This window comes from Hesperophylax consimilis, chromosome 15 (assembly GCF_061612785.1).
Source record: "Hesperophylax consimilis isolate HC1 chromosome 15, BYU_Hcon_1.0, whole genome shotgun sequence".
Lineage (NCBI taxonomy): Eukaryota > Metazoa > Arthropoda > Insecta > Trichoptera > Limnephilidae > Hesperophylax > Hesperophylax consimilis.
In genome coordinates this window covers 6,921,652-6,993,740 of record NC_142850.1, presented here as the reverse complement: position 1 = coordinate 6,993,740, position 72,089 = coordinate 6,921,652, and the positions used below count along the sequence as shown (strand labels likewise).

The 72,089-nt window shown below is 34.7% G+C and overlaps 2 protein-coding genes across 2 annotated transcripts; both read right to left on the bottom strand.

Moving 5' to 3' along the window:
• Positions 1-18,712: 18,712 nt before the first annotated feature.
• On the bottom strand, positions 18,713-19,800 carry LOC149417245 (uncharacterized). Its single transcript, XM_089640565.1, has 2 exons — positions 19,747-19,800; positions 18,713-19,054 (listed from the first exon to the last, which is right to left on the bottom strand). The coding sequence occupies exons 1-2, from the start codon at positions 19,798-19,800 to the stop codon at positions 18,713-18,715; spliced, it is 396 nt and encodes a 131-aa protein (XP_089496691.1).
• A 24,054-nt stretch (positions 19,801-43,854) lies between these two features.
• Positions 43,855-61,821, bottom strand: LOC149417244 (B2 protein-like). The gene is made up of 2 exons (XM_089640177.1): positions 61,767-61,821; positions 43,855-44,455 (listed from the first exon to the last, which is right to left on the bottom strand). The coding sequence occupies exons 1-2, from the start codon at positions 61,815-61,817 to the stop codon at positions 44,099-44,101; spliced, it is 408 nt and encodes a 135-aa protein (XP_089496303.1). The 5' UTR covers positions 61,818-61,821; the 3' UTR covers positions 43,855-44,098.
• Positions 61,822-72,089: the final 10,268 nt, after the last annotated feature.

Below are 72,089 nucleotides of genomic sequence, written 5' to 3'. Positions count from 1 at the left end.
GTCGAAATCGCAAAAAAAATATTTCTTAAACTAACATTATCCCTTTTAAAAGCAAGTCTCCGAAATATTTGGTATTGTTTTTCATCGACTAGAAGTCTGTTCACCGATAAGAAATGATTTAAAAAACAAAGTAACGAATTTGACCTCAACAATTTGTTCACCTTTGGTCGCTTCCATCCTGAAAAAAGATTTATTTATTTTATGTATAAACTGCAAGCATATTGGCGATACATTTAATGACACTAAGTACTTAGTAGACGTAATATCAATAATGTATTCAAATCAGGTGTGTTCTATTAACTCTTCTGGTTTTAAAATATTTTTACCACCCCCAATGTATAGTTTATTTATTTTAGAAGTTATGATATTTTAGAAAAAAAAAATCTTTGAATTGTTCGTACCTGAAATAAACGTTTATATTTCTAAAAATGATTTTTTTAATATCAATGAAGATGTTTATACAAAAACTTACCGCGATACTTTGACTCGAAACGTCCATAATTTCGAAAAAATTCCTTTTGTGTAGGCAATTAGTAAAAACACTGTCACCTCAATTTTAATGCCTTTTATAAAAAAATAATAAAATATACGTAATCATAACCTTTGACAGTTTTTATTTTTATTTTATCCTTGTAATTGATGTATAAATATTTGAGATAAACTGAGAAGAAAAATTATTTATCTTTCCAGTGGCGAACTTATAACATTCCTACGCATTATAGAAAAAAATATTTAAAAAACTACTTTTATAATGTATGGACGCCCCGGTCATATCTGTCCTTCAGAGGCTCTAATGGAATATCAAGTTTGTGGCTAGTAATGAATGAATGCCCCGGTCAGATCTGTCCTTCAGAGCCTCTAATGGAATATGATGTTTGTGGCTAGTAATGTATGGACGCCCCGTTCAGATCTGTCCTTCAGAGTCTCTAATAGAATATGATGTTTGTGGCTAGTAATGTATGGACGACCCGGTCAGATCTGTCCTTTAGAGTCTCTAATGGAATATGATGTTTGTGGCTAATAATGTATGGATGCCCCGGTCAGATCTGTCCTTCAGAGCCTCTAATGGAATATGATGTTTGTGGCTAATAATGTATGGATGCCCCGGTCAGATCTGTCCTTCAGAGCCTCTAATGGAATATGATGTTTGTGGCTAATAATGTATGGATGCCCCGGTCAGATCTGTCCTTCAGAGCCCCTAATGGAATATGATGTTTGTGGCTAGTAATGTACGGACGCCCCGGCCAGATCTGTCCTTCAGAGGCTCTAATGGAATATGATGTTTGTGGCTAATAATGTATGGATGCCCCGGTCAGATCTGTCCTTCAGAGCCCCTAATGGAATATGATGTTTGTGGCTAGTAATGTACGGACGCCCCGGCCAGATCTGTCCTTCAGAGGCTCTAATGGAATATGATGTTTGTGGCTAATAATGTATGGATGCCCCGGTCAGATCTGTCCTTCAGAGCCTCTAATGGAATATGATGTTTGTGGCTAATAATGTATGGATGCCCCGGTCTGATCTGTCCTTCAGAGCCCCTAATGGAATATGATGTTTGTGGCTAGTAATGTACGGACGCCCCGGCCAGATCTTTCCTTCAGAGGCTCTAATGGAATATGATGTTTGTGGCTAATAATGTATGGATGCCCCGGTCAGATCTGTCTTTCAGAGCCTCTAATGGAATATGATGTTTGTAGCTAATAATGTATGGATGCCCCGGTCAGATCTGTCCTTCAGAGGCTCTAATGGAATATGATGTTTGTGGCTAGTAATGTATGGATGCCCCGGTCAGATCTGTCCTTCAGAGCCCCTAATGGAATATGATGTTTGTGGCTAGTAATGTATGGACGCCACGGCCAGATCTTTCCTTCAGAGGCTCTAATGGAATATGATGTTTATGGCTCATAATGTATGGATGCCCCGGTCAGATCTGTCCTTCAGAGTCTCTAATGGAATATGATATTTGTGGCTAGTAATGTATGGACGCCCGGTCAGATCTGTCCTTCAGAGTCTCTAATGGAATATGATGTTTGTGGCTAGTAATGTATGGACACTCCGGTCAGATAAGTCCATCAGAGTATCTAATGGAATATGATGTTTGTGGCTAGTAATGTATGGACGCCCCGGTCAGATCTGTCCTTCAGAGTCTCTAATGGAATATGATGTTTGTGTCTAATAATGTATGGACGCCCCGGTCAGATCTGTCATTCAGAGCGTCTAATGGAATATGATGTTTGTGGCTAATAATGTATGGATGCCCCGTTCAGATCTGTCCTTCAGAGCCTCTAATGGAATATGATGTTAATGGCTAATAATGTATGGATGCCCCGGTCAGATCTGTCCTTCAGAGTCTCTAATGGAATATGATATTTGTGGCTAGTAATGTATGGACGCCCGATCAGATCTGTCCTTCAGAGTCTCTAATGGAATATGATGTTTGTGGCTAGTAATGTATGGACACCCCGGTCAGATAAGTCCATCAGAGTATCTAATGGAATATGATGTTTGTGGCTAGTAATGTATGGACGCCCCGGCCAGATCTGTCCTTCAGAGCCTCTAATGGAATATGATGTTTGTGGCTAGTAATGTATGGACGCCCCGGCCAGATCTGTCCTTCAGAGCCTCTAATGGAATATGATGTTTGTGGCTAGTAATGTATGGACGCCCGGTCAGATCTATCCTTCAGAGCCTCTAATGGAATATGATGTTTGTGGCTAGTAATGTATGGACGCCCCGGCCAGATCTGTCCTTCAGAGCCTCTAATGGAATATGATGGTTGTGGCTAGTAATGTATGGACGCCCCGGCCAGATCTGTCCTTCAGAGCCTCTAATGGAATATGATGTTTGTGGCTAGTAATGTATGGACGCCCCGGCCAGATCTGTCCTTCAGAGCCTCTAATGGAATATGATGTTTGTGGCTAGTAATGTATGGACGCCCCGGCCAGATCTGTCCTTCAGAGCCTCTAATGGAATATGATGTTTGTGGCTAGTAATGTATGGACGCCCCGGCCAGATCTGTCCTTCAGAGCCTCTAATGGAATATGATGTTTGTGGCTAGTAATGTATGGACGCCCCGGCCAGATCTGTCCTTCAGAGCCTCTAATGGAATATGATGTTTGTGGCTAGTAATGTATGGACGCCCCGGCCAGATCTGTCCTTCAGAGCCTCTAATGGAATATGATGTTTGTGGCTAGTAATGTATGGACGCCCCGGCCAGATCTGTCCTTCAGAGCCTCTAATGGAATATGATGTTTGTGGCTAGTAATGTATGGACGCTCCGGCCAGATCTGTCCTTCAGAGCCTCTAATGGAATATGATGTTTGTGGCTAGTAATGTATGGACGCCCCGGCCAGATCTGTCCTTCAGAGCCTCTAATGGAATATGATGTTTGTGGCTAGTAATGTATGGACGCCCCGGCCAGATCTGTCCTTCACAGCCTCTAATGGAATATGATGTTTGTGGCTAGTAATGTATGGACGCCCCGGCCAGATCTGTCCTTCAGAGCCTCTAATGGAATATGATGTTTGTGGCTAGTAATGCCTTCCGAGGCCTGAAGGGTTAAAGTTCTTTCTTTGTTTAAAATAAATTCTTCTTCAAAAAAAATACCATTTAATAGTAAATAATTTTAAAGAGAACCTTGCTTATTTTCATTTCCAAACTAGCTAACAAACCGAAAACTTCTTCGAAACTCTCGACACTATCCCTTTGCACAAATCCTTTCAAAAGTGTCCTCTTTAAAATGAATTGCTTGTATGCAGTGTAGACACATATACAATATATAGCCAGTCAGAAGAATACTATTAACTACATATAGTCATTCAGAAGGATCAATATTAACTATATGTAACCACTCAGAAGGATCAATATTAACTTGAGAAAATAGTTCATTCGCTCTATAAGATTTATTTAGCTGATCAGATAAGATTCTCGTTCATTAGAGTTCATTACAAATGGCTACTTAATCTGTAAGGTGATGGGCGTAAACTTGTAAGATTATGATGCTATAAATGAGAACGACATAACAATATTATTAATTTCTTAAAGCAGTTGGGTGGACAGCAACAGTTGTTACATAACATGGTATATACGGTGTCAGGAAACAAGTTATACAAACGTAAAATCGAGGGATTTTTTCTCGATTCCCGTCTGTTTTCACTATCATTTAGAGAATTTCTTCTGAACGGTTTACATATATAATACTCGCATATTATATTTGTAAAAAGTAGAGATGTTTTGTAACCAAGTCGGTAAAAACATATTTTAGGGCGCTTACATTGCTAACGCTGGCTAAACCTTGTGAGATACATAAAAATAACTTACTACGGAATTGTATATCTTAAAAAGGCCTACAGAAAAGACCATAAAGGTATAAGTCTATCTTCTAAGGATAACCCCCAGCAACGCCAGCTACACCTAAGCTAGTAATAATAATTGTAAAATTTGGGTATTTTATATAGCGCCGATTTCGTGAAAATCACCTCAAAAATCATGAACAGTCAAAAAACATAATTTATTTTTTTTAGTGTTTCAAATACTTTTTGAAAGATTTGCCTTTTTAGGAAAACTTTAACTTTCACTTTAAACTTGTTACAACATTATTGAAGCCGAGCCCACGATTCTATGCATTTTAAAAGACAGTAAACGACATATTTTCAAATTCGAAAAAAAACTTCAGACTCAATTTACTGGAAAACAAAAGCTTAAATAAATTAAAGATACACGACAAAATCGACTCCAAATGTGAATTAGATTTCCCGTTTGTTCCGCTAGTTTCCATACACCCTGTGTATTCGGTTAATACAGAATATAGTAGCGAAGATAAACAATACAAAATAATAAACACGTAGTAATATAATATTGCAAAAACAAAACTGATCATTCTCAATGTCGGCTGATCCATCTTCAAAACCTTTTAAATGGTCACCAAATACCTAGTCAAATATGTTTGAATACTTTTTCGCATGGATACAGATACATCGATATGGATGTAAAAAAAATGATGACATGATGATTTCAGATGTCCAAAAAAATCTTAAGCATAGAATGGTTCCTTCTTTGTCTTCAGACGTCAAGCTGTTTCTCCCAGCTGAGTAGCCAAACAAAAAATATGTCAGTCTGGTGTCTGAGTGATTTATTATAAAATTCAATCGACTGTTTTGTTTAGTACAACGATTTTTATATTTATGTATGTTTCTAAATGGACATCTCTATTTTCGACATATTATATTATTTTTTTTTCCTATATATTACACACTTTACAAATATAAGGCAAAAAAGTCCCGATAAACTGCTTTTTAGCAATTTGTCTAACGGGTTCTTTACATTATAAATCTTATTATAGTGAGTTTTTCAGTTACATTTTTACAATTATATGTATAAAACAAAAAATTAAAAAAATACATCAATATAGCAAAAGAAAATTATGAAAAACATAAATAACAATTTTAAAAGTCTTTGTTATTTGTATTAGCTTACAAAGAATAATATATCATTGTGAGCTAATACAGATTAATTCTTTCAGTAAGCCAAATCTTCAGTAAGTTCACCAATTGTTTTTTTTGGGCACAGTTTTTTTAATTTCAGCAGGTAACATATTAAAACAACTGGAAATCATATAGTTTAACGTTCTTTGTCCATATTTATTTGTATGCTTAGGTACAATAAGTCCTTCATTAAAGTTAAAACGAGTATTATGATTATGTTCTAGCCTGTTTATTATAAGGGGTTATTTATGTGCTGAAATGTAATTTTGTACCACAGAATTGCTCTCACTGAAAGAATTTCGAGACTGATAGAAGTATGAATTATTATGGCTTTCTTTGTATATTTTTTTTCAGCTAATAATTTAACCAATTAATTATTTTCATTACCTGAGAGTAAGATAAGGGTGTATATGTATTCATAAAATTCATACACACACCTTCAATAATACTGAATTCGTAGATAACGTACACAATAACCTACTAAATCCGCTCCATTTTTGAGGTGAGAATTTATCCAAATTTTTGAGTTTATGAAAATATTATAAAAATTAACAGTACAGAGATTTTATTAAAAAGTTATTATAAATAAATAATAATAAATTATTTCTTCCTTATAGAGTAGTGGAAGCATGAAACAAACTTAGACAACATGTCATCGATACAAGTGTAAATCAATTTTAAGCTTGATTGGATTCTTATTTGGATTAACTTATTTTCAAATTTAAAACAATTCAGCTACTGTTAAACTTTTCGTGATATCTGAAATGAGCGAATCAGCAAAATACTACCTGCTCATTAAATAATAATAATAAACATTAATAGTGCTTTCCTGTTTATGCTATCCTTCTTACTAAAACATGAAGGAGTGTTTTCCGTTTCATGATTTCACAGAAAACATCAATTTCTCTGATGTGCCAATCGTGTCTTTTAAATCTCGCCAAAATCGTTTATCTCCCAATAATCGGCGAGTCTTTAGTTTCACAGGTAATAATAGCATGGCTTGTTTAAACTTATTAGCATGACAACGTCACCAATTTATGGAATTGTTTACTTCTTCATCTGTCAGTATGTTTCCCAGTATATATACATTAGAAATAAAATGAATCTATTGAAAGTACAATAGCTTAATGTTTTGAAAAGTTAGGTGAAAGTTATCTTCGTATAGCTTCTGAGGACCGATATCGGTGCACCTCATCGATATACTTGGTCCATGGTGGACTCAAAACGGTGCAAAATCCTCATAGCGCCAATGCATCATAACAATATAATATGAAAGACAATGAGAGCAACATTTTGAAGCCATGACAATCTTAAAAGGTAACCTTTTGTCATCCAAGTAGGTACATAAATCATTTCAATTTGTTCACTTCTGTTAAAGCACGCAAGCATTTTTTTCTGAAAAATAGTAGATCAAGTAATTCTTAGTTTACTAGTAAGGACCTATAATCATATTATAAGATTTAGTCAATTAGGGGGCTGCCGTGGAATATCATTTCTTTGCGTGGGAGCTGTCACTTTGACAGAAAACAGCCGCGTAATTAAGGCGCCCTATAAATTGTTCTGACCCCTTCTCTTGCCGTAGGTAGGAGATGAGGTCGCATAATTATCAAATATAGCCTGGCTAGCAGATCACAGCGCATATCGTCGCCACGCCCACAATTATAACACATCATATTTCTACTTGGGACAGGTCTGAATGGGATTGTATGGCGAGCAATATGGAGTTATTTAATTCCCTTTGAACTTATATCGTAATCTGTCACCCGCTTTAGTATGTCACTGTGCATATTGTGAGGTTCGGTCTTGTTTTTATTCATAATAAATAAACACAAATATTATTTACTTTATGGCTTGCCGTAATTACAATATAAACACCTAATAATGTGGTTTACAATTAAAGTGATTCAAAACAAAATGTCTTTTTATCTATCTATATAAATAAAATTTAAGCGTTCGTTCGTTCAAAAACTTAAAGTTCTTCACCTATTGCTTTGATATTTTGATACAACGTTGCATTCGAATACGCGTGTGTTTTTATTTGCTAATTGAAATTGCTTTTGAAAAACGGCGTAATCGGTTGGACAAACATGCTTTTTTGAAAAACCTGCGCCATCTGTTGGACGTAGGGAATACAATCCCGCAAGAAAATGTCAATCCAGGTATTTGCGGGACTAAACAATCTTAGTCCCGCTGGATCCAGGTATTTGCGGGATCCAGCAGAGTGGACTTAGATATCTAATCAATCGTATAATAAAGACCTAATACCTCGATCTACCAACCTTGTTTTAGAGTTTTAAATTTATACCTATAGTAAAATAAGTTATTTGGGACATTTTAAATGATTTATTAATAGGTATACCTTTAGTTAGACATAGGTAAAGTTTAAGTCATAAATTGGAAAAGAATAAGATAAGACATAAATTTACATAACATACCCGCCTCGGAACAGACTTTGTCTAGTGAGGTGGGTAAAAGAAATCTATGTACACAAATGAAAATAAAATAAACGCCCGGATTGCCGGCACTGAAACTGAAACTGAACTGAAACTTAAATTTAAATAATAACGTTCACACGATAAACAATATTCTTGCACAATGAGCATCATAAGTTTAATTTAACATTATTTTGGAAATAGCTTCGTAAAAAAGTTAAAGTATTAATTGTGTCATCTGATAAAAGGCTTTTGATATTGGACACAAGGTAGCCAGCGGCTGAAAAAGCTCGTTCAGCTTCCACGCTGGTTGGCACAAGAGTCATTAGCGCATTGTAAGTGAATTGAAGGTATGTGCCTTTTAATCCACCGGACTCGAAGTAATTCAGAGTAAGTGAGGGTAAATCTGTAGTTGCTCTCTTTCAGCTTTAAAAGATCTTGAATAACCATCATTTTTAGTGTCTTGCCGTAATTCATAACCATTAATTTGATTGAATTAGACGATGTTGGTAAGTTAAAACCCCCGGCTTTAAAAAGATCTCGCAACTCCGACGAGGTACAGAAACTCGGAATGGTAAACCATCTTAAGACACCATTCGTGATACCCTCTTTTCGACGGTATTGATTTCGCTTGAAAAATGGTCAGTGATTTTATGCTTCTTTGCCAAAGTTGATGGTTGAGGTTCACAATGAGCCGATGTGGAAGAACTGGACGTCGATGCAGTTGTAGAAGCTTCTCTGTAATCCCACCAGTCCAGCGGGATCCCGCAAAATTTTCGACCGAGATTAGTCCCGCAAAATGTCTGCGGGATCTCGGTATTTCGGGATCCCGGTATACCGGGATTGCATTCCCTAGTTGGACGTAATCCAGGCTTAGTCCTAGTTAGGTTGATTTTTATGTGAAAAAAGGTGTTTTATGCATAGTGAGATGCAATAAATAAATAAATGGTTATTCTATCTGCTCAGATAGGGTAAGCAACAAAAACGCGTGGCGGGGTACAACTAGTTATAAATAAATATAAAAATTTTAACAAATAATAAAATACGTATTATGTAAGTTGGTGGGTGAATTGATTACGTGAGGTTATGTAGTTTTATTATCTGTAATGATATTATTTTTAGTAAGACGGACCATTTTTTATCACCAGACGATGATTCCAGGAACTCGTTAGTTGCCCAAATAACCACCATCAGTGTTTTGTTTTTATCTTCCTTTTACCCGTCATTCAAACAATGATAGGACCGGATTTACAAATAAATAACACACCTTAATATTATATTGGTGTTAGTAAATTTGTCTAACCCAGTTTTTTTAAATGTGAATACCGCACAAGAGTCCCAACTGCTACCAACTATCTGGAACCAGTGATACTATTGCATCCCCAATTGGGGTATGTTGTGAGGCTGAAGGTAGTGGGGAGGGGAAGGAGATGGAAAAGAGGAAGTTGGGAGAGTACCTGGCTATTCAGATCTGGTCACCAAACACGGCTAAAGCTATTTCAAGCAATGTTTCAATTCTGAATAGTGGTCTTACACCAGGGCGATACTGAGAGTATGTTATAATCTGTATGTGATGATTCATTCCCAAGAATGTACGTGAACGGAGAAAAATTATCCTTTTGAAAAAGTGACAGCATGTTAAGTTCCTGATAAAATATTAGTCATTCAGAATATATCGAGAACACGTGTTCTTTTCTTAATAGAAATCATGACGGCGTGCTACAATATAAGTATGTCAATATCAATACCAGTGTTTATTTGAACACGTGTTCGGCCGTCTGCATGAAAAATTTGCAAATGAACGTTGAATTTTGATGAATTGTTCAAATTCTACGAAACAACCCGTCCTAACAGTTTGTACCATAATTGAATGAACGTAGCGAAGTCCAGTTTTAATATGACCGTTTGGCATTTCACCTGTCTGTAAATTTGTTTGTACGTTCCGTTCCCGTCTCAAAAATTCGCTGCATCCATTTTATTGGTCAAGCAAGCTTTACTTTGACTAGATGGCTGGCTAATTTTGACCATAAATAAACCACTGACATTTTGACCAAGCTTTTCAATATTATGGTACTTACCTGCCTGAAGAAAGTTCTTTGGACAAATTGAATAATTCCTTATTTGAAATGTTAAATAAAATTATCACATGATTTATAATTAAGTAGGTAGGTATTATTTAAGTACCTACTCACAAACCTTAAGATTTCAAAGGAAATTTTGGTTTTGATTTATTAAATAAGAAAAAAATTGGAGCATAGTTTTTTGGACGCAAAGTACTTCTCACAGAACTACTAGATATATAATATGACATTGCTAATGCCCATAAATATATTATAACATATTGTAAAAGTGCAAATAGGGCAAATATGCAATTATAATTTTAATATCGGGCGATATTATGCTCCGTGTATCTTGTTAGATGATTAAAACCTGTTCTGAGGTGGCAATGAAATCTAGTTCCAGTATTTATATACTAGGGAACCCTGCGTTTATTACATAATTATAATATTATTATTATTATTGATTGCAAATAAATAATGCTCAGTCATGTCGAAACATTACCATGCAACTTGACCGTAAACATTGATGTATTATATTTAGATGAGATATGTAGCGATAAAACAGGTTTCAGATTTTTACCTCCAACTGACCTCCAACGGTCCCTACGCTCTAAGTAAATATACCGAATCTGGTCTACAGATTTCTGATAAACTAATGTTTATAAGACAAGGTTTTATGCATTTATCCTTTATGCGGTGACCGGATAAATCATCACAATGATAATTCATCACATCTTTAAAAAGTTATATAAAGTCATGGAAAGTGATGAAACAAAAACTTTATTAACTCGGTTAAGTAGGTTAGGTTAATTTTTTTTGTTCATCGTTTCTAATGACTTTATATCACTTTTTAAAAGTGTGTTGAATTGTCACTGTGCTGAGTTATCATGGAACCCCGTGATGCTATGGATAAAACCTTGTCTTATAAACAATAGTTTATAATTAAAAAATAATAATATTTGACAAGTCAAAAATATTTCACCAATAAATGAAGATATAATATGTCTCGACGCCATCTAGTGAGAAATTTAGCACTAACAAAGCCTTTCATATCAAAATAAAATTGGTTGTTTACAGGTGGAAAAAATATAATAAGCAGTAATTGTTGATTGGGGTACTAGTACATATTGAATCATTTGGCGGGTTGGAAATAAGCCGACATAGCTCAGTGGTTACAGAGCACCTGACCGGACATTAGAAGGCACGGGTTCAATTCCCGTTGGCGGCATTTATTTTTACTCGGGAGATATTTTCAATTTGTATTAATATTTCGGGCGACTAATAACTGCTTATAATTATTTGTTACGTTTCTTTTAATTCACTTACTTTTAATTATTATTGTTATACGATTACAGGGCTTTTACATTTTTTATAGAAGAGTTATAAACAATGGTTACAAAACATTTGTTTTCTATTACAATTGGTTAAAGAAATAGTAATTATGAACTGAAATTATCAGAATTGATATTTTGACCAAAAATTGTTGAGGTAAGTTTTAAACATTAAAAATATCGATATCATTGGTATATTCATTTGCTGTACTAAATGGGCTAGGAATTTGTACATTCATTATTTGTTTAAGAATAGTGACATTAGAATAGGTCATTATGCCTAGTGTGTCATGTAGGTACTCTTAAATTTACCAGACTCGCAAGTACGCAATGGTCGAGCTCTTGATGATGACGCCAACGGAACTTGAACCCGTGTCCTTTCGATTTCCGGTCGACAGCTCTGACCACTGAGCTATGGCGGCTTATCTCTTATCCGCGAAATAATTCAATATACACTAGTGTTTCATTCAACAATTACTGCTTGTTACATTTTTTCACCTGAAGAAAACCAACTTTAATTTTTATTATTTTATTTTTTATTTTATTTATTTTTTATTTTTTTTATTTTTTTTTTTTTAAATATAATAATTATTGCTTGTAAAATAATTGTTAACCTTTGTGCTATGCATAAAAAAATCTTGTCTTAAACATTAGTTTACCAAAAAAATAATAAGCTTCGTTTCTTCTCACATTAATCCCCTTGGTACAAAACTCCAACAAAAATCAGATCAGCGGTTCCTAAAAGGTGTTCCGCGGAACCCTAGGGTTCCTTTGAACTATCACATGGTGGTCGTCTTTACCGGCGCTTATCAAGTAATTGTCACAAGCACGCAACACGCAATATCCAATTCAACTGTCGGACATCAAACCTATTTTTTAGAGTTTTATCTATATTTGTAAATACAAATGAATGTCCCCTGTAGAAAATACTGGACCGTTTCACTGAAAATTTCAAAGTTTAATAGTGAAGTTTGAATGATAGATGAAGTCCCACGAAAGACTTTACGCATTATCTCTGCAATGCAATGAGATACGGAGTAGAATAAAAGTCAACACAATGTAGTGATATTCAGTAGTGTATTGTGGACGTTGGGGACGCCCGAGGAAGACGTGGGTTTTTTATGAACACGTATTCCAACATCGTGAAAATACATTCGCATTTTACTAAAAATTTATTAGGAAACGTACCAATTTACACGTTACGGGCCTGCAATCCTGTTTTTAACCAAAATACGAATAATATTAAGAAATTCTGTATAAATTAGCTATACTCATTTTTGTCCGTGTATTGATCAGGTGTATCGATTGATAATAATACATTGGGATTTAAGGTAAGTATTCGAATATTAATTTATCAGCTGTTTTCATAATCTCACATTGCGATCACCATTTACACTTTCAGAATAAAGTTGAATGTCATAGGTTCGGCCCTGTGCAAACACCATCAAACAAACAATGGGGTTGGAAGAATTTGGGGATGGGCATTTAGTTTTACCAAAAAGATAAGTATGGGGTTTTAAGTTTCAAACCCTTATCAGGTCTTATCTAAATATACCCTTTTAACATAGACCAACAACACAACGAAAAATAATCTTTTGTTTATCCCTAAAAAAAGACGAACATGTGAAGTTAAACCGGGTTGATTCAATTGGCTTTACATGTATTAAGTAAACAGGTTTGAATGCCCGCGCAAGTTCTCTCGACCTATCCTATCTCCTTCACCACAATCAACAATTACAGTTGACCGAATAACTAATCAAAATGACAATTCAACACACCTTTAAAAAAAATTGAAATAAATTCATGAAAATTGAAAAGAGAAAAAACTAGGTTAAATAGGTTAGGTTTATAGGTAAGTTTTTTCATCGCTTTTTAAATATGTGTCGAATTCTCATTGTGTTGTTATCATGGATCCACAATTGTACGTGCCCTGATAATGGACACTGTAACGCTGTCCGAAACGTTGGTCAAAGAAGGAGGCAGCGCAGGACGACATATTACCCCGAAAATAAATCACGATAGTAATTAGTGTACTTTTTTTTTCATTTTTCCTGGTCATTATTTCTGGTGTTAAGGATTTCACATGCTTGATGAAACGCCTCCTGCTTCCTGCGCCCTTGAGGCCATTTTCTCACGAAAACGGCTCAATGGAAATGATCCGAACATTATTATTATTTATTATTGGAATAAGTAAGTAGTTATTAAATTTATCATCTAGGTTTATAAAATTTTGTTAATTTTTAGCTAGATCAATTGATGAAATTTTACATCTTATAAGCCCTAATGACGTCACTCCCCAACTCAAACACGAGAAATAATTTCTCAATTGAGTTGGGCAGTTTCGTTAAGAAAATATCATGTTTTCGCAATCAACCTCGAAATATGTAAATTATTGTAATATATTAGCAATTTTTAAACGAAAATTTCTAATAGAAAAATCAGAATAGTTACGGTTGTGTCTAGGACATGAACCCAGGTCTCTATTTTCTTCGACTTCGAATAAGAACTACCAACATTATCTTAATTTTCTCACCGCATATTAATGTTGGTTGAGTATATATATATTAGTATTTTATGAGTGATGGCAAGATTCATCTCGAAGTAAGTGCAATCTAGATAATGTCATAGATAAACATATCCTATTTTTATTTAAATGTGCGACGTCTATTAACTTTTCTGCAAGTCTAGTATGAACATTTATTTTTGAAATAACTTATATTGTAAAATTTAATTATTGAAGACAAGAATTTATTTTAAACAAAAAATTACAACTGGTCGATCTAACCGTATATTTCTTTGATTTTTAAATTATTGTTATTAATAATATAACCTCCAACCTATTCTAATTGTCTTCTTCTTCTTTGCTACATCCCAAGATACTATCTTTACGCTTCCTCAAAAGTTTTCCACTTGTTCTGATCTATTTCTGGTCCAGCTTCCATGCTCTTCCATAATGCTTCGATCCTATCTTCCAAGCATTCAGTCCATCTCTTCCTTGGCTACTCTGAGTTGCTTCCAGCTTGATTTGTCAAGATTTTTTTACTTCCTGTCAACTACCTTCCATTGATGGTAACAGGTAACATTTCACAGTCAAAGTAAATTGAAAACAATATAAACAAACTCCGCAGACTTGTTTGTAAACAAACTTTACATTCCACTTATTATCAATTCAAAATATTGCACTTTCAAAGTCAGACATGTCAAATCATATCGGATTTGACCTAAGACACAAAAAACTGAATAGTAATGGAACAATTTCTCAGTGAGTGGAAAAATATCTACTTGATTTTTAATGTAATTTAAAATATTTTCCTATTTAGTACCTATCCATATAAATTATCATGGCTTAACATCTAGTACGTTTACTTAATAAGGTAACGTCATCATTTGATATTCATAATAATAATATTCACTACTCACATAATATCGCCACTATAGAGGTAAAACTCATTAACCTTGCGAATGACAGTTGTAAAATGCCAATCAGTCGCCTTGCGCCGGCTGACATTATTTTCTTAGTAACTTAATTGTTTTTTATATGTTTTTGTAAATTGAACCAACTTACCAGATAATTTGTTTATATATATAATATATTAATAAATATGTTAATATATACATCCCTAGTAGTTTTCCCAGAATAGATACTTACATTCAGAGGAAAAAAATTCTATATATTTATAAAAAATGTTATATAACAAAGATATACAAAAAAATATTTAGTTACATTTTTTTAGATTAGCTCTACACAGGAGACCTTGAGGATAAAAAAATTCTCTCAGAACCTATGTCATCTTTGGGGATGCTGTGTGGAGGGTCATTTTAGGAAAGAAAGGATGAGAAGTTCTGGGAAGGAAAAAGGTACGAAGTTTGGGTAGGAGTCAGGAGTCTGTGAACAAGACGATGTTACGAGAAAGTCCTGTTGGGGAGGTCAAAAGGTCTATCTCAACCAGTCTCTCTCAATCCGGTGGACAGACGCATCCACCGCCAAGACCTGGATGAACCTCAACCCATGAACCCGGGCATCCCTGCTATGTCACCAAACGTAGCCAACAGCTTGTGGTAACCATATGAAATAGGTGTTGGTTATCCAGTAAATGGTTCCCGGTTGGCGATACCCATACCCGCCTCTTAAATATTCCAGCTTAATAAGCGTTCTTCTAACTAAACTAACTAACCATCACGCCGTTTCCCCGCAGGGGTAGGCAGAGAGGACGGACCGCCAAACAACTCGGTCTTGGCACACACTTCTTGCCTCATTCACATTCATACATCGTCTTCTATTATTCTGACTCTTGACATGGCCCGACTCGAGTATCTGATTCACTTGATCGTGTCATGTCTTCCTCGGGCGTCCCCGACTTCTGCTACCATTCACATTTGCATCATATATCCTCCTTACACTCCTATCTTCGCTCATTCGCTCTACATGCCCAAACCATCTAAGCGTCCCTCTCTTAATCTTACTCATTACGCTTACATCAGCCTTGCACTCTTTGCGGATCTCCACATTCCTCACACGATCAAACATGGTTTTACCACACATACGCCTCAGGGATCTCATTTCAACAGCATTTAATCTACTTTCATCCTTTCTTTGCCAGTTCCATGCCTCACTTCCATACATCAAGGTAGGTACCAGCACTCCGTTGTGGACTGCTAACTTCGCTTCTTTGGACATTTTTTTGTTAGCGCCAACGGCGTTCAGTCCCCCATTAACGGAATTACCTGCATTTACCCTTCTTTTAATATCTCTGTCGGCCTTCCCATCTCTCGTAAACATACTTCCTAAATACACAAACTCATCCACCTGCTCCAAGTATTCCTCATTCACAGCTATATTGCACACTGTTTTCGTACTCTCTCTTTCAAACACCATTACTTTAGACTTACTTACATTCATCATTAACTCATTCTTCATGCATACTTCGTTCATCCTAGACACGAGAGACTGTAGATCATCTACAGGGTGTATCGGCACGTACCCGACAAACTTTAACCAGCTATTCCTTAGCATATTTGGAGTAAAAAATCTTATGTGCACTTTGCTGTCCGGTAACGTCTTTTTTTAATAAAAAAATTACTATTCATATTTTCACCACATGTCACCACTGTTTTATCCTTTTTCAATGTTTGAAAACCCATCTGGCCATATTTTATTCGAATTCCGTTGAATAATGCACGTGTATACCTATATTGGCGCACTTTCACAATCACAACGAAATGGCACGGCACCTTTTCGACATACTTGCTTATAACAGCTGTTGAACCCGAAAAGCAATGCCAATGACAGTGATGTAGTGTGGAAATTTTTATTTTTTTTGTTTTTAATTGAAAAAAAATGCTACCGGACAGCAAAGTGCACATAACATTTTTTACTCCAAATGTGCTAAGGAATAGCTGGTTAAAGTCTGTCGGGTTAGTGCCGATACACCCTGTATACTATTAGCAATCAGCACCGCATCATGAGCATCACAATAAAATAAGTCATTACGAGGCTTTCCTGTAAATAAGTACAGTACCAAGACTTTTAAATTATGACATTTGAAATGGAATTTAGCAACGCGCTTTTACAGATAAAATAAACATGTCTGCAAGTGACGAAACGAAACGCTAGAATGATATAAAGATATTTATAAGATACGCTAGGAGCATTTTGGTTCAAAATCCATAAAATCGTGGCAAGTGTAGAGAGCTACTAGCAAATAGAACTTTTTTGAAAAAAAAAACGATTTTTTTACATTTACTACATCAGTGAAATGAGATCTAGCCATGAAAACATTAAAAATAAGTAAAATATAAAATAATTAACTAACAATAGTTTTTTAATGATTTTATTGCACTGCTTTATGCTTTTCGATTGCATTTATAGATAAAAGGACTATTGTGTGTTATTATTTTATTATTTCATCCGTGGGTAATTTAAAAAAAACATTATGTAGGTAGTAGGTAGATAGATATCTACTCATATGATTAATTAACCCGTTTTGTTAAGATGGTATCTATGATAAATATAGTTTTCAAAGCTGAACAAATGTACTTAACACGATGTAATGAAAGTAATTTTTAATAAAAAATATTTTTTTGAGCTTCCTACATTTGCGGTCCAGTGAAATTACGAGTACCTTGAGGTGCACTGCACTGTGCAGTGTATAGAGCTAGGTTTCAGAAGTTTTTAACGCATTTAATTATTATCCAAGAAAAGACCAGAGTGAAAAAGCTAATTTGCTTAGTAAAAAAGGTAAGTGTTTCTATTTTTTTCATTTCTGATTTTCAATATTAAATTGGGTTTTGCGATATTTTGTTTAAAATAGCAAAACTCAAAATAAAACTTTAGATTTTTCTTTTTTTGCCAATTTTTAAGATTCCTAATCATTTCTTCAAGGTGAAAAATGTTGGAAAAGTGACAACATGCGAACTTCCTGATAAAATATTAGTCTTTCAGAATATATCGAAAATATAATATGTACTTTTCCTAATATCATGACGGAATGCTGCAATATAATTATGACAGTATCAATATCAGTATTTATATGCACACGTGTTCCACCGTCCTCGCAGAATATTTGCTTTTGACTGATACTTTGTTAGGAAAGCTTTCAACTCTATCGTTATAGGCCTGCAGTTCCATTTTTAACAGGAAAACGAATGATTTGACCAGATTTTTAATAAATTAACAGTATTTCATATCAGTAAGTTTTCTCTTAAAAATTAGTACAACCCCTTTGATATCAAATTTCGATGGTAAAAAAATAATAATAAGTGAAATGCCTAAGTATAAACAAGAGACATTCATGGCTCGGAATATTGGTTTACACCCCGTCTAAATGAAGAAAATAATATCGGCTCAAAAATGCAACAAATCGTACCTTTATAAATATGTATGCATCCTGATGCCAATAGAATTTCATGTCTTTGGGTTATTATGGTACACTAAGGGAATATTATGTATCATATTGATTGATTTTCGGAGTGCGCAATAAGCCATGCTGGCTTCTTACACGTCTTCTTACACATCTTCTTGAGCCGACGTTTGGGACATCCTTGCGGCGTCCATCATCGGAGAAGATGTGATCGAATATTCATTTGCCCTGATGATGAGAAAAAATAGAGGCCTAACTTGTGCTGCTAAGGAGGTTAAACAAACAGTTTCCTCACACAGTTGTTGGGGATGTGGTAGGACCCCTCCAATGCCCTGATGATGAGCATCGCAAGGCTGTCTGAAACATTGACAAGCTCATTATCTCAAATACCAACCATGTATTCCTTTTAGCAATGAGAAATTTCAAATTATGTGTGTTTCATTTATTTTTAATGACTGTTAACATTAAGATTATGTCAGTATTGAAAAGTTTTCTGACCATTAGAATTTTGATAGTAAAGACGTTGCGAAATTATATTTAAAATAGTCAGGGTTCGATGATGAGGTGTTCGGGTATATCGGGCATATAGCACTTGGCAAAATCCCAGGAGGTGTCCAGGGCAACCTCTCCGACCTGCTCCTCGCATTTGCGCAAGGTGTCCGAGACCTTATCTGTGTTCCTGGTTGTGATCAGCTCTTTTCTAAACTTGCCGTTACTATCAAATAAAGTCCTTTTCATCAAACACCTGAAGTAGTCTTTCACAGCCACATCTTCTGAAGACCAGTCTCCCATTTCTAACTTCTTCAATTCGTCGTCGGCAACCTTGCTCTCAGTTCTGCATTCTTTTGATATTTTCTTAAAGGCCTCTTTTGTTGCTTCGAGCACATCCTGTGAAAGTCAAAACAGATGGGCTTACAATTTATTTATTCCTTTACTGAATTTTGAGCTTACGTTGAAGTGAATGTGAAACATTCTAAGACTTTTAAAAAATTCTCTAGTAAGATTTGGCAGAAAAACTTAAAAGAAGAAAACTTTCTTGCAAACACCATCAACGTGGTATTTTGAACTTGATAAAGAATAAATTATTACGTATTGTAAAAATAAAATTAGACTTACCAACCAGCTATACAACCATATTACGTTAAAATAAACTATCAACTTTGTTTTGGTAAAAACGATTCAGCCACAAAATGAAAACTTTACGGGAGACGATATAAACGAGTATTTGCGGATTCTTAAAACTATGTAAATAAAAATCTTGAATTTCATACAGTGGTTATTTGTTTTTCAAAATGTTCATGTAAAATATTGCAATTGTATTCATAATTTTAAGAAAAGTGAGGGTTTTATCGAAACACCATAAAGAAATTGCACATGTATGGGTAGTTTTTATAATAAAAATGCCAAAATGATTTACCAAATTGTACTTTAAAGTCTATTCTTTATGAAAACTAGATGAAAAGTTGCATTTCCCAAAAATGTAGCTTGAAGTGTTTTACCAATTTACAGTCGATATCTAAATCGAAAACTCTTGTTGAATAGAACTAGATTGTCGACACAATTAAATTGTAATTTCGTACCTTAGCTGCCGCGATGGCAGCCACTAAGAAGAATAAAAATATATAATACTTCATGTCATAAAAGTGACTTCGAGAATCAAGATACTGTAAAACAAAATTAATAAACTGACATGACGTTGAACACGGCTGGCTTTTTATAATAAACGTTATAAGGAATTGTTGTTAAATCGCTTATCAGTTTTATAACAAATAATATATGCATTCAAGTTTTTAGTTAAGCAGAGATGAAAATAATTGGCACATGTAAAATTATGATTATACAATGAACTTACATCGAGATCAAGAAATTAGTGGCAGTTTTTTACAGTAGACCCCCCGCAAAATTACAGTACATACACTTTTTTTTATTTAAGGACACATATATTTTGAAAGTGGTCGTGGTGTTTGCAGGTGGTGTTTGTTACAATATATATATATATATATATATATATATATATATATATATATATATATATATATATATATATATATATATATATATATATATATATCCCGCTACATTTGTTGCGTCCGACCCCTAAAAACTCCATAGCATTGCAGCGTCCACCGACTTACAGCGTCCGATATACGGACGCTACAATGTTTTGACCTCAAAATTGGCCAGAACGATGCTTACCCCATGTAGAATCGTATGGCAAAAAATTTTGTGGAAGCAAAAAATGTCTCAGAATGTCTAGAAACGAATATTGAACGTTTGACATTTTGCCGACAGGTTCGCTACACGATGTATATATCGAGCAGTGTATGTTTTTATTCATTTCTACGATCTTGCCGCGTCCACGAAGTAATATAATTTTCGATAAATAACGACGATCATGCTGCGTCTACGCATTACATCGTTAGTATTGCGTCCTCAAGACCGATTACGAGTAGATATTATTTTATATACATAACGACGGTCGTGCTGCGTCCACGCATTACGTCGATAGTACTGCGTCCCCGTAGCCGCTCATGAGAATATACTATTTTTAACTCATAATGACAATCATGATGCTTCCATGCATCACGTCGATAGTATTGCGTCCCAGTGAACGATCACGAGTAGATATTATTTTGAATATACAACGACGGTCATGCTGCATCCACGCATTACTTTGATAGTATTGCGTCCCCCTAGCCGATCACGTTGAAATATTATTATGAATACACAACGACGGTCTTGCTGCGTCTACGCATTACGTCGATAGTACTGCGTCCTCGTGGCCATTCGGAGTACATTGTTAAATATTATTTGAGCGTTTGGTTGAGTAAATCATCAGATTTGGCAACATTTGGTTAATTTACAACGATGCCGCTTGATACTCAGAACTAAGAATCGTCTTGCGTGGTTTTTAATGCATAACGACGATTTTGCTGCGTCCACGCATTACTTCGATAGTACTGCGTCCCCATGGCCATTCACGAGTACATTTTTATAAATTATTTGAGCATTTGGTTGAGTAAATCATCAGATTTGGCAACGTTGGGTTAATTTACAACGATGCCGCTTGACACTAAGAACTAAGAAGCATCCTGCGTAGTTTTTAATGCATAACGACGATCGTGATGCGTTTACGCATTACGTTGGTAGTATTGCGTCCGTTGTTGTTTTTTTTTAAAGAAAAGCGTTTTTTTGGGAGCGAAACCCGGTCGGCACAAAGTATAAAAAATAAAAGTGGTGTTTACAAAGTTATTGTTTTATTTTAAATTAAATATTGTTGTCAATTAAACAAACAATTTATAAGTTCCCGAATATTATACACTGTGATTTTATTCAAAGCCCAATCATGGGAAAACGTCTTCAAACACACGGAAACAGGGATGACTGAAGTAAATAGATGGCTAATAAATAATCTACTGACACTAAATATTTCTTAAACTAAATACTTAACTTTCAGTAAAACATTAGCTGGTCAGCCAGATAGTCGCCCACAACTTCATCTTCACCCCTGCACAGTTACCTCATTAACTAACTCACGCTGTGTTTGTGACAAAATTGATTATGCGCAAAATATTAAATATCTCGGTTTAACTGTTGACAATAACTTAAAATGGGATCTCCAAATCAACCTAATTACAAAAAAAATACGGAAACCCTCTTACATCTTCAAAACAATTCGAAACATTATGTCACTACCTCAGCTAAAAAATATATATTTTGCACTCTGTCAAAGTATTCTTATGTATGGTATTTCAGTATGGGGAGCAGCAGCAGAGACTCATCTCAAATCACTTAAAATTAATCATAAAACAATAATCAGAATTATGTTTAGAAAGCCTTATCTACATCCGACAGAACAGCTAATGATCAACAATAACCTATTAGACATAAATAAACTATTCATAAAGAAGATCATCTACAAAAACTGCATAAAAATATCACCACACTTCATAACTCACTCGCAAAACACAAGAGCAAACACACACAATCATCTACAAGTACCATATTATATCAAATCGAATTTTGCAAAAAAACATGAATCTTACTTGGCACCACATATATTCAATAAGTTTGTAGCCCAAACAAAGACCTACGTCGCATCTAATAATTTGAATTGGGTATTCAAAAGATTTTTAAACTGGTTGAATGTCAAAGAAAGAAGAGAGATAAGTAATATTCTTAATATCTTAAATTATATATTTTCTTTTTTGTACTCTGTTTTTAAATTCTGATTTTCCTCTTATTTTATTATTATTATTTTTACTATAATATATATATTTCTTTTTTTTTTCTCTTTACCACTTATTTGTTTTTATGTAATTAGATATTGTTAGTTACCAGGCTCAGAACAGACTTTGTCTAGTGAGGAGGGTAAGGAGAAAAATCATGTATGTACATAACTAATAATAAATAAACGCCCGGGTTGCCGGCACTGAAATTGAATTGAATTGAAATTGATTATCTGAATATAAAATAAATCTTATAGAATAAAATAAAAACCTCAAGATATGAATTGAAATCTAGCAAGAATATCGTAACACAAATTGTGAGGATTATTATTAATATATTTATAGAATTATAACTATATATTTTATCACACCTTTATAAATGCAATGAAAACTTTAACTTAAATGAAATCAACAAAAAATCAAAATATAGAAGAATACGTATGTGAAACATACAGCGAATGCAATAAAATCTAGAACAATATAATAAATCTACTAACAATCTTGCACTTAAACATAAGGAGTATAATTTGAAACATGGACGAACTTCTAGTATACCTATGTATTTAACATTATGTCCACAACCAGATTTTTTAATACTATCCGAGGCACACTCGCATGCAATACATAAAAATATACCAAGTATTACAAACTACAAACAATATTTCACAAATTATCACAAAAATAAAAGTAGTGGAATTGTAGTATATGCTAAAGAAAAATTTACTGATATCAATGTTAACGAAACACCAATATGTAACGCAAACTGTTTGTCAATTAATGAATCTAAATAATTAGCCAATTAATATAATCGCATGTATCGAATACATAGCTCTATTATACCCTTATAGTCCAGTAGGTACCCAAGCGATTCCTTCAGAAACTTGATCAGGGTGCTTAGGCTGTGAACATCTTGGAATAATTATCGATAATAACATCAAATGGAAAAGTCAAATAAACTCCACAGTAGACAGAATGAGAAAACTTATCTTTATGTTTTTTAGACTTAGAAATACTGTATCATTAAAAATACTTAAAGGTATTTATTTTGCACTTGCACATTCTACACTACTACAATATGAAATCGTGGTTTGCGGGGGGGGGGGGGGTGCGTATAAATCATACCTACGTCCACTTGTGACAATTCAAAATATATTAATAAAAATCATATTTAAAAAAGCCATATAACTATCGAACAATAAATGTTTTCCAAGGTTTCCCGGTTCCCCTTCTTACAAAAATTTATGACAAAAATACTCGTACATTAAGAACTTCAATTACATAAAGATTTATTTGATAAAAATAATATTCCATAATTAATTTTAAGCTAAATAATTATTTATATTGGAGGACTAACCGTACCACTAGTTCGAACTACAACAGCAAAACATCATTATTTATTTAACGGTATAAAATTATTCAATAAATTACTCCTGGATATATCTGAGGAAAATTATGACAGTTACAAAAAAAAACAATTTAAAATTCTCTAATACCACCTAATAAATTTTCTTATTGTTTTAAATTATTTATTTTATTTCAGGGAAATCAACAGTTTACAATGTGGTTCATTTATACACGTGTAATTTACCTAACTGAGAAACCAATTGCAGATTTCCGCAATATTCTATTCTATTATGTATGTAAAAATTTAAAAACTATACTTACAAGAACTAAAAAATATTAAATTTATCGAAGAAAGCAAACACTTAGTGGCTTGACATAAAACAAAATGAAACAAACACTTTGTTTTAAACCACTTTATTTTTATTTATATTTCGTCGACCGGTTTGGATTGAACCCAAATATTGTATAAAATAAATATAAAGTGGTTTAAAACATAGTATTGTTTCATTTTGTAAAAAATATAACGTTATTCAAGAGGGAGATTATTATAACATGAGATTATTTTAACTGGAGATTATTATAACAGGAGATTATTAAAACAGAAGATTATTATAACGTAATACTACATAATATATGTCATTACATAATATAATAACATTTTATGCAGTTTGGTACACGTTTAATACATTTTTAATATAGTTTTTATATTTATTTTGGTTACATTGAAGATAGAATCAGAGAGAATGTTATTATACATATGTTGAACATATTCTTCTAAGACAAGCATTTTTATTTTACTAGATTACATGAGCGTGTGTGCCGTGTAGGTACTTTCAAATCAATTCTGCTTAATAAACTCCACATATTATGTTTCTGCTTATCATTCCTTGGTATTATTTATAACTTACCTGTTTTTATTACTTTAATTGTATTTTCTTGTAAGGCTATTAATAGTTTTTGTAATAATATTTGCAATATAAATATGTAAAAATATATTGTTGTCCTCTCCTGAGCACAAGCATCTTACTTATCAGAAAATTGATTTAAATATTATTTAATATTATATTGTAAATATTGTAACACTAAAGATGTTAAGAAATAAAAATAAAAAAAATATTTTTATTTTGAACTTAATGGTATTAATAAGTTTAACTCATTAATTAAAATATTGCAATTTGAGGTTGAACTAATTAAGTTAAATATAAAAACAGATATTATTATATTGAATACGTAACGACAGAAGTTCTGCGTCGATGGTATTGTATCCTCGTGACCAATCACGAGTAGATATTATTTTGTATACATAACGACGGCCGTGCTGCGTCCACGCATTTCGTCGATAGTATTGCGTCCCCATGGCCGTTGGCGAAATTGTACATTTTTATGTATTGTTTGAGTCCTTGGTGAAGCAAAACGCCAGATTTAGCAACATTCAGTTCATTTACAACGTTGCCACTTAGCACTCAGAACTAAAAAGCGCCTTGCGCGGGTGGACATTTTTGTAAGATGGTTTACAGTGGACGGTAAATTGATATCCCGACCTAAAAATGTCCGACCGCCCTCTGCAATGGAGCGAACTGGCGCGTTATGAAATGATACATTTTTACTAAGGATATCGTTGTAAAAAAAATTGTCGCACGCCTGCGCCCAGTAGGTACGTTTGTATACAAGGTGCAACAAGATATCATTCAAACTTCTCACTATCAATAGACAGTTTGTTGTCAGGTCTGGTGTGTTTCTGGATGTCAAAAAAATAAAACATAAATATATATACATATATTTTTTATATACCGCACAAGAGTCTCAACCGCTCCCGTCTGGAACAGCGAGACTGTGGCATCCCCAATCTGAGTACTAGGGTGAAGGTATTGGGGAGGGGAAGAAGATGAGGAAGAGAAATGTAGAAAAGTACCTGGCTATTTATATCTGGTCACCAAACACGGCAAAAGCTTGGAAATAACGTTTCCATTCGGAATGGTGGTCACACACCAGGGCGATACTGAGAGTATATTTCACTCTGTAACGTGCTGCAAACACACTTTATATTATGTTCAATGTATTAATTGTGAAATAACACAAACAAATAAAAATTTATTTGCGCACGCCGGGTTTGACCGTCAGATTACGGGCTTCGGATTGCGAGTCGAGAGTCTTATCTCTCAATCACAGATGCTGTAATTAATTAATTAATTCACTATGAACGTGAAAACATCACTAGAAAAGTAAGAAATATTTTGTGTTGTTTTTTATTTATTTGTTAATTTATTTATTACACCTAATAGACGTTTACATTCTAGTTTAATAGTTGAGTATCGCAGTTATTATAAATTCTTCAAAATTAAAACAATAGAGAAAACAAAATAGAATGAAAAAAAATAAAATTTTACAACAAAAGCGTATAATAAAATAAGATACATTGGTAAAAATGATAAGAAGTCTCACATAAGTAGATATTCAAAATAAAGAAAAGATTGCAAAAATTATAGATGTCTATTTGTCTCGATATATAAAAGAATTAAAATAAACAATATTTATATTGATTATTTTTAAGGTGAAATATATCTCCCATATCAGAATAAGTCATGTAATCCTAAGGGGTTTAATAATATAAGGGGCATAACAACGGCCTAAATTTACCTTTTGAAACTCTCAAAACAAATCCAAGAGTCTTAAGGGCCTTATATACGGAAGACGTAAAAATTAAATCGACCTTCAAAACGCCATGTAACAAACAAATAATATACACTCGGACGCAAGAATATATTATTCAGTATGGACGTGAAACCTTTATTAGAATAGTCAGCAATATACGGCAGACGTAACAATTAAATTAGAGTGAACGGACGTGAAACCTATATTAAAAGGAACCTTCAATATACAAAAAATATACACCAGGACGTGAGTATGTACGTGACGCTAGAAATGTATGAAAGTGTAATAAACATCAAAACCTGCATTATTATGAATATTAAAAAAATATGATATTAGCGATTATCGTGAGTAAAACATAGTGCAATATTCACAAAAACAATCTAAAAAAAAGAACTAGAAGGGCTGGACGCCCAAAGACGGATTTACGCACGGACGCAATAAATGTTGTGGGACCTATATATATATATATATATATATATATATATATATATATTTACACTAAATAACAAATATAAATTACATCAAAAAACGAAAGCAGTATGAAACAATTTCTCCTCGTTATTGCCGGAACTAAAAGGAAACAAAAAATATAAATAAATTTAGGTGTACATTTTAAAAATAATAATGAAATAGCTAGGGCAGCTTAACTCACTATCAAGGGCTGTCCCATCATGAATATGCGGTATAATTAGCCTTAAATCGAACTCTCAACCCCTAAAACCAGTTCGCCGAGAGGTTTTATGAAGAAATCTGAATTGAAGATGAGGGGAGAAACTCCTGTTCCTATCTTATTTTTTAAATTCTACATCACGATGTTTTAAAAATATTTTTATTTATTTTATTATAATTATGTTAATTTGAATGCACTGTTTCAAGTGAAACTATGTAAAAACCCGACGGGCGTAAATGAATAAATATAATCTATGAATTCTAATGTAGGTATTTATAAATAATATCAACATAAAAATCTTTTTCTAATAACCATTTTTTCTAGTTCAGTGTTGCAGGTTTATTCGTTTTTTTATCCATAAACGAAAATAATGAGATATCTAGGGCAGTTTAACTCACTATCACAGGGCTGTCCCATCATGAATATGCGTTATAATTATCCTGGTAGCGAACAAATCAAACGCTTACCCCCTAAAACAAGTTCTTAGGTCTTTCGTCCTTCTTTAGAGAAGGAAATGTAATTTAATTTAACATGTAATTGTTGGGTTATGTAATTTAATTTGTATTTGTTGGGTTAGCTGGAAGAAATATGATGTAACCTATAAGCTATACCCTTTGTACTGTGTATTTTTGTGCAATAAATATTTTTTTGAATTTTGAAAATATTGTATTACTTGGTTTATTAAAAGGGGGCATCAAACTAGTGCTAACATTCCTCATGCATGCCAAAAAGTTGCGGGAGGAGCTAAATGGGTTATGAGGTGATAGCTCCAGATTTTCAAAGCCTGACTGATTGCAGGGTCAGGGTCTATCCATTCCCTTGAAAGGGAGAATTATAAACAAATAAAACATAATGTGTACAGTTCAGAACAGCTACCAAGCATACTAAAGATGTTCTAGACCTAGAGGTATAGAATGAACGCCTTAAGTTTGATGACATTGTTACGATAATGGTATTTATCAATATTAATTGTGATTATTGACACTCGCTACCTCGCCAATTACACATTTTTGACAGTTGACATTGACTAAAGTATTGTTAACTTACCAAAACCTTTCGCTCCCTAGTTATAGTTGTACCGCACAAGATTTCCAACTGCTTCTAACCGTCTGGAACCAGTGAAACTACGGCATCCCCAAATGTACCCCATTGTTTCATAAGTACTATTTTGTGAAGCTGAAGGTAGTGGGGAGGAGAAGGAGATGGGGAATATGAAAATTGGAAGTAACTTTCTATTTGGATCTGGTCACCAAACACGGCAAAAGCTATTTCGAGCATCGTTTCTATTCCGAATGGAGGTCTTCTACCAGCGCGATACTAAGAGTATCTTTCACTATCAATATTTCACACTAAATATGTCTACTATTATTATATTGTTTTCTGGTGACAAACTGCTTTGGCAGTTTAGCGGGTATAAACAATAAAAAAAAAAATTAAATTACAAAAAAAAAAAAAAATTAATTATGTATCACAAATGAATTCAACCAAAACTACTTTTCGCATGCCTAGTTTTGAACCCGCGACATCCGGATTGCTAGTCGAGAGCTTTACACTTCGACCACGGAGGTAATTTAGATCCTCTCACATAGCTCTAAACCTTTTTAAAATTGAATCATCAGGCCTCAGCCATATTCGCTTTGCGATAAAATCTAAATAATTGGAATATTTCTGAACATATTAAAAAACTAAAAATGTTTTAGAAATTTAAAATTTACATTTTATTATAAAAAAAAATATATATATATATTTTTTCAAATATTTAAATTTAAATGCACAAAACAAAAAAAAATAGGCTCACTTTACGTTTTTTATAACTCTAATTATTGATAGCGAAAAATACATAAAAACATACTTATATTATTAGACATAGGTATATTGGTCATCTCACTTCTTTGTCGTTTCATATAAAAATTATTAATATAAAAATCACTAAATCTTATAATTTACAAATCGCTTAATTTCTAGATTTGAATATGGAGCGTGGAGTTTTCTATTTCTAACAACGTTTGGATCATATTTCTCTCCACAACTTTAAGGAAGACAGCGATTTCTGCGAGATCATGAGTTGTTCCCAAAAACGATCAGATTAGCCTGAAGGGTTGATCATTCCTTACCATGTCAATATTACCGTTATAGATGTAACACAGTCAACATTATCAAGGCACACAACACAATTAAACACACTCATTGACAGGGCCGGTCCTAAGCCAAACGGGCGGCGCCTGGCCCGAGCGCCGACTTGGCGCCTTGGCAATTCGGCGCCCGGAACTGTCTGCTCCATATTTTTTTTTTTTTTTTTTATTATTTAACATTATAAATGATAACAATATGCAGACTTATAAATAATTTGTTCATTATTATTCTATTTCTCCATAAGTTGAGCTCCAGGAGCTCGTGTTTATGGGAGGAGTCTTTACATTTAGTTCTAATGATTTTTTAAACAATAATCAAAAACTTTTGAAATATAATATTAACATAGGTACACAAATTAGAAAATTGTTTTTTTAAAGATAATTAAAATAATTCATCTTTTTACAGATTAAGTAAGCGTGAGGAAATTAAGGGTACAATATATCAAGAAAAATTTAGAAAAGTAGTTTTTTTTAAAGACAATCAAATTAATATATATTTTTTACAGATTGAGTAAGTGTAAGAAAATTAGGGGTACAATATATCATTATCCAATTTTAGGGACTTAATTAACTTTTTGAATTGTTCATAATTCACAGTTTCGGTTACACTAATTTTATTTTTGGACAATAATATATTGTACCATCTCACACCTAAATACGAATAGTGGTGCTGAGCCGTGGTCGTTCTAAGCATAGGAATGGCTATTAAGCCATTTGTTTTGAATCTATTGCTTATGCTATCTGAGGGGTGAATTTTATAAATAAAATATTCTTTATAAATTTGATATAAGGCGATTCTCTTATACAATTCTGTTATAGATGGTACATTAAATTCCTGAAATATCTCTAAAGTAGGGGAGTCATATGGTTTTCTAAGGATGATTTTTATAATTATTCTTTGAATTGTAATTATGGGCTGTAAAGAAGCCTTAAAAGCCCCTCCCCACCCAATAATCCCGTACTGCAATAAGGACTGAATTAATGCATAATAGACAAATTTGATAGTTTTCTTGTTTAAAATATTTCGTATATTATAGAAAATATAGATAAGTTTTCTTATTCTTTCAACAGTGAGATTAATATGGTCTTTCCATTTAACATTTTTATCTATTAAGATACCAAGATATTTTATATTGGATTTATGATTTAGTTTCGCGCAGTCCGTATTACATGTACCGTCATTTACACAGTTTTTAGAATGAATTGTTATGTTAATTAGGTTATTTGGCACATCTTCTTGTAGAGTGAAAGGAATACAATATGTTTTTTCTGTGTTAAGTGATAATAAATTGCCATCGAACCAATTTTTTATAACCTTCATATCCTGATTCGCTGCATTGGTAATTTCGTTCCATGTCTTTTTTTCGATAATTATTGCAGTGTCGTCAGCAAAGGATATAAGTTTACCATTAAGTGATAATTTAAACATATGGTTAACGTAAATTATAAATAAAATTGGTCCAATAACAGTCCCTTGGGGAATTCCAAATTCTAAAGTTTCATCTATGCTAAGTGAGTTATTAAGTTTTACTTTTTGGTTTCTTTGAGTTAGATAGCTTTGCAGCCAATACCTTACCTTACCAATAATACCGATATCATTTAATTTATTAATTAGTTTTGTATGGGAGATACTATCAAAAGCCTTACGTAAATCAATGAAAATGCCAAGGCATTTATTTTTTTTATCTAATGCACGGTATATAGTTGAAGTTAGTTCTGCAATGGCATCATGAGTGCCTAGTTTCTCTCTAAATCCAAATTGGCTAGGACTAATTATTTTATTATTTTCAATATAGTATAAAAGTTGCTTTTTTACGATCTTTTCGAAAATTTTTGCAATGTTTGAGACAACAGATATGGGTCTATAGTTTGATATTTCTTCAGGGCTGCCAGATTTAAAAACGGGTGTTACAATAGATTTTTTATAAACGGAGGGGAATATTCCACTATTTAAACTAATATTTATAATGTGTGTAATTGGAATTAATAATTCATTATAATTTTTCAACATTTCTACTGTGACTCCATCAAACCCTGGTGCAGATGCACCTTTTAATTCACTTATAATATTTTTTATGTCATCTGTTGTTACCGGTTTGAAAACTGACAGATTATTTTGTTTGTGACAGTCCTTTTCGAAATTATCTATTTTATAATTTTCATCAATCCGTGTAGCTAAATTTTGTCCGACGTTAGCGAAATATTTATTGAAGGCATTAGCACATTTTGTCGGTTCCATTAGGGCATTAATAGAATTTTGTCCGATATTAATTTTTTTAATTTGAGTTTTTTTGTTTTTTCTACTATTTATTTCATTTATTGTTTTCCATATATGTTTTACATTTTGTTTAGCCACATCAATTTCATTTTTGTAAAAGTTTTCTTTAGTTGTTTTTAGTAAACAGGTTAATTTGTTCCTAAATTTTTTATAATCTGTGTATATTTTTTTATCTAAGGGAAATTTCTTTGTCAAGCGATATAACTCTTCTTTTTTTCTAATAGACACGATTAAGCCATGTGAAATCCATGGTTTTATTTTTTTGAATTTTGATTTAATTTTTATGGTTTTAATATCTGTTGATGCTGTAATATAATTGCATAGTATATTATCAAAAATATTTGCGCATGTTTCAGCACATGTTGATTCTAATACGGAACGCCATGTTTCTGTTTTTATTTTTAGGCTTAATTTATGATGGTTTAGTGAATTTTTTGTAAAAGTATTGCATTTTGAATCAATATAATTATTAATATTAAGTTTTTGTATATAGATGCAAGTGTGATGATCAGTAATATTATTTTTTAATATTATCGTGTGTAATTTGTCGGTATCTTTAGTGTTACTCCATATGTGGTCGATACAAGATGGACGTTGACCCGTAATTTCTCTAGTATATTTATTTATACACAATATGAAATTCATTTCCGTCATATAATTGATAAATTCAGTTTTTATTCTGTTACTATTTTCGTTTGAAACATCTATGTTGAAATCGCCGATTATTGTTATGTTCTGTTTATTTTTTTTTGATAAGATAATGCTTCTCAATTCATCCATAAATGTGTACTCGTTTGATCCGTGTGTTCGGTAAATTGCAATAATATTAAAACACATTTTATTTACATTTAGATTAATATCTAAGCAATTAACTCGCTGCATAGGTACTTCTTCCACTGCGATGTTTGAATAGCAAGATTTAACAAATACAACAATACCACTATTTCTATTAATAGCACAAGATGTTGCGAAGTAGGTATATTCTGGTATGCAAAATTTATTGTATACGTTGGTGAATGCTTCCGTTAAAACTATAACGTCCGGTTTATGATTTAGTAAATTAATTGAGAGTAAAAATTCATTGAAATTTTGTTTCATTGATCTGATATTTAAATGGAGTACAGAGAATGAATTTGTTATTTTATCCACGATTTTATTACAATCTTTTAAAGTATGACAAATATATTCTGAAATATTAAGCGTTTTATCTAATTCCTCAGTGAAGAAATTATTCATTTTAAAAGAAATAAGGAAATAATATTGTTATAACTAATTGTCAAAAATGAATTTGATTTTGATGACAAACTATAAATTAGCAGCATATGTTCACGGATAATATCAAGGTTGACTTGAAATAGTTTTGGTGACAATATTGAACAACTTAGCATTATATTACTAGTGATGATATTATGAAGATGATACATACTATGTAGTATATTAATTTTGTTTTGTATAAATAATATTTTACAAACATTAACACTTTGAGAGTAGGCTAATATTTTAATGTTGTGTTTTTGTCTTAAAATTTTACAGAAATAGTTAATTAAATATTTTTTGGATATTACTGATAAATCGTTATCTCTTCGATGGTAGATTAATAACATTAAAATGTTTCTCAATTGTTCGAAAGTTTTAATATTAATAGCTAAATTGTGCGAAAAGTCAGAAAAGTGTGAAAAGTCAGAAAAAAAGCGTATTTGAAACAAAAATATAAAATTTGGTATTGAGTTTTTAATCTTGTTAAGAATTTTAAAGTTAGTTATTAAGAATGTTAAAGTAGGTACATACCTATTCATAATTTATACGCCCTTGGGCAATAGTCATCATTTTTTTTAAATACATACAATTTTTGCTATTTGCTTTATGATTTGTATCGTTTGTTGACTTGAAAGTGTTGTTTTGGAAATCACAATTTTTGCATTTCTCTTCTTTGTTTTTATTGGGACAGTCTTTCCAAGGATGGTCCATGGCGCAGTGCAGGCACGAAGCATTCTTGTCCTTATTAAAGCAGTTGACAGCTGAATGTCCAAATCTCAGGCAATGGAAGCATTGCATTATTGGATTAGCATCCTCCACCCGCACTCTGTGGTATCCAATATTAATTTTCTCTTTAGATATGAGATATTTCCTAAGTTTTCCACTTGTTTCGACTATATAGTTTGTAAGATTGTTTTGTCCTTTTGGTTTAAGCATTTTTACTAATTTTACTGAGTTTTTCGGATTTTCATCCATGATGATTTTAATTCCATCATTTTGGGTTATTAATGATTCTATTATTTCTTCTTCTGATAGGTCGATAGGTAGGTTTCTGATGAATAGTTTAGGATTTTTTTTTTCTAATTCTTTCGCGATCATAGTATTTTTGAAGACTATATTTATTTCTTCTGTTAGTTTTTTTGCGTGATCCTTTTTGGGGCAAGAGATGATTAGTTTCTTATTTGATGCTTTTTGTACTCCATTTACTGCAATCCCCAAATGCGATGTTTTAATTTTTTTAACTATCATGTCTCGAATATCATCAGATGTTGTATTAGTATTTTCACTTGCAATTATTAATGAGTATTTGGCCTCTGGTATAGGTATTGAGAGGGTTGACTTGTTGTACGTAGTATTAGTTGATTCCTTTTTTTCCTTTAAATAATTTTCAATTTTTTCTGAATGTTTTTCTTCATTTAATATAAGTTTATTTTGTAGCTCAATTATTTTTTCTTGTAGTTGAAGTTTTTCCTTGCACCATATTTCCTCTAGCTGGTGTATATCTTGTTCTATGTTACTCCTTTGTTTTGCCTCTTTGACAGATGAGCATTTTCCTATTTCAATTTTAATTGAGTCAATTAATGATTGGACACTTCGGTCCATAATGAGTTATTTTTTTTGCGGGCTGTCTGGTGACTAAACGCAGCCAGCCTGCTTTATTTTTGCAACAACAATATGTTAAACTGGGTATCACTGTGGTTTGTGGTTACTGAGTTTATCGAAATTTCTGTCCGTGCGAGCTGCACGGCAGCAGAAACTAGACTGTGTGTATGCCGGGGTAAGGCCGGCCCTGCTCATTGGCATATTTATACAATTATATGCATACATTCAATGGATACTAATGTATTTTTAAATAATCTACTATATATTATTAAAAAAATCCCGTGTTTCCCTACCCCAATAATTTTAATCACAACCCGCCACTGCCACCCACCGGTGGTAATGGTGCTAGATAGCTCATGGTGTCACATCGAAAGTAAGAGAGTTTGGGGGGATGAGTGAAAGTAGATGACGAAAATATGCTTTGTTTTGGGAAGGCCACGAACGCTTCAAATTATTTCAGAATGGGCCCAAAGACTGCGTGAGTGAATCTGTAAGATTCCAGAAAGTTCATGAAGGTTTATCTTCGCCGCTACATACTAGAGGCAAGACTATGCTACTTTGTGTTTGTTGAAACATAAGACAGGATACAGGTTAGAAAGTCTCCCGATTTCTAAAAGCCTAAACATTACACGAAAGTTACACAAATACTTATCAAGAAAAAGGTTGATTACCACAATGGAAGTATCCAATTATTCCCATACTCATAAATCCATAATATTATTAGTCTAAAAGGCCAATTTCAATAAATATTTCAATATTTCGAAAAATTAAACAAGCCATATTTCTCTCGTGTATAGTATTAACTGAACCTTTTCAAAGCAATGAGTAACAAAAAATATTAAGTATAATAACAGTATTTATCACTGACTAAAAATCAGAATAAGAACAAATGTATATGAATTATTTACAGATTATCTTAGATATATAATGTACAAAAATAATTAATACTTTTAGCAAAACAAAAGATATTAATGCAGGAGTTCCACAAGGGTCTGTACTAAGCCCAACGTTGTACATAATTTAGTGTCAATTTCATTAAAAACTTTTCTCATTTATAAAAAATATTATACTTACTGACACGGCATTGGTTATATCGCATAAAGACTTAAAAATTGAGATTGAACACATGCAAGCTAACTTGTAATTGTTCAAATGAGGCATGACTTTTAATAATCTATAAAAAAACATTAACAAAGTAATTTAAAGGGTAATAACCTAATTCAGTCAAGATCGCCTAGTAATAATTCTAAATTTATCTTCATGTGCATTTCATCTCCTTATTTTAATTCCATCCTTTACAATATTAGACTCGTTGGTAGAAAAAATCATACTACCTGCGCTCGAGTAAATTCTGTTCAAATTGTTCAAACCAAAATCCAACTCCTTTTACTAGTTTCTCGCTAAAACGCAATAATAGAATATTATTTATATGCATATTTACTGTAACAAATTGATATCATTTTACACACACCGCTGCCATGAAGGCTGCCACGCAGCATGATCAAGTAGGTTCACATTGTAGTAGAGGGATGCCTTCAATAATGAAACTGAATACAATCGTCTTGAAAACATTTCCTTTTAAATTATAGTCATAGAATGCCAGGTTATGCATGTTGTTGCTAGTGAAAACACCCTTTTTATGTACTTCTTCCGGGTGGGTAGGCTTACAAAATTTTTGTAAGGGTCCTAAAGTGAAAATGCGTAAAATTTGTACTATCCATCAATACATGTTATCAATGCAATGTATTGAGAATATATAATAGATAAAATCCGAAAAAAAATCGGTCTAGCCCGAAACTAAAGATATACAATTTTTCCAGAACTCAACAACCAAACACCAAACAATCAATACATAATATTCCAGCGCCCTTGAGGTGATTTCTCACGAAAACGGCGCTATATAAATTAGCCAAATATTATTATTATTATATCTATGGGAGGGTTTCATGTTTCTTGGGAGTGAACGGGCTCGATAAACAATAGTTTATGTTGAACTAGCTGTACCCAGCGTTTCTAGTAGTTATCCACAGGAGATAGACAATATAGACATATACCATGGCAGACTTTTCTGTATACCTTTTTGAGTTATACAATTTCGTGTTGATTTATTTTAATGTATCTCTTAAGGTTTAGCCAGCGCCCAAAAACGTATATTTTACGCCTTTACTGCTTTTTGTAAACATAATGCTCTCGTATTATATGTATAAACCTTCCAAAAGAAATTCTCTAAATTGTAGTGAAAACCCTATCAAAAACTTTTGCATAGTTTAGAAGAATAAACGCACAAACATACAGATGCGATTAGCGATTTTGTCAAAAATATGTAATTGGTTTGGTAGCCAGTGTCGACTTATCAACATTAAAATTTAAAAAAAAAAACACTATCGTGTCAATGTAGAAATTTTTTAGGTATTCGTGCTAGACCAAGCGTCCGCCTGCAAATATGATCACAAATTAAAGAGTAAGTACCTACTGATCATTTTCTGTGGGGTCCGCTGCAGGTAACTGCTGTTCCTTTATTTATTTTGATGAAAGTTAAAGGTTAATGTTCACATTCATAATCTGAACTCTGCAGGTCTGTAAATGACCCCGTTAACGCAAGTAATGTCATAATTAAATCTATTAAAAAATATGCAGAATATTTATTTTTGAGAAATCGACAGTTTAAATTTTATCAGTTTGTACATGTTTATTCATTTATTTATTCATTCATTTATTCATTTTTGGGAAAATCAACAGTTTACATTTTTACAGATTGTACATAAGTAAAATAGCCAAAATAAAACCAATTACGGATTTCCTCCTTGTGATTTTACGTAAGACAGCATTAGAAGAAATAATTAAATTTATGAGAAATGTGAAGTTATAATTATATAAAATAAAAGAATTGTATAAAATAATAGAACAAAATAATACAACAAAAATAAAAATAAAGGGGAAAAAAAAACTAAAATTTATATAAAATAAAAGATTATCGATACATTGGCAACCATAAGAATACAAACAATACTGTGCATATAAATCATATCATAACCATAACCATTTTGATTGAGGTTATGATAATCTCTATCTCGTCTGTAAATATGGTACCGTGGATCGAAAAGTTCCTCATTAAAGATTGAATTGTTAAGCCATGTTTCACTGAGACATATAATGTCATAGTTGTTTAATAATACATTTTGAAGAAAAATATGTGTCTTGGTTCTGAGACCTCTTAAGTTTTGATAGTATAATTCTAAAGATTCCATTGTATTAAGTATATAGTGCAGTTAATATAAAGTTGCTGGAAAGTTAGTTGATGGAAATATTGTATGTTTTTAGTTTTTCTAGATCATTATAATTATTTATGCAATGGTGATTTGTGTTTTCATTAAGTCTTACGTAAATTTTACAATTTTTGATCCAACAGAATTTGAATTTATTAATTTTGGTAAACTCTCTGACCTTTTTGTAGAGTACTTTGTTTTTATGAGTTAAATGTTCATTTATATAGATCCGTTGTTTTCCATTAAAGTTAATATCCTCTGCTGTTAGGCCCCTTCTTGTCCGGATTGCTGCTATGATTTCATCTTTCTGTTTCCTGCCCTTTAGTTTTACTATAATATTCCGCGGTCTTCCTTCAATCTTCTCCTTGGGGGTGACTCGGGTGGGGTATTCAATGTCGTCGCTTACTATATTTAATTCTGAATAGATCCTTTTGATAATCTCCGTCAGGTTCTCTTGTTTTTTTTCTGGTATCCCAATGATCTCTATGTTATTAATGCGTGCGTGTTGTTCGTTAGCATCCAATTGTTTTTGTAATTCTTTAAATTCACTTTGTATTACGGCGTTTTGTTCCAGAGTTTTTCATGGTTGTTGTTTTTTTTTGGATCAATTTTTTTTTCTAGAGTTAATTTTTTATTTTTTAATTCCTCGATTTCTTCTTTATACTCGTTTCTGATGATTTCCAGAAATTGTACCTTAAATTCTTCAAACTTTTTGTCAAGAAGTTGGAGGAGTTGGGTGTCCGTAGTATTTAGTGTTTTTGCAGTTGCTCGTGTAGTCATTTTGGCACGAAATATTAATTAGTATAACTTCACTTCACTATTAAAGCTATTAAAATATAGATATTTAGATTTTAGCTAGAATTTTTTATTTTATTTTGAGATATTTCAAGAGTGAAATAAAAACACGACAGCTGTCATTGAATGTTATTGTTGTATATGTGTAGTATAGCCAAAATAAAACCAACTGTGGATTTTCTCTTTGTGAATGTACCTTTAATAACACAATACAATAAAAATTTTAAATTATTTTCAAGTTTTACTGTGGCGCTGATAATTCATAACACAGGGGTTCCCAACCCCGTGCCCGATTCGTATGTGCCCGCCACTATTCGACAGTGAAATAATATTTTCATAAATATGTATTTAAAAATGTTAATTATTTTTATTTATTTGTTAGAGTTTTAATTTTTTTTAGTGCCTAGGTTTACTGAATACGTTCGTATGTTTGCGATATTGTATGTATGAATGGTTTCTTTGCTGACAGTACTTGTCGCAACCTGTTTAGCGACGAGCCAAACTGCACTCTTCACGCTAGCCTGGAATGGAGAGTTGTATTTGCACATCACTCCTTGTACACGCAGAAAACCCGAAGTGAACGAACGAACTGAGCCGATGAACGCCGAAGGCGCCAAAACACATGGCACATGACTCTGCCAGCTCTGTCTGTCAGTGAAAGCAATAAGCATGGCCCCGATAGCCAAACTGACAGGTAGTCATGTACGAGCACGTGACCGTCCCGATCGGTTCGGCGATCATCGGCTCACTTCGGGGTTTCGGCGTGTACAAGGAGTGATGTGCAAATAGCATTCCCCACCTGGAAACGCGTTGTTGTCATTTTGATTGCGATTGCTGCCCCAAGTTTGTCGATTAAAATTAGGTGGTGCCCGCCACCCTACCGATATTTTAGAATGTGCTCTAGAGCAGTGTTCCGCAAACTTTTTATGTTCACGGTACACCTAACTAATCAAGAAATTTTAACGGTACACCAAAGAAAAAAAACAAGGTAAATTTTGGATAGGATTGGCTAGGCTTATTACGAATAACGGCGAACTTTGAGGTTAAACTACGAAAGCTGCATGTCATCATAATTTAAAAAAACATCCCAGGTTTTGAATGGTTTGTTTGGCAAAGCAGGGTTTGTCTAGCCGGGTTTGTGTAATTATGATTGATATTTATCACATAACAGTATCAGAATGACGGCGAACTGTCACCGAATCGGTTCGAGAAGTGAATTTTAATTTTACGCAATTGATAATTGAAAATGCATCTTTTTCCGCCGCCACCAAGCCAAAAAGTTTCCTTTTATAGTAATTACGGCATATCTAAAGTTCTTTTCTAAAAATTATTCGTAATAAGCGGGGCCACTCCGAACCAAAATTTACCAAAAACAATATTTTATTAATATTTATTATTAAAATCAATATAACATGAAAAGATGTTTAATGCGAAATGTGAGCCTGTTTAACTGAACACAGACGATCAAAATTTGGAACAATCGTTGATAACGCTGCTCGCATCTCTTCGTCGATCGTCCTCAGTAGTTCTCTTTTTTTTGACTTTATCGTTGTGAGAGTTGAAAACCCCAATTTGCATAAATAGGTCGTGGCAAATGGTAATAGAATTGCAATAGCTCGCTTTGACAGCAGTGGATACTCATTTTTTACGTGGAATCAAAAATGTGCTAACTCTGTTTCAGAAAATTTTAATTTTAGTGTCCGATCAGTTTTAAGCTTCATGAATTCTTCCTGCTCGTTTATTGGTAAATGTCCAAGGGAAATGCTTTCCGAAAATGGATTTCTTACCCAGTCCATAGGTTGCAGGTCACACTTAGGAAAATATGAGTTCATTTTTTCTGCTAACAGCTCCAAGTGTTTCACTATCAAAGCCTGCACTTTTTTTTCTGAATCGGCAGCCATGACGTTTGGAAACATTTCGTTACTACCATTGGTAGCGTGGCTGATCCATAGCACCAACTTAGCGCGAAAGCTTTCAATCTTGTCCGAAGACGTTAAAATGTTACAATTTCTTCCTTGCATTTTTTTGTTCAGCTCATTTAATTGAGTGAATATGTCCGCCAGATATGCAAATTTTGCTACCCATTCTTCTTTTTTAAATAGAGAAGCAAAGTCTGAACCCTGGGTTTCTAGAAATGTCTGGGTCTCATTTTTCAGCTCGTAAATCCGAGAAAGCACTTTTCCGCGAGAAAGCCATCGTACTTCTGTATGAAACAGAAGTGACTGATGATCTGCTCCCATTTCCTGACACAATGCATTAAACAGACGAGAGTTCAGCGGTCGCGACTTGATGTAATTGACAGTTTTGACGACTTCTTGTAAGACAGACAACAATTCATCAGGCAGAGACTTCGTCATCAGTGCCTCTCTGTGTAAAAAGCAATGTAAATTTTTAATATTATGATTTTTTTCATAAGCCCTGGTTATAAATCCCCTAATTTTTCCTGTCATAGCTACTGCTCCGTCTGTGCAAATGCTAAAGCAGTTGCGCCATTCCAAATTATGTTCACTGAAGTACTGGTTTGTTACTCTGAATATTTCTTCTCTTGTGGTATAACCAGGTAGTGGCAGACAAAATAAAAACTCCTCTTTTATTTCATATCGATCCGTGTACCTAACATTTGTGATGAGATGCGCGTGACCACTGATATCAGTAGACTCGTCGACTTGTAGCGCGAAAACTCCACTTAGCCTTAATTTTTCAATTAACGTTGATTGAATGTCGGTGGATATTTCATTAATGCGACGTGAGATCGTATCTGCTGACGCAGGTATTTTTTCGATTTCCTTGGCGGCTTCTTGGCTAATCATAATTTTGACAATTTCTTTGCAGACAGGTAAAATTAAAGTTTCAGCGAGAGAATGAGGTTTCTTCGATTTAACCAGCATATTAGCGATCACGTAGCTTGCTTTTTGCGCTTTGCTTGATGTATTGAAAGACGAACTCATGAGAGTTACCTGTTTCTTAGACTGGTCTTTCATACGTTGAAAGAAGGTTTTATCTTTGTGAGCCACCGATGGGTGTTAAGTTGTTTTTTTTTTTTTTTTTTTATTTATTAAATTAAAAGAAATTTACATTTCACTTTCTTAACTTAAATATATAACATTAAATAAATAGTATTCTAATATTGTTCTAATAACTTAAGATTAAATTTTTTTTTTTTAAATACATTTATACTCTCTGTTTTAAGTTTATCTGGAAGGAGATTGTATATTTGTACACCCTCGTGGCCAATGCCTCTTTTGCCACTTTCAGTCCTTACAGCATGTGTGCACAATTTGTTATGTTGCCTAGTATAATGTTCGTGTACTTGTGACGTTTGTTTAAATGTTGTGTTTGTGTGTATAAGTCCATTTTGGATTTTGTAGATTAGGAGGCATATGTTGTATTCGTACAATTTTCTTATTTTCAAAAGTTTCATTTCCTGATACAGTTTTTTTGTGGGAGTGTCCGGGTTATAATTGAAGAGTTTTTTAATAACTTTGTTAAATGTCGTGAAAGTTTACTGGGCACCATCGAATTATTAGCCAAAGTTTCTCCACAAACAAGACATTTTGGGCTTGGGCACGATTTGTCACCGCAATAAATACAGCCATAAAGCACATAGCTCTCATCGTATTTCCAATCGAAAAGCTTAGGTTTTTTCTTTGTTGACTCTGCTTCTTCTTGGGAATCATTAGTTTCACTTGACAAACTTGCGGTACGTTTAACGAATTTATCCATTATATACACGTAATATGGGATATTTTTTTGCAATTAAAAAAGTCAATTAAGTTCGCGACGACACAACCGAACACTAGCATTAACGAATGACTACTACACAAGCGGGCGCAACGTCGCCGTCGTAATTCGTAATGTTATGTTGTCACGCGCATGCACCCCGATAGCTCGTGCGCAATCACGTGATAATGTAGCAATAGCACCCCACTTATGTAGTGTAGCACACGTGATAATGTAGCGTAGCGGTGTAGCACACGGCCACTTCGCAGCGATCGAGTCCCATCCACGCCACCTCCGGCCGCCGCGCCGCACAGAAAAGTAAAAACCGATTTACAGAGCACTTTGTGAGAAGTGACGCGGGACTCGCGGCACACTTACAAATGGCCACGGTACACCAGTGTGCCGCGGAGCACACTTTGCGGAACACTGCTCTAGAGTACAAAAAGGTTGGGAACCCCTGGCCTAACACATTTTCCTTGCGATTATTTTTCATAAAAACGGCGCTACAGTAAAAAACAATCCATCAAAATGATGTTACTGATTACAGTGATAACCTACCTAGGCGTCAACTGGTGCTGACGAGGAGCGCCAAAATTTTGAATTGCAGTGAGGCATCTGGCAGAGGAAGGATGAATGTAGTTAGACCAAATGTATTCGTTAATATAAAAATTAATTAAATATACCTTCATTATCGTAGTTTTTCCTAATTGTTTTCGAGAATAATAAAAACAAATGAAAATACCCTACTTTCTGCGTTGGGAATTCGATCTTCTTTTTTCAATTTGAATACCGCACAAGAGTCTCAACTGCTCCCAACCGTCCGGAGTCAGCGAGACTGCGGCATCCAAAATTCTGTATGTTGCGAGGCTAGAGGTAGTGAAGAGGGGAAGGAGATGGGGAAGAGGAAGGTGGGGGTGTTTTTGGCTATAAGATCTTGTCTCCAAATACGGCTAAAGCCATTTAAAGCAACGTTTCTGCAATGTGGTCTTACACTAAGGCGATACTGAGAGTACTCTGGAACGTGCCACGAGTATACTACATCCTATTTTTTTTGGTTAATAAACTGCTTAAGACTGAGCGGATTGTCGCCAAGATCCTTTGATTTGTGCACGAAAACCGACATTAATCGGGTTGACCGGCCAACGTTGGCGACCAACGCATGCAACGGCCAAGTCGCCCTCTATACGTTGGGCGAACGTGGACTAGCCGCGTAAGATCTTTGAAAAATGTTTAAAAAACGAATCACTAATTTTCTGTAATTAGCTAACCAATGAGTTTAGAAATAAACTAAATGCTGATGATGCTTTGTTTAATTTAACCAAGAGTAGTTATGTATTTTAACCTAGATGTAAATATCGAAACTCTTAACAATTTTTCCCTATACCAAATTCCAGTATAAAATATTTTTTTCAACAATCCTTTATTTCAAGAAACTTGTTTGTTGGCAATATTTTCAATGGCATCTTTTAACATTATTTAGATTAGAATCGGTAGGTAAGTTAATAGGTATTACAATAAACATATTAATCACGCAATAAAACGATTTGTTTTTAAAAACATAAATAAGAATTTATTTTTGCAATAAGAAATAACAATTGAAAATCATGTGTCAAAGGCTAGGAAACGGAAGATATAGTAAAACAAAGATATTCGTAAGTAGGTAGGTACCAAGAAGAAGACGATACAAAGCTTTATAACAAGTCCAGTTGTATTTCGAGAAACCTTGAATTAAAGCAGTGACCTGAAGTCTCTCGACCAACTATAAGATTGGTATTTTTGTCGTGGTACCCACTTACGAAGCATACTTTGTGCTTAGGTCAAGTTAGGTGCTGCTGAGTTATTAGTTCAGTAGTGAAGATTAGATTTTATCCTAGAAGCAGTAGCAGATCATGAACACCTTTGGCTAAAGCTGTTTCGTGAGAAGTTTTGACGGTTTAGCTAAGGTTCTTTTCAAAGCATGTTTGGCGGGGTGAAAAAGTTGATTTGTTTACATAACGGCATGGTCGGGGTTCTTCTCATGGTAGCACTTGACCATCAGCCATGCAGACTCATATGGAGTGGCTCCCTGCTCGTCCTTGCAGGCATCGATGGCCTTCTCCACCTTTTCCCTGTCAGCGTCCTCGGGCAGCTTGGACATGGCCACGTCCTTATTGAAGTGTCCGTCCTCTGTGATGAGGTCACTCTTCCGCATCATGCAGAACACGTAGTGCTGTAGGGGCTCGTCTTCTACGGAGAAGTCTCCCTCGCGCGACTTCTTTACCAGCGCCTCGTCCACGCCCGTTTCTGACACGCACTCGCCGTGATTCTTTTTCAGGATCTCCTTCTGCTCATCGGTCAAAGCAACCTGGAATATAGGACAAGTTGTTAACATATTCGTTGGATATTTTGGGTAGTTTGAGACAATGGCAGGTAAAGCCCGAAACAGATGTCGCTCGTGTGGTCGGCTAAGGGATATGATACGAGTAGTTATGTGATACAGTTCATGAGAAATTGTTTTAAGGAAAAAAATACTTTTTTATATTATTATTTAATGTAGAGATAAGTGAGTACAGTGGTGTTATATAAATTACATATGAGTACAAAATATATTTATTATCGCAATCTCACCAAATAAGAAACTGGTATATGCTTGGTGAGCGAGTTAGACTAATTATAAGGAAAATAGAATAATATTATGCAATAGGTATATATACTCGTAATAGGAACAACAATTGATGTGTAGGTGTACATATATAGGATTCTGTTACATGCTAAATACTGAGCAATTAGGAGAGTAATTAGAAACATCTAAATGAAGGAGAGATGAATATAGACTGATAATAAGTATAAAGAAAGGGAAAAATAGACAATTATTTAGTTAATTATTCCTGACAAGTATAACTTCAGTTTTAGTTCCAGTTGTTTGATATCTTTTAATTTATTTATTTCAATCGGTGTCAAGTTTGTTGAAATACTTTATTCCTAAATAGATATAGTTGTTTTGCATTAGTTTTGTATCTTGGTATTTTGATGTTGTATTGATATCTTTTTGATAGGTGGGTTTCAAAGTTTTTGATGATATTATCTTTGTAAATTTGGATAATTGAATTTTTCTTGAAGATATTCTCTACGAAATCTGCAAATTGTGTTTCTGTTGGATATGTGTAGAGTTTCTTTAGAATTACTTTGATGATTAGCTTCTGTAATACTTTTAGCGGAGTTAAAATATTGTTGTTTGACCCTCCCCATCCAATGATTCCACATTGAATTAACGACTAGATTAGTACGTAGTTTACTCTTTTAAGGTTACTGAGTTTTAAAATATTTCTTAATCTTATGAATATATGTATACACACATTCTGACACGCTTAACCAATTCATATATATGGCTCTTCCACTTCATATGTTGTTCTATTATCTTATTAAATTTTGAAGTTGGAGTGTCAAGAATTTACTAAAAAATGAAATGAGTACTATATGTTTTGTTTATAACCTGTACATATTTAAGGTTGTTTTTTTATGTACTAATAATTGGATTGTTTGTATAGCGACGTTTTCGTGAAAAAATCACCTCAACGGCGCTTATATTTAATAACGTTTGTATTTACACACATTTCTATCAGAATAAGATGGGAAATAAGTTTTTTGATTTCAGATTGGCGGCGTACGACAGAAATATTAAATAGTTAAAATATTGAAAGAGGATAACTTTTGCGCTTTTATATTTATATTACTATTAAAATATCGCTTTGTTAAAATTATTCTGCAATTGGGATTAGAACAGATTCCACAGGCATCACATAGTCTGATGTAGATTTTCCGACTGTCGTCAAAATGTACGAGTGACGTAGTAAAGAAGACCACTTGATATACCGTTAAAGACTTTTGAGAGACAAAATGTGCGAGTGACCTTGTAATGAACTTGAAACACCGTAAAAGATTTTTGAGTGACAAAATGTACGAGTGACCTAGTAATGATGACCACTTAAAACACCGTAAAAGATTTTTGAGTGACAAAATGTACGAGTGACGTAGTAAAGAAGACCACTTGATATGTCGTGAAAGATTTTTGAGAGACAAAATAAGAACAAAAATTTACATTTTGTTGTCAGTGAAAATCTTCAGCCAGGATCTTTCCTGTCTTCAATGCCTGCTAACCTGCGACACATCCTAGTGGAACAGGGAAAGGTCTTTGTGGACTGGACAGTGTGCCGCGTACGTGATTTTATTGGCCTCACAGTATGTTCCAAGTGCCAAATGATCGGTCACTCTTTCAAGTTCTGTAAAGATCAAACAAGATGTGGTCACTGTGGCCAGGATGGTCACTCCCGCGAAAGTTGCCCAAATACTGCTGCGAAGGCAGTTTGCGCCACCTGCATCAGATTTGGAAAGCCCGCCACTCATCCTACCGGAGACAGGGAGAACTGCCCAGCATACCTAGCAGCGCTTTCGAGGGATTTCTCCACGATCAGCTATGGCGTCTAACTACATAGATGAAGACTATGATGTTGACTTTAAGAGAACTAATAGGTTAGACCAATGGACGGAAGAAATGGTAGAAAAAACAGTGAAGTGGGAAGTTTTATATGTGTGCAAGTTAATATACGATCAATCTCTAAATATTGGGATGTTTTACATGCTAACCTCCAAAATTGTTGGAAAAATATAGATTTATTAATGTTATGTGAAACATCTATAAAAAGTGAACAAACTTGTCTTTTCGAAATTCCAGGTTATAATAGCATCAGTTACTGTCGCACATCCAAATCGGGAGGGGGTATAAGCTTATATATCCGGGATACTTTAATTTTTACACAAAATACATATGAAACAATGTTTTTCGAAAATATCTCATGCCTAATAACATTACCTAATAATACAACACTTAATGTTCTTGCTATTTATAGACCACCAAATCTTAGTAAACAATCTTTTATAAATGAGCTTTCTTCATTACTAACCAAACATTCGAACCGTAATGAAAATATGTTAATATTTGGTGATATAAATATTGATTTGCTAAATTATATTGACGCTATAACGATCAACTATGAAAACACTCTTTCAAATAATTATTTTACTAAATGTATCAGTGACGTTACGAGGGAAGCCATAGCTAAAGGTAAAGTGACACGTACGTGCCTGGATCATATATTTGTTAGGTATATTAATAAGCACAAAGACACGGACATGCTACGTGCTTGTGTATGTGACTTCATTATTGCTGATCACTTTACAACAGGTGTGAGCATTCCATATTATAAAATGAATAAACGTATTGTAAATGAAGTACGGCAGGTCTCAATTTTATCCCAAAAACGTATAGATTGCTCTATTAGAAATTATAACTGGAGTGCTTTACTACAGACAAACGATTGCACTAATTTATATAATCAAATAAAATCCAATTTTAACGAATTGTATGAAAATAGTAGATTAATTATAGATGTCAAACCTAAAGCTCGACCTTGGATAATAAAATAATGGATGACCGAAGATATTTTATCACATATTAAAAAAAAAGATTTTTTATTTAAACGATGGAAAAATTCACCAACAAATACAATTTATGAAAAACAATATAAATCATTTCGTAATTATGTCACCAAATTAATAATCAAAAATAAAACGGCATTTTATAATGATAGATTTAAGCATCATTTTACAGACAGCAAAAAAACCTGGGATGAAATAAATAAAATTCTAGGACGTAACACAAAGAGTAACTGTGATGATGTTATATCTAGATATATGCTAAAAGATCAATCCGTGGAAATTGTGACAAACCAATTTGTAAACTATTTTTCAGACAGCATTTCTTCAATGGTACACAAATGTGATTTTAGGGCATCAAATATCGTCCCGCTAGAATTGCAACATAGCTTATATATACCACGAGCGTCACTCGCAGACATAGTGAGCATAGTGAAGCTCCTCAAAAATTCAAAGTCTCCTGGCATAGACAACATACGAATGTTTGACATAAAAAGACACATAGATATCCTAGGCCCTATATTAACACATCTAATTAACATAATTTTAACTCAGGCTGTAATACCGGATGAGCTGAAGTGTAGTATTGTCAGACCTATTTACAAAAGTGGAAAACATACCGATATAGGAAACTATAGACCGATTAGTATACTACCAGCTATAGAAAAGATTCTCGAAAAATACTTATCTTTAAAACTAACTAAATACTTGGACTTATTTTCTATAATAGATCCCAATCAATATGGTTTCCAAAAAAAAAAAAGTACCGAAATGTTACTACAGGATTTTTCTAATTTTATAAATAATGAATTGAATAACAAAAGACACGTTTTGGTACTGTTCATAGACAATTCTAAGGCATTTGATACTATAGATACGACGAAATTGTTAAATATTTTGGAGGCAATAGGGGTAAGAGGAAATACACTCAAACTATTCAAAAACTTTTTAACCAACCGCCAAATCAAGGTAAAAATATCAGACAAATTTAGTGAAATAAAAAATGTCAAAACTGGAGTTCCACAGGGGTCAATTTTGGGACCAACATTTTATATTATCTTTGTATCTCTTGTAATGGACCTGTTTGGGGTAAAGGAACGTAAAGAATTTTTTTTTCATAAATTAAAATACGTTCAGAGAATAGGGAGAAACGAACAGACTATGGACATCTTTGGGACATACTAGAAGCTTTATTATAGAAACCTACGTCGGTAATAGGTGTTACCACGTAATAATTGAAAAGAGGCGTGAATGGGTTCAGCGAATCAGATCATTCCCAAAATCAATTAAATAATTTTTCGCCAATCACGGAGACTAAGGGCGGTCTAAAGACACGAAACACTCTAGGTTGATTTACTGTTGAGCTAACCTTGGGATCCGGTCTCACGATGCGTGTAAGGGCACTTGGAGAACGACGATAAATTTGCATTCTAAGGTAGAAACGAAGCGATACTCAACCAGCGATAACGAAACAGGGGGGTGACGGTTTGGCGAAAGAAGATGGTTTTTTAGAATGTTTTGGTCCAGAAGACATATTACGAGGTGATCCTCATAGAGAGAATTGTTTACGATCGCTGAGGTTCTGAGTGCTATTTCAAGTGTTGACAATGGACACGAATTTTAACTTAAGATGGGATGTTTGGCCGAAATTGCCTAATTATATTAACACGGGGGAGATGCAAGTTGGGTAATTAAGAAAAGACATAAAAGTTAATGGGTCACGAAGTCTTTGATTAACGATCAAAATTTTACGACCTTTTTTTGCGCGTAAACAAAGTTACGAGGATAATATATTGAAATTCCTGGATGGAGCGAGAAAGGGGTATATGGGTTGGGCTAAAACTAGACGCAAAAAAACTGTAAAAACAGGGATGTACTGGGCGTAGATCACCGAAAAGGAAGGACCAGGAATCGAAAAGAAACCCGAAAGGTAGTTTAGCTCATGATGGAAGAGGTGTCACCGACTCGGGTAGTGGACAGCGATGGGTTACGAAAAATTACCAGAAGATATGCGGCGGATATCACGAAAAGAGTCAAAACAGGTAGGCGAAATTACAAAAAACGTGTCGAATCAAATTTTGGAACGAATGCCTACGTATGTCATCACCGAGAGGAAGGTATATGTGTCCTGGGATCACCCACGGATCGTGTAGACACCAATCAAGTGCTAGAAGGCAGCACACAAGGAAGGATACTGGATTGCGCAAGCGCTGGACATAATAGGTGAAAAGCTTCCGTTAGTTGGGATAATTTATCGATTATATTATCGATATCAATAGCGAATTTCTCGGAAAGATTTCGAAAACAACGATATAGAAATGAGCTACACCTAGTCTATAGGCCGGAAATCAACCAATATTACGGACACAACACGTGTACGAGAAAAAATAATCAAATAATTTTACGCAATAATCTACATCGCCGTATATCATTTACGAGAGGGCGCTCGGAAGTCAGGCCACCGAGTACGCGCCTGTACCCGTCTCGGCAGGGGGGTAGGTGTCTACCTCAACTCGGCAGGCGGGGGCCAAAAATCCTGAAACGGGGTTATGCAATTCTAAACTTAACGGGAAGTGAAACCTTGAATTCATAAAGGCGAAAGTCGCACAAATTTTAAGTCGATTTATTCGAAAAAACATTATTAAATAGCGTTGTTTGGAGGGAATCAGGGCTTTTTTCGTTCTAACTTGGTTGGAGTCGGTCTTCGAGATCTTTGGCGTCGCGACAGTTCTGGCGTGCGATTTTTAAACTAAACTTATAGAGTTTTAAATGTAGTGAAGTTGTGGGTTTTGAAAATCAAGGTATTTTCATGAAGTTAGAGTGCTTTTAATATTAATTGAAATAATTGAAGTGTTTTAAAATTTAATTAGATTCAACCAAAAAAAAAGGGTAGACTCATAATTAGCCAATACTAAATTCACGGGTTGGAGTCTCTTGGTTTGGACTAATATAGAACGATGAAACTCAACTGCAGTAATGTTTAATAATAACGCGTGTGCCATTAGAGGAGGAAAAAAATAGAGAACCATAATAATTATCAAATGACCTGACGAAAACGGCTAAGACAAAGTTCTAAATTTATTGTGAAATTGAAGAGACAGTGTTTTTCTTGCGAGCACGGGAAGGATTTTAACGGTTTACACGATATAAGAATTGAGTGAAAAAATCGAAGTGAACGTGGCAGATAATATATGAAAGGTTCTAGGGAGGGGAAGGGGGTTTTGGGTAGATCTCGGCAAATACTTAGATACTCTAAAATAGTCGATAGGGAGAGATATCTAGACTAGGTACAGTGGAGGCCAACAAATACCTATGCATGTCAACTATCAACTTACGGTTAGGGAGGAAGAGATATTCTATTGAAAGAAATGATCCGCTTAAACATTCCGAAATCTAGTATTCGGTAATTTATGTGCTATCTACGGGGCGGCGTATGAAAATAGAAATTTTAGCTAGAAAAATTAGATACAATATGGTTATAGTTTCTACTGGCGAGTAGACGGGTGACATAGAGAATCGATTTCGAATTTAATACGAACCTTTAACGGCTTAGGGGCTTCTACTCATACCTACAGTTCCTGGACGCGGATTAATGTACATGTCGTCGATATCCCGACTGGACTGGTAATATTACGATTTTGGGTGAGTGAACTTGCATGAATATATATTTCCAGAACGTTAAGATTGCGACGAAGATGGGGCTGCAACTGATAAAATAGTATCACATTTAGAACTGTTTGCTTGCTTCTAACAGCTGTGTTTAGCACGAGGCCAATGACCCACTTATTTGTAAGCAGTTAGTGGCGACACACGACCCAAAAGGAAAAAAAGGGACCCCATAAATCACTCGACGTCCGTGCCTGACGACAAAAGTCGTACATTCTACCGAGTTGGCAGCCGCGCAGAGGCACCTCAAATCAACATGGAAGCGACTAGCTGCAACCAACTCATGCTCAAAACAAATAAAAAAAATCAAATTAATAATATTTGTATAACCTTATATGTTCACTAACAAATTCCCGAATACCTTTGGCCTCGGCTTAGAACTCACCGTTGGAGTATGTTGTTCGTAAGCTGTCTTGAGAAAGCACACAACTTCCTCAGCTCAGAAGTTTTTCTACTTTCCTCATCACGCGATTTCGGGGCGTCAACGTTGTATGGAGAATCACGAAGAGTTCGGGAGGTCATCCCTTTTCGCGGAGCCGGGTCGGATGAGAGGACACGAGAAGGCAGTATGAAAATTAATGTCAAGTTGGAATGTTTGGGCCTTGGTTCGCTGCGAAGGCGTTTAATTGAACGGGCTCCAAGTCTTTCAAAATCGCGTGGAGGGGACGTCGGCGTGATGAACGAGGGTTCAAAATCGGAGGACGAGCACATACTAAAGCGGGGTTTACCCGGAGGTTGATGCAACTCGACTGGAAAACCCTCGAGATCCTTTGCAGCAACCTTCGTGAGGTGGATAGTAGGCCTGGCGGCTAGTGGACGTTGAAAGCCTCACCAGAACAAACCTATTTGAAACATGCACGCGTTTAGCATCATGACAAGGGACGCAATGAAAAATTCCCCTTTTACAGTCAGTAAAGTAGTCCGTTGGAGGAAGCGGGGCGGGGTGATTTGGGATATTCCAACAGGTGCATTACCTCTCCCTCTGACGTGAGCGGTCCGGAGGTGTCAAGGCGACTATAAGAAGAAGTTAGACCAGACCTCGGGGAAAGCCAGACACGTATTGGTTCTTGGGGTTTTGCATTTGGAAGAATAGCGACCATTTCATTTGGGGCAGTGAGGTGCCGACCCAGTTTGCAAAAAAAAAAACCTTTTCTCGTCATTCAATCCGTTCCCATCTCCTTTTCTCTCGTTTCCACTTCCATCCGCAACACCCAAAGTTTACTAACCACAGCTAAACCCATTTATCTAGTTTCAGTACATCGTTACAGAGGTCGACGAGAGAGTCCCGGTACTTATGCGGAAACAACACACTATTCAACGAAGGGTTTAATAGCCCGTACACAAGAGGGGGGGGGAGGGGTACGGTTCTATGTCACAATCTAGAATTTATAAACACGGGGACGTTAGAAATGGCGGGGATACAAGGCAATTGTAAAGATATGATATAAGCTGTTAGGTCGATTAGTAATAGGGTCCAGTATTCGAAAGTTAGGTGAGACACGTACTCGTTCCTTGTAGAACTCGCTGAGGGTCGATGGACGGTTTCCCCACGCTTTGGCTAAAAAGAACCGGGAGTTACCACAGAAAGGAGACATTAAATACCTACCACCCCATAGCGGGGGGGCTTCGAATTAACAAATCACACAACGTGAAGTTAAGGGATTTATTGTAGATCAACCCCAAAGCGTAGGCCTTATTTTACTGTGTGCGATACCACAGGGGCGGGGAATATTCAGAGTTAGCTAGGCCCAGCACGATATCGTTTTGCAAAAGCGAAACTGAACGCTGGAGAGAAGGAGGTATAAAAACCTCATTCAAGCGAGTTAGGACAATTAGGAGGTCGAGTCAACACATTTGGTGCCTTGAGAACCAGGAGCCGAGAGTTTTACAAGTTGGGGTGGCTTCATTGACCTTATAAGCGATAGAGGTACGAGTATGGTGTCTCAAGAAAAAAAAACATGTCAGGAGCGAATAGAAAAAAAATAGGTCGAAACGAATGTGGGTCAGTTGTAAAATAGTCTAGACAGGTGAACAAAAATTAAGCTGGACGCACTGTTAGACTCTAGTGTCACTTATGATTTAATTACTTACGATGGAGACGGCGAGGCGCCGGACAATAGTGGAAAAAAAAAGGTTACCTACTCTTACGTATCTACAGCCGGTGGTAGATTTATCGCTCTGAACACGGCAGGGATGTCGGTCGGCTGTCTATTGGGACTCGTGTGGCGCCGTTTTGGGTAAAGTCGCCTCAGGCGCGCCGTACAAATGAATAAAGAGAATTAATACACAATACGGTAGTTAGTAATGAATAATATAAATTGAGTACTTTCACGAGACTAATAATAAAAGGGAAAGGTTACACAGTTAAATGGAAAAAAAAAACGTAAGCTGATGTTAATCAACATTTCATGAGAAAAAAAAAGGAGAAAGTAAATAAATAGACAAATTAATTACGGAATCTTTATTTGAGTGGAGATTTGTATTAGTTGATATTGCGAAATGTACGCCAACCTTCGATAAGAAAAAAATATACAAATCGGTTAAATGACCATAATTTGAGAAGGGCTCGCATTTAGATGGTGAAACGTAAAGCATCTGACTAGTATTTTTGTAGACCGCTTTAAAAAAAAAAAATAATATGAAATGAATATTATTCAAACATTTTAAATGCCTTACAAAAATGGGTAAAAACCGTACTAATATCTGTTTGTCGTTTTGAAGAGACTCATTGACTCATGTCACTTGAAAATTATTGCAAACTAAAAGGAACTAATAGACCTTTTCATGATTTACAACGGTCGGGCCAAAATCTTAGAAAGAAAAAAATATCCACCGAGCATTTACGAGACCACTTGTAGTAGGTAAAAACGGTTTGTTATCTTTGGATAGCGTGATATTAAGGGGAAACCTAACCGGTGAACATTTTGAAGGAAACAGCTTCGAAAATACAAGCTTTCATACAAAAGGGATCCGTCTATCCTCTTAATATAGAGTTAAACTTCGCAATGGGTGGTGATAACAGATAACAGATACTGTATGAGCTTTTGTACGACGTAGTTTGGAAACGTTGTGCGTGCAGACATCGGTAGTCTCGGAATGTGTATATTACAAAATGGTCGGTAGACAACGGTTTTTCGATACCTAGCAAGCAATATAAAGAGGGAGAAAGTGTGGGATAGTAATAATGATAATGTAAACCGAAGACTAGTGAGATTTGACTTGGTTACGAATCGGGACAGCCGGGATTGTGAGAGAGGGAAGATAATAATTATTTTGTTATGTTTTCGTAAAGGTTTAAATTAAACGTAGTGAGTACAAGCAGGGATACAATACGTTTGCGTACCACGACGAGTTCATTGAACCTACAGTGAACATTACCGGTGATTACTATTACATGTTTTTCGGTGAAATAAATGCAGTGTTCTTGTGAAGTGAATAGTTACAACCATTGGATATAATCTAACTTATTATTTGAATAAAGTGAAAACAGTGATATTATGAGAAAACTACAGCGTGAAATAGTGACTAAATTCTGTGAATAAGAATAAATAAATCCGTTTCAATTAGTTCAACAAGTAAACAAAACACGTTCGGTACAATACGAATATTAAAACAAAAGATAGGTAGTCTCGCAAAGCTACTACTTGGATGACTTAGTCATATATTTGTGCGGAAATGTCGATGAACATCTAGGACACGTAAGTGCAGTTTTAGGGAGGTTGCGTGTCCAATTCAATAAACCAGATTTAATCCAATTCAAGTTTTATCAAGGCTTATTGATAACCGGCCACACATACGGATTATTATTTATTAAAGAAAACGAAAAAAATTATAGTCACGCGAGAATTCAAAAAAAAACAGAAAAAAAAACCACATGCAAAATAGCTACGCGTTTTAAATAGATTCATGTTGCGTGCATACCATCATGGAAAAAAAAACATACAACCGAGACTTCAGTCAGGTACCCATAGAACTTTGCTTCGACCCTTTGGGGGTGCAACAAAAACTTAGCCATAAATGTGTAGTTAAGAGGAAACACGTCTACTGACGAAGCGCCTAGAATATAAAGCAAAGTTACGAGTTTTGTGACAAATGAAACCGTGTTTCGTCTTAATGAAATCACGAGTGGTAGGAGGCGGCAGATTTATGAATGGCATTGTGCCTTACGTTTTGTTTAAAGGCATTTGAGTTAAGACACGTACAGGGGCGAACTTCGTGGGAAGCAGATAAGCCAAAAATTAACGGAAGATTGGAAAGAAAAAAAAAGGAAAAGACCCATTCTAGAATTTATTTTGCATTTAGGGAAAATAGGAACATCTCCTCTTAGGGAGGTAAGGGGTACGCAACCTTTGGAGTACGAAAAAAAAAATTTGAAAGAGGAAGAAAAATGAGTCAATCTAAACCTATTGTTAGTAATGATTTCACCAAATAAACACCAAAACGTGTTTATCCGCTATAATCCTTACTAAAGGGAGGCTGTAATGGACCTGTTTGGGGTAAAGGAACGTAAAGAATTTTTTTTTCATAAATTAAAATACGTTCAGAGAATAGGGAGAAACGAACAGACTATGGACATCTTTGGGACATACTAGAAGCTTTATTATAGAAACCTACGTCGGTAATAGGTGTTACCACGTAATAATTGAAAAGAGGCGTGAATGGGTTCAGCGAATCAGATCATTCCCAAAATCAATTAAATAATTTTTCGCCAATCACGGAGACTAAGGGCGGTCTAAAGACACGAAACACTCTAGGTTGATTTACTGTTGAGCTAACCTTGGGATCCGGTCTCACGATGCGTGTAAGGGCACTTGGAGAACGACGATAAATTTGCATTCTAAGGTAGAAACGAAGCGATACTCAACCAGCGATAACGAAACAGGGGGGTGACGGTTTGGCGAAAGAAGATGGTTTTTTAGAATGTTTTGGTCCAGAAGACATATTACGAGGTGATCCTCATAGAGAGAATTGTTTACGATCGCTGAGGTTCTGAGTGCTATTTCAAGTGTTGACAATGGACACGAATTTTAACTTAAGATGGGATGTTTGGCCGAAATTGCCTAATTATATTAACACGGGGGAGATGCAAGTTGGGTAATTAAGAAAAGACATAAAAGTTAATGGGTCACGAAGTCTTTGATTAACGATCAAAATTTTACGACCTTTTTTTGCGCGTAAACAAAGTTACGAGGATAATATATTGAAATTCCTGGATGGAGCGAGAAAGGGGTATATGGGTTGGGCTAAAACTAGACGCAAAAAAACTGTAAAAACAGGGATGTACTGGGCGTAGATCACCGAAAAGGAAGGACCAGGAATCGAAAAGAAACCCGAAAGGTAGTTTAGCTCATGATGGAAGAGGTGTCACCGACTCGGGTAGTGGACAGCGATGGGTTACGAAAAATTACCAGAAGATATGCGGCGGATATCACGAAAAGAGTCAAAACAGGTAGGCGAAATTACAAAAAACGTGTCGAATCAAATTTTGGAACGAATGCCTACGTATGTCATCACCGAGAGGAAGGTATATGTGTCCTGGGATCACCCACGGATCGTGTAGACACCAATCAAGTGCTAGAAGGCAGCACACAAGGAAGGATACTGGATTGCGCAAGCGCTGGACATAATAGGTGAAAAGCTTCCGTTAGTTGGGATAATTTATCGATTATATTATCGATATCAATAGCGAATTTCTCGGAAAGATTTCGAAAACAACGATATAGAAATGAGCTACACCTAGTCTATAGGCCGGAAATCAACCAATATTACGGACACAACACGTGTACGAGAAAAAATAATCAAATAATTTTACGCAATAATCTACATCGCCGTATATCATTTACGAGAGGGCGCTCGGAAGTCAGGCCACCGAGTACGCGCCTGTACCCGTCTCGGCAGGGGGGTAGGTGTCTACCTCAACTCGGCAGGCGGGGGCCAAAAATCCTGAAACGGGGTTATGCAATTCTAAACTTAACGGGAAGTGAAACCTTGAATTCATAAAGGCGAAAGTCGCACAAATTTTAAGTCGATTTATTCGAAAAAACATTATTAAATAGCGTTGTTTGGAGGGAATCAGGGCTTTTTTCGTTCTAACTTGGTTGGAGTCGGTCTTCGAGATCTTTGGCGTCGCGACAGTTCTGGCGTGCGATTTTTAAACTAAACTTATAGAGTTTTAAATGTAGTGAAGTTGTGGGTTTTGAAAATCAAGGTATTTTCATGAAGTTAGAGTGCTTTTAATATTAATTGAAATAATTGAAGTGTTTTAAAATTTAATTAGATTCAACCAAAAAAAAAGGGTAGACTCATAATTAGCCAATACTAAATTCACGGGTTGGAGTCTCTTGGTTTGGACTAATATAGAACGATGAAACTCAACTGCAGTAATGTTTAATAATAACGCGTGTGCCATTAGAGGAGGAAAAAAATAGAGAACCATAATAATTATCAAATGACCTGACGAAAACGGCTAAGACAAAGTTCTAAATTTATTGTGAAATTGAAGAGACAGTGTTTTTCTTGCGAGCACGGGAAGGATTTTAACGGTTTACACGATATAAGAATTGAGTGAAAAAATCGAAGTGAACGTGGCAGATAATATATGAAAGGTTCTAGGGAGGGGAAGGGGGTTTTGGGTAGATCTCGGCAAATACTTAGATACTCTAAAATAGTCGATAGGGAGAGATATCTAGACTAGGTACAGTGGAGGCCAACAAATACCTATGCATGTCAACTATCAACTTACGGTTAGGGAGGAAGAGATATTCTATTGAAAGAAATGATCCGCTTAAACATTCCGAAATCTAGTATTCGGTAATTTATGTGCTATCTACGGGGCGGCGTATGAAAATAGAAATTTTAGCTAGAAAAATTAGATACAATATGGTTATAGTTTCTACTGGCGAGTAGACGGGTGACATAGAGAATCGATTTCGAATTTAATACGAACCTTTAACGGCTTAGGGGCTTCTACTCATACCTACAGTTCCTGGACGCGGATTAATGTACATGTCGTCGATATCCCGACTGGACTGGTAATATTACGATTTTGGGTGAGTGAACTTGCATGAATATATATTTCCAGAACGTTAAGATTGCGACGAAGATGGGGCTGCAACTGATAAAATAGTATCACATTTAGAACTGTTTGCTTGCTTCTAACAGCTGTGTTTAGCACGAGGCCAATGACCCACTTATTTGTAAGCAGTTAGTGGCGACACACGACCCAAAAGGAAAAAAAGGGACCCCATAAATCACTCGACGTCCGTGCCTGACGACAAAAGTCGTACATTCTACCGAGTTGGCAGCCGCGCAGAGGCACCTCAAATCAACATGGAAGCGACTAGCTGCAACCAACTCATGCTCAAAACAAATAAAAAAAATCAAATTAATAATATTTGTATAACCTTATATGTTCACTAACAAATTCCCGAATACCTTTGGCCTCGGCTTAGAACTCACCGTTGGAGTATGTTGTTCGTAAGCTGTCTTGAGAAAGCACACAACTTCCTCAGCTCAGAAGTTTTTCTACTTTCCTCATCACGCGATTTCGGGGCGTCAACGTTGTATGGAGAATCACGAAGAGTTCGGGAGGTCATCCCTTTTCGCGGAGCCGGGTCGGATGAGAGGACACGAGAAGGCAGTATGAAAATTAATGTCAAGTTGGAATGTTTGGGCCTTGGTTCGCTGCGAAGGCGTTTAATTGAACGGGCTCCAAGTCTTTCAAAATCGCGTGGAGGGGACGTCGGCGTGATGAACGAGGGTTCAAAATCGGAGGACGAGCACATACTAAAGCGGGGTTTACCCGGAGGTTGATGCAACTCGACTGGAAAACCCTCGAGATCCTTTGCAGCAACCTTCGTGAGGTGGATAGTAGGCCTGGCGGCTAGTGGACGTTGAAAGCCTCACCAGAACAAACCTATTTGAAACATGCACGCGTTTAGCATCATGACAAGGGACGCAATGAAAAATTCCCCTTTTACAGTCAGTAAAGTAGTCCGTTGGAGGAAGCGGGGCGGGGTGATTTGGGATATTCCAACAGGTGCATTACCTCTCCCTCTGACGTGAGCGGTCCGGAGGTGTCAAGGCGACTATAAGAAGAAGTTAGACCAGACCTCGGGGAAAGCCAGACACGTATTGGTTCTTGGGGTTTTGCATTTGGAAGAATAGCGACCATTTCATTTGGGGCAGTGAGGTGCCGACCCAGTTTGCAAAAAAAAAAACCTTTTCTCGTCATTCAATCCGTTCCCATCTCCTTTTCTCTCGTTTCCACTTCCATCCGCAACACCCAAAGTTTACTAACCACAGCTAAACCCATTTATCTAGTTTCAGTACATCGTTACAGAGGTCGACGAGAGAGTCCCGGTACTTATGCGGAAACAACACACTATTCAACGAAGGGTTTAATAGCCCGTACACAAGAGGGGGGGGGAGGGGTACGGTTCTATGTCACAATCTAGAATTTATAAACACGGGGACGTTAGAAATGGCGGGGATACAAGGCAATTGTAAAGATATGATATAAGCTGTTAGGTCGATTAGTAATAGGGTCCAGTATTCGAAAGTTAGGTGAGACACGTACTCGTTCCTTGTAGAACTCGCTGAGGGTCGATGGACGGTTTCCCCACGCTTTGGCTAAAAAGAACCGGGAGTTACCACAGAAAGGAGACATTAAATACCTACCACCCCATAGCGGGGGGGCTTCGAATTAACAAATCACACAACGTGAAGTTAAGGGATTTATTGTAGATCAACCCCAAAGCGTAGGCCTTATTTTACTGTGTGCGATACCACAGGGGCGGGGAATATTCAGAGTTAGCTAGGCCCAGCACGATATCGTTTTGCAAAAGCGAAACTGAACGCTGGAGAGAAGGAGGTATAAGAACCTCATTCAAGCGAGTTAGGACAATTAGGAGGTCGAGTCAACACACTCTTATGACAAAAATTTTTTCGTTTGTTAAATATTATGTATACGCTGATGATACTGCACTTGTCATATCCCATGAAAATTTATCTATTGCAATGAAATTGTTGCAGCAAGACTTTATTTCTTTATTAAGGTGGTCACATGATTATGGTTTACTAATTAATTCTAAAAAAACAAAACTGATGCATATAAGATCACCACATGCCAAGTATGGCGAGGCACCTCTAATCATATCTCACTCTTTTGACTGCATTCACAACAATATCACACAGCCCTGTGCGTGTACAAATATCGAACTGGTTAACCACTATGTCTATCTAGGAGTTACAGTAGATTGTAACATGAAGTGGGATGTACACATTTCAAAACTGTGTAAGCGCCTTCGGTCTATTGTAGGAAGACTGTATAAAATAAAATATTTTGTGCCTTTAAAAACTATGAAATTGATTTATCTGTCTCTTGCAGAATCTACCGTAAGATATGGGATAACTTCATGGGGTCAATCGTGCAAAACCAACATAAAACATGTACAAATGATTCAAAATGCCATGGTAAAGTTGTTAGTAAGCAAAACCGTTTATAACCAGAGGAGAGACATTAGTATTATGTATAAATCAATAAATGTATTACCGATTCGTGCCCTTATGTGGCAAAAAATTGTATTACAGCATATATCTGACAGTCCGTATAAAACAATGGTGGATCATGTACACAATACACGTTTCATACAAAATAAAGGAATGAAAGTACCTGTGTTTCAAAACAAATATGGTCAAAGAACTCTTGAATACACAATACCTTTAATTTTTAACAAATTGCCATATGAATTAAAAGAAAATTGCTCCATTAGTAAATTCTCTTTAATATTAAAATCATGGCTACTAAGGAGTAACCTCATGTATTAAGACTGTTTTTTTTTCCCCACAACACTGTTTCTGTATTTTCAAATTTAAGGTATTACACAATTTTTTATTTATATTTTTTTTGGTTTTTTTGTAGAAATGTATGTATTACTACGCTAAAACGTTGATGATTATTTTAATTTTATGTACTATACTATTATTATAGGTGCAACTAATCTCCTGCTGACAAGCTACTTGCAGTAGCTTAGCGGGTATAAATAATATTGTATGTAATCTTTATACAAATAAAAAAAAAAAAAAAAAAAAAAAAAAAAAATCCGAAGCGCAAAAAGATGCTACGTAAATAAAATTATGTTCATAAACATTATTCTCGGTATACCTATTTTATCCCATTCGTGTTGATTCTTACACACATCAGACTTCACTGGTTTCAGAAATCCACAAAATTAATTTGAAAACAAGTTTTAGTCATTTCTTTAAGTCTACAAAAAAAACTCTGACAAAACACCACGATAATTAGATATTTTATAAGAAGTAATATGATACCTCTTATAAAATATCTATTAAACTCGTCAGTTGTAAAACTTCATGCACGTTCCAAATAAATTCTATGTATAATGCTCACATCAAAATACAATAGTTCGTAGTAGTTTTTTAGCTAAAACTATAAAGGTTATTTTTTTAGCTAAGACGTTAAAAATTGAGATGTAAAAATACAATTAGTTACTTACCGCCATGGCAACGAAGGCTGTCACGCAAAGAGTGATCAAGAAGGTTCTCATTGTGGTAGAGGGTTGCTTTCAAGAATGAAACTGAATACTGTCGTCTTCAAAACACGTCCTTTTATATAAAGTCACAGAATGCTGGTTTTCAGGCAAATTATTTATAAATAACTGCGCCGTTAATCACCGTAATTACATTATTGAAGGCGTTGATGATTTCCCGCAATAGCGGGTAGATTATACCTTAATTATACAACTATGTCATCATTATTTTTATTATTATGAGCTTCGATGTACGTTGCATAATATTCTGATAGCGATCCGTTCCTGGCGGTGCCCGGGACATAGGAAATCAGTATATTTATCCTACTCACAAATTATATTTTTTAAATTTTTTTATTCATTCTTATTTCATGAAGTGGTGCGTCATTTAAAATTATTTAATTTAATGTTCATTATACAAATAGAACAGTGAAATATGCGCCTCACCATTTTTACCTTATATGGGTGTTTAAAATGTTACCTGGCTATTGTGGATATGGAGGTAGATCTTCTGTTTTTGCGTGGAGAATAATTATTTTAAAAAAAACCCTCTAAATTGCATGTTTTACTTGTGCACAAACTTACTTACTTATCCACAAACAAGTGGCCCTGACCATATTTACAAACGTTGTCTGTTTGTGCTGTGTGAGGAGGGGACGGTATTGGCTGTGGCCTATCTTTAGGATTTCTCCGCATTTGGAAATATTGAAAACCATAGAAAATCTTATTCAGAAGTAAACCCAATTATAATTGCAGGTGAAAATACGTCTATGTAAAATTTGGTTCAGGACTCCTCTGCATGGTGGAATTTCCGGATGAGTAATAATAATAAATTTTCGGCAGAGTCCTATTATAGTGAAACTTATCAAAATTTATCATGTCCACCAATATGCACATCGATGTCTAAGAGTTAAAATATTGTTTCTCCAAAAATAATTACATTGAGAAAACCGTAAATGAAAGTTTGCAAGGCTTCAACTAATTACAATTTGTGATATTAAAATAAGGTTTTATTATAGTATTTGTGTATAATGTTAATAAATTATGTATTTTGGCATGGTATGGCATGGCATGGTTTTGGCAATATATTTTCATAAAAACATCAACTGCAGGATTTACAATTTATTTTAATATATTTACATCTTTTGGAAGGTAGGTTTAGAAGATGCAGTATTTGAACCTAAAAAATATGGGTAATCTTTAGTACCTACATTTCAGTTCTTAACACATTTTCAACAACAATTGGAGATACCTAAAATATTTTAACTCTAAGTCACCAATATTATAATATGAATAATTTTCAATTGTGTATTGGCACCAAAACCGAAAAATGTTTCAGTCCGGATCAATACAAAAGGTACCTAAAATTTTTATCAGAAAATAAAGTTTTATTGTACATATAGGAAGATGGGTCTCTACAAGGATGGTTACAATGGGGATAGGAATATGGTACGGTCCGGTTAAGAAACGGCAAAACCGAAAGTAGAGGATCTATAATTTAGATTGTACGTCGTTACCATCTGAATTAAAAACGATCAAGTTCTTATTGCAACACAGACTTAACACAAGTTGGTAGGTAGTTGAAAAAGTCTTGGCCTCGGTTTGATAATACCTTCAATTGCCTACACTATGGGCACACAACAGCAATAATTATATTATAAGTAAACCTGATTTGTTTGATTTTATGTAATATAAATATATTTCTTTTAAAGTATGTTGAGTTCCCCAAACTAATTGAAAAAACTTTAATATTTTAATATTAAATAACTTAATTAAATGATAAAAACCATGTATAAGACTGGAGAGATACCAGAGGATTTTGAGAAATGCCTAGTAAGGAAGTTGAGTGAAAAATATTTTGACGAAAATTTTTTTGAAAATATCGATTCTAAATATATAAATATATTTCTATATTATTATTCTTAGAATTAGTCAAACGTTCTTGAAAAAGCATTCAATAGCAATAGACTGTATACGCTCCACGATTGGTCGAAAGAATTCTGACGTCACATGTGTCGTGACTTGTACGTACAACGGATCACCTATGGTGCATCTCTTTCTATTACATGAGAGATGGTCGGTTTAGATGAGAGAAGTGTATAGGCCAAAGGTTTCTTTGGGTTTGTCAAATATATGTACGTATTTGTTGTTATTATTATATGAAATGGATTTCTAAAGATACATATTCGTATAGTGCTTTATAATAATATGTTGTTTATTGCATAACTTAGAAGTTTTTATTATTATACATGTCACATAGCATGTGATACACTTCAGGCCGCCGGCCGCCCAGAAAAGTCTCACAGTGAACTGGGCTGTAAACCGTTATTTTACTTTTGGTCTTTACTTTTCTGCGCGGTGGTCCTGAATTCGCGCGGGGAACGTCAACAAGTAGCGACGGCAATACCGTACCGGGCGTGAAAAGCAAATATTCTAACTTAAAATATTAATTTAACTATGAAATCTTAATCAATTTTCTTTTTTTTAATAACATCAATTTTAATAGACGGTTAACATTGGTAAAAAAATTACTGGAATTCCTTGTTGAAGAATTAAAAATTTTTCTATACAAAATGCTTAAGCGACGTGGTTTTCACAGTTCGAATGACGTCACACCACACCCCGCCTCTTACCGCTCGGATTCCGCTCGTTTTGGCGGGCTTAATAAAATTTAAACTTTGAGAATTAATTGAATTATGAAAAAAAACTTTAAAAAAAATAAATAAATACCAGTATTTAAGTTTGAATGCGAACATTGATAAAAAAAAAATTAAAAAAATGGACTCAACTTCCTTACTGTCGCATTACCAAAGAAGGTAGGCACGACGAAATGTGAACAACACAGAACTCTTAGCCTAATATCCCATGCCTCAAAAATATTGACTAATATCATTCTAAAAAGAATCGAACCAAAAGTAGAGAACATCCTTTCCGGAGACCAGTATGGCTTTAGAAGAGGTGTAGGAACCAGATAAGCAATATTGTCGCTACGAATACTACTAGAAAAAAGAATAAAAAGAAACCAAAACACATTCATCGCATTCATAGACCTGGAGAAGGCTTTCGACAAAATAGAATGGAAAAAGAATTGATATAAAATATAGAGATAGACGAATAATCCAGATGCTATACAAGAATGAGGCCGCTATAATTAGATGTGACAATGAAACAAAAGAAGCCAGTATAAGTCAAGGGGTGAGACAGGGATGCTCTCTGTCGCCTGTTCTTTTTAATGCTTATATACAGATTGCGATTGATGACTTGAGAGAGAGAATGAGTCACAGAAAAGGTGTAAAGATACATGGACAAAAGGGGGATATGATAAGGTTTGCTGACGATATTGCTTTGGTTGCTGAAAGCGAAGAAGAACTGCAAGAGGCCTTAACAACCATGCAAAACATTCTTCAAAAACACTACAACATGAAGATAAATAAAGACAAAACAAAGCTGCTGACTGTAGGCCGAACGCAACATCAGATGAGAGTAGAGATGGCAGGAGTTCCACTAAAGAACACCAAGGAGTTTGTCTACCTCGGGAGCAAAATAACATGGGACGGGCGGCCTAAGAGCGAGGTCGACAGCCGTATACATCAGGCTAGGCTTGCATTCAATAAAAGGTAGAAAATAATAGAATCGAATAATATAGACCTAAAACTGAGAATACTCCTCATCAAGACCTATGTATGGAGTATCTTGATGTACGGCTGCAAAACATGGTGCCTATCCGAAAGAGATAAACGGAGACTAGAGGCTTTTGAGATGTGGTCCTATAGAAGACTGTTAGGAATTTCCTGGAGAGACCATATTACAAATGAGGAGGTTCTCTAAAGAATCGAGGGAGGAAGGCACCTGCTCAGGACCTTGTCCGAAAGGTGTGCAAGATGGATCGGCCATGTTATACGACAAGAAGGCCTCTTGCATGTCATAATGGAGGGTATGACCGAGGGGACCAACTCTAGGGGACGCCCACGCCGAGAGTACCTGAAGGACTTGCTGGTGGACGTGCGCTGCTCATCATATGCAGAAGTCAAAAGAGCCGCACAAGACAGGGAAGAATGGAAGAGGAGATTAGATGAAATTGCTGCAAACTAATCCCAGGATTGAAACCAGAGAGAGAGAGAGAGAGAGAAAACACTTAAATAAAATTTATGATACCTACATTAATTTATATTTTGTAAATAAGAAGTAGCAAGAATTCAAGTAGATGCCATTAACACAAATTTTCAAAAGGCATTTTACAAAGGTAACCATTCTATTACAGAAGCTTGATTGAATGGGTATTCAGGGTGATCTATTTACATTTACATAGCTTAAATCTTGCTTGGAAAATAGGGCACAGCTAGTACTTATAAATGGGTATGAGTCGCCTCCTATAGTTGTAACATTAGGTATACCTTAGGGGTCCAATATAGGCCCTCTGCTTTTTTAAATCTTCATTAATGGCTTTGGCACATGTTAGTCTTACTTGCTGATGATCTCAAAATTAACCGTAAAATTTAAACTGATTATCACCATGTAATGTTTCAATAGAATCTCTACACACTAAACAACGTATGAATTCAGTAGGTATGTTTTTGAATATTGAAAAATGTCACATTATAACCTTCACACGTCACAAAAGACCAAATGATTGGGCGTATTTCATTAAAATGCTATATTAAATTAAGTTACCACCACAAGAGATCTAGAAATCACTCCCGATTTTCAATTTACGTTTGATGTACATATCAATGATATTAGGAGTAAATCCTTGAAAGTGATGGGATTAATCGTGGAAAGGCTTCAATATTTTAATTTTACGCTTCTGGAAAAAATAAGACACCTTGCGAAATTAATATGTATAAGATTTGCCATCGTGAATTCGTAGTGATACGCCACTACTTGAGTTGGACGGTGTCGGGTACTACTTAGTACACAGTACCATGCGCTAAAGTGCTACGGTACCTAGGCCGTCGTAGAACCTACTGGACCCTTTGGCCGTTGCCTAGAGGTCAAGCCGCATGGTACTAATAACTGCCGCGCTATTCCTACAGGCACTGGGCGACCGCTAGAATCTTCGGCGTAACGGGAGGCAAAATATTGTAGCGATAGTAACTAGAATGTTCGGGAACGTTCTTAGGTGCAACTTGAATCGCAGTACCTACGAAACATCGTAGGTACTGCTCATCTACCTACTCGTTGGATTATCATCGATGCATTCGTGCCTTATACAAACGACAGCGGGAAGGTACTCAGGCAGTCTACTACTTACAGGTTTTTAATACGCTTATCAAAACAACTTAATCATTTCGCGCCCCAATTAACTAAAATAATATTTGCTTGTCTGTTGTGATTAATTATTTGTATGGTATTTAAAATTTATTCACGGCTGTTTTATCCTGAAAACAGAATAAATCTATTATAAAAATATTACAAAGTTTAATTTCAACACCGAACACATCTTCAACCTTCGCAACAAATTATTTAAGAACTATAGTGCCTACTTGATTTCGACTGTCTCAAACAGGGCCGGCCCTGAGCCAAACGGCGCCTGGCGCGAGCAAAAATTTGGCACCTCTTGTCAAAACAAGTTAACGCCTAGGTAGGTGATCACTGTAATCAATAATATTCAGGTGATTTGTATTTTTGTGTAAAAATACACAAAACTGCTGTTTTTGATGGAAAATAATTTCAAGGACGATGTGTTGGAACGGTTAAGTGTTAGGTATTATCAGCGCCTTAATATCTTGGTAATTTGGTGCCAGGAGCAGACTGCTCTAATTACGCCCGCATTGGGCCGGTCCTGGAATCGAATGTATCTATTTATTATTCTGTTTTCATATATAAATCATTATTAGTTTTATTTAGAATATCTCTCATTATATATATACATAATTTACATCTTGTTATTTATTTTTTTGGTTAGCATCTCTACATAGTGAAAAGCAAATTATAAACTGTGCATTATGTGAACATTTTTAATTGGACTATTATCATTTATACTATTCACAATGTTAACATTTTAACTTTATACTGTTAATACTCTGTAAATATTACAAACAATAAATGATGAATGGATCTATATTACCGTGATCAATCAATTATTATTATTTAACATAAAACAGAACCTAATAAGGCAGTAATCCTCCCTGATGAAGCTACAATTGTAGCAAAACCCGGTCAGCATGAAGTAAAAAAAAGTAAAGTAATTTATTTTTATTTTAGGAACCGACGTTACATCACAAAATATGTACTTCGTATGAACAAAAAATGTAATTATAGTGGCGTAATAGTTGAATGACGCCATTAGAGTTGTCATGTTTGTATAATATCTTAAACGAATTACAATAAGAGTTGATTTTCTCACGGAATAGAGAAGAACACAAGAAATGCGCTGTGGGCGTGTTTCGTGATCCAAAAGTCTGACCAATTTAGCCTTAAATTACTAATACAAAATGGCGTTCGTGGCTAATTCTCATCAAGAGTGGGAGCCATGGTACCAGCTCAATATTTGTCTACGGCTCGAAGCGTCGATATCCATTATTCCCGATTCCCGTTCATGTACCTTATAAGTCAGGACGTAATTTTGACCAATAAATTCCTTAATAAATTATTTTAAGCAAAAATAAAGTTGTTTGTTTACAGGTGGAAAATATATAATAAGCAGTAATTGTTGACAAAAGTACTTGTATATATTAAATTATTTGGCAGGTTGGAAATAAGCCGACGTGGCTCAGTGGTCCAGAGCGTCTGACCGGACATCAGAAGTCGCGGGTTCAATTCCCGTGAGAGCACAGACATAGGAATTAATAGACGAGAAGATAATGGCGAGGGGTAAAATCAACTGTTGAAGAACGAAGGGAGTAAAGCTGACTGTGATTCGTCAATAAATCAATCTGACAGTAAATAGGCATCTCGCATTATAATATCACCATTTACTTCTTAAAAGTAAAACCTGCTTTTGAATGAATAGACATTTTTACATGGGAGCGCAAATTACTCGCCACGTTATGAACAAATTTGCAAAGTCCAAATTCGGCAAAAAAATTCGGTTCTATTTTCAGAGTCGAATATTTCGTTTAAGTATTTAGTTAAGACACTTTTATAAATGTTCATAATTTACTTCCCAGCAACCAACCAGCTTTGTTTTTCGCGTCCAGACGTTTCTCGATGTGATAGTATATGTTTCTAAAACTGATCTATATTATACGATGAGAATATGCTTAAAATAAAGTAAAATACTGCTCATATGTGGAATGTAATACGACAATTGGGTTTATTCTCTTTTTCACATCTATTTTTACAAGTTTTCATAGTACAAGTCAACATTTTGCCGTGTTATTTCGTAAAATGAACCGATGATGCCTCGACCATAGTTCGCACAAGAATGATGACGTCACGTTTTCAAATTTCACTTGAGGCCATACGCGAGCACAGCCGGCTCCAATGGAACCGGTATGGGGAGTGGGGATAATACGCTTTTAATCACTTAGGGCAGGTCTACTAATATTCATATGTCTATGCGTGAGAGAGAGATTTTCAACTTGTATTGATATTAAAGGTAACTAATTATTGCTTATAATAATTTATTATCCTTTGTAACATGCATAAAAACCTTGTCTTATAAACATTAGTTTATCATTAAAAAAAATATAAATTCCTTCACTATTTCCATGATTGCGCGGAACCGTCCAAGAGGCACTGGCAGACCAACTATTTTAAGACGTATTATGTGTTAATTCTCACTACAAAGTAGTTTCATCTGTGTACTCGATGACGCAGGGTTTGTTGTTTCGGGATCCTATACCATAATCGTGTGCTAAACGGGCAAGAGGAAAGTCAGTCAGTGGCGATATAAGTTTCCATTCAAATATACGTTGAAGGCATTTCTAGTATTATCTATTCAGTGGTTTTTCTGATATAAATAAAGAGGAAAATTTCCGCATTTTAACCTTCTGTCGGGCGCAATGGGTTGACCGCTGAGATAGGGCGCAATGAGATTGACGGGCATATATAAAAAAAGACGTAATGATCACCTGATTAATATCATTTACGGAACTGACAAGTGGTGAACGTCATTATTAAATATTTCAAAAGAATAAAACATATATCATTGAAGAAAAAGACAATACTAATAAATCTAAACGAAATACGAAACGGAAAAATAAAACGCAAAGTTCTTAACTGGTTAGAGGTGTCCCGGAAGGACAGAGAACCTGGGTTCGATTCCCAGTTGAGGCTGTTACCTTTTTTATTTTTGAGTATCATGTTCTGTTTAGATTTATTTGTAATCATTCAAAAAGATAGCAGCCAAAATTATGGGAAAAATTTGTTGCAAGATATACTGGTTTACATATAGTATATAATAAATGTACTATATTGTACATAGGTGTATACTATATACATATACTACATCTATTTAAATGTACCATATATGTACTTTATATATATTCTATATACCATATACATATATTATATGCATATTATATAAAAATATACTATATACATAAACTATATACATATAGGTACTATATAATATAATACATACATTTACTATATACATATAATACATACATTTACGATATATTACATACTGGTGTATATTGCTGTTGTACCACCCGTATATAGGCCTTAAGGATTACTACCCATTCATTCACTAACTTCGGTGTATTATGCCATGGTACATTCATAGCTATACTATCTCTACTGCATCTGGGGCTTTGCCTCAAAGAAACTGATAGCTGACCTGCAGGTGGTCCAAAACCGAGCTCTCAGAAATGTTCTTGGTCTTCCATGGGACACACATGTCAAGGACATCTATTCAGTTTCCGGTATCCTTCACAGTCCTTCCCAAACATGAAAACACGAGCACCATCTTACAAATTAGCCAACAACCAACCCGCACCACAATCAAGACATCCACAATAACAATATCGTAATATCAAAAAAATCTGCGTTCCTCTAACACACATTATAAAATATTGGATACAGTCTCTTTACTAGGTATATTGCCTACACACTCTATAACTCTCTTCCAGGTATGTATAAAAACAGCCAGCATCTAAAAAAATTCAAAGTAATGCTTTAAATGATTTTTTTTAACATATAAAATTGAATATACGTAATCTTGTAGAGTTGTGTTTTGTCTTGTTTCTTTCTCTCTCTTTTTCTATCCCAGTATTTCTAATCGAGCCTAATCTATTTTTACCGATGATTAGTAGGTAAGTAACTTTTTGTAAATTCCTTCCTTGGCTTTGTGCTTACGTGTATTATCCCTGTCTTTTTCCTTTTTTTGTTTCAAAATAATAATATTATTTCATTCATTAAATATATATGTGTGTTATTTGTATGTAATGTACTTACTACACCACGTAATACCTATCATATTATTAATTATTTACAATAACGTACTGTGCACTCCTCTTCCAAACACAAGCTAACGCTTCTATGGAAGAGAAGTAATCAAATCTCTAAATATGTTAAAACCTAATGTAAATACGATTCAATATGTTTTTTATTGTTTGTTCTACTTAACCTCCCTTTTTCTATTTTTGTACTGTTTTGAACGTGAAAATTATAATTTTGATATCAAAATACTAATGTAAAATTGTACCTTTCAATTCCGACCAATTAATATTGTAAGTTTCTCCCATCCTACAATGAGTTTTATCATATAACACATCGAGATTGCTCTAGCAAGAAATAAAAAAAAGTTTAAAAAAATATCATTGTTAATTCTGAATTTATAATATGAGATTGACAAACATGAAAAATAATTACGCCCCAATGATTGAGTGGTTAGAGGTGTTGTCCCACTAACCATGGGTTCGATTTCCATTTGAGACCGCTACCTTTTTATTTTTCTGTGTCATGTTTTGTTTAGATTTATTAATACATTTTATGTAGTTTTTCAATGATACATTACCTTTATGGGTATTACGTTAGTATAAAGTTATTCCAATAAAATTGAATAAAAACAATTTCTGCAAAAAAATACGTATTTTACATAAAACTAGTGGAACAAATTTGAATTAAATTTATAACATGTATCAAATGCCAACGGATAAATTTTACAAAATTATAGCACACCTTTAGATTATTTTAATCTTAAAGCGAAGGTAATAAATAATTAAAAGTAGGTTGGTATTCACATGCACCTAGTAACAATATGATAAGGGGAAACTACACTTGTTTATTGTCACCCATTGTTCCTATCCCATTTGGCTTACGTTAATATATGTAGGCGAACAAATACTTTCGAGTAATAATTTCCATAGAATGTGAGTTTATCATCAGTTCTACGGAAAGTAT

Excerpts from the sequence above, each read along its gene's own strand:
- LOC149417245 (XM_089640565.1), bottom strand. The coding sequence starts at position 19,800 with ATGAAGTATTATATATTTTTATTCTTCTTAGTGGCTGCCATCGCGGCA. Across the intron at positions 19,055-19,746 it reads CTGCCATCGCGGCAGCTAAG|GATGTGCTCGAAGCAACAAA; the intron begins GTACGAAATTAC and ends TGACTTTCACAG.
- LOC149417244 (XM_089640177.1), bottom strand. The coding sequence starts at position 61,817 with ATGAGAACCTTCTTGATCACTCTTTGCGTGACAGCCTTCGTTGCCATG. Across the intron at positions 44,456-61,766 it reads CAGCCTTCGTTGCCATGGCG|GTTGCTTTGACCGATGAGCA; the intron begins GTAAGTAACTAA and ends CCTATATTCCAG.